Below are 72,089 nucleotides of genomic sequence, written 5' to 3'. Positions count from 1 at the left end.
AGAAGTAGCCTAGTAAATCCTTGAAATGCCCTGCAGGGCCAGCAGTTAACCTTTAGAGGCAAGGAAATCAATTGCTCAGAGGCTTCTTGGCTGTTTGAAAAGGTCAGGATTGGGAAATGGAACTATTCACCTGCTTTTCCTAGTGCAGCTTGTAGAAGGGCCCTGAAGTGCTCTTTAGAAGACAGAGCTCACCCTGTGGCGCAGGCTGGCTGCAGTAGTCCTGCCTACACTTTCCACGTGCTGGGATTCTAAGTGTGAGCCACCCTCGACAGCTCTCTTCTGAATATATGAGGGCCTAGTGGAAGAATTCAAACACAGGCCACCTACATTTTTACAAATTCTTGAAAACTGTATACCCAACTATTAAATATACTCTATCTGCTCACCAAGCAAAATACTTTATAATTGAGAATAATAAAGATAGAAGTAAAGCTATGGTTGTATAGGAGAAAATGTAGATAAGACTTTTTGTTGTTGTTTCAGTAAAGGTCTGACTATGTGCTCTTGGCTGTCCTTAAATTCATTATGTAGCTCAGGCAGGCCTTGAACTCAGGCAGTCTTCCTGTCTTAGCCTCCAAATGCTAGGATTACAGACATATCTTCTTATGCCTGATAAAGCAGGAATTCTGTTTGAATTTTATTTTTATTTTTCACATCTCAGTTCTTAGTTAATAGAACTACAATGTTTAAATATAAGGATATATGTAATTTATAAATTATTATACATTTGTTTTGTACCAGTTTTGCTTGCTTCATCATGATTTTATAATAGACACTTATATTTTTTGATACTGATGTAAAAGATCAATAAATAAAATGCAGTTTATTCAAGATGTTTAATTTTGAGTATAATATACAGAAATATAACGTGAATGTAAAAATATTGTGATTTTATTAATAAAAATTAAAATATCACGTTTTTTAAAAGTTATTTTCTCAAATACTATATTTGACTAGTAAAATGAAAGTAATGTGCAATTTATAGTTAATACACATTGACTATAAAATCTACTTAGATAAATATAAATTAATACTTCTGATTGTGTTATGAAATCTACCGGTTGATCAAAATGTGAGTCTTTACAGTTCTAGTTGTTTTCTTAAATGGATTTGTGCATTCTGGTGTGTGTGTGTTGTGTGTGTTCTTGTATGTGTGCATCGGTTTACATATGTGACAGTGCATGTGAATGTATGTACATATGTATGTCAGAGGACAATCTCAGGTGTCATCATCAGATATATTGTCCACCTTTGAGGCAATCTTTCTTGTTTTCTGTTTCCACTGTTATTGCTAATGTAAAGCATTGTGGATGTGGTAGATAATATATTTCTACTTACATATGTACAGATTCAGGGGTGGCATGCATCACTTGACAAATGTTCCTAGGCCGCCTTGCACAGCTGTTGCAATGATTTTATTAATACACAGCTAGTTTTGGAATTACGATTTGGAACACAAAGAAAAGAAAGAAAATGTGTTTTCATCACCCTGGGAAATTATAGTTTATATGCAATAACCTACTGCATTCATGCTCAAGAATTTGCAGAATATTTTCCCTAGTCCAAGGTATTCTCCCATTGAAATCCCTCTGTGCCTCTTTCCAGTGTGGCCAGTGGGACAAAAGCATTCAGATACAGGTGTGTTTTGTCTGAGACCTGGGGAATTAGCTATAGAAACACTTCGCTGGGCCAAGCTTGTGTTAATCAAAAGAGACGTCTAACCTCTGGGCCACACTGTGACAACCTTGAGTAAAAAAACCTAATGACATCATAATGTATTTGGTAATAACTTTGTGGTGTATATTTGTAATCCATTTTGCATTTCTAACCATTAGCAAACACCAGAAGTTCAAACCTTGTCATAAGAAGGAAGAAATAAGTCTTCCAACATTGATAGAATTTGATTTTATAGGGGAGAAAAGAGCCCTTGACTAGTCAGCAAAGTTAACCTGTTAAGGTTTGTAGTCATACTTCCCAGTTTCAAGTTCCCTGTCAAGCATGCCCAAGCTTGTAGCTAGCACTTTTAGGTTGTTGGGTTAGAGGCTTTTGCACTCAGCGAAGTGCTCAGATGCTGATGATTACATGTAACTGGCCCTCAGGACAGAATAAGGAAAAGGAGAGAGAGGGAAAGTCCCTTTGAGAAGAACTGAAGTAGAGAAACTTCCTACAGCACAGGAGGAGGAGGATGGATGTAAGGAAGGACCTGTGAGGAGGATTCATATAGGATTTATGCTGTGAGAGTGCTCGGGGGTAACATCAAGATTCCAGAAATGATGCTTTCTTGGTGCAGCCATGGATGGAGCCACAATGAAAGATTCTTAGCCTTAGAACAAAAGTCTTGGATGTGGGCTTTTCCAGTACTGAGGTCAATAAGCTCCAAGTGTAGACCAGGCAATGGTGGCAAGATCTCAGGGGTGACCAACAGACATGTTAGAGGAGTCTTTCCTGAATATAGTATTCTGTTTTGAATAAGATGAAGGGTCGAGAAATTCTGCAGAGTAATCATAATGACAGTGACTTTTCTGGCTGAAAATACAGACTTAGCGTTACTTATTAAAGTGAAGGAATATGAGTATATATACTTGAATTTGTCATAAGTTTTTTATTGCATTATTATATGTGCATTATCATTGCATTACATTATTTTTCCAACTATCCATGTGTAAAATTTAACTCCCCAGCATGGTCACTAAGATTCTTGGAATTCAGAGATACTTGCCTAGTACTTGACATTCTCTAAAGAATATTTCACATTCTCTGTATGAATGGACAGTCCTTTATCTGCATTTAATTGGTTGTATAGTTACACAAATATTAATACTCAAACATATATCCTTGTGACAAGATTTGAACACTGTATATTTGTGTGATGCATGTGTTTGTAGAAGTTTGCGTGCAGGTGCATATTAGCATGCCAGTGCATGTATATACGTGTGGCAGTCAGAAGTTGACCCATGTCTTCCTCTATTGCTCTCCACTGTATTTTTTGAGATAAGATCTCTTAATGAACATGGAGCTCACAGATTTCTCAGTCTAACTAGATGTCCCCAAAATTCCATGGATCCTCTGGCTTGCTTTCCTGGCACTCCACCATACATGGCTTTTTATGTGGGCTCTGAGGATCTGAACTCAAGTCCTTATGTTTTTGTGGCAGCACTGTAGGAACTAAGCCACCTCCCAGTTCCTGAAGTTTTATTTATAAAGGTTCTTGGTTCACTGACCCATTTAGACTGTGTTTAAAAGCATATTTCTAACATTTCAAAGACAAGCCATCAGAAGATGACTGACGGGTAACATGCTTGCTGTGCAGACATGAGCATCTGAGTGCAGATCCCTAGGACCACGTGAAAGGCAGGCGGCATGGTAGCCTGATGTACTTCAGCATGTGTGGCAGAGACAGGGCATCCTCCATACGCTTTCTTGCTAGACTGAGAAACAATGAGCGTGTGAACTCAGGGTTCAGCAGGAGAACTTGTCTCAATATACACAGTGCAGAGCAATCGGAAAAAGATGCCAAACGTCAGCCTCAGTCTTCTAACGAATAAACACACATGTGCATTATACCTACACTCATACACATGTGCGTACATGCCAGATGTACATATACAAAATAAGCTATAAATATGTCATTATTATATAAATAAGAAAGTGTAAATTTGAAGAAGAAACCTAGTATTTCAGTGGGGTTCCAGGAGACAGAAGACATGATGCCAAATACACACATGTGAAAAAAAACCTATAAAATATGTCACTATAAGGAATTGTAGATTTGCTAAAGAAACCTAGCATAATAGTCAACTTCCTGGAGACAGAAGACAGGAGATGTGTCAGGGTAAAAATATCTACAAAGCAAGAAGCTGCTGATTCTGAGCCCAAGCTTGTGTTTATAGACTCCAAACAGCAAGATTTTCAATAAATTATGGAAAAAAACTCAAAGCAGAATAGGGAGTCTTTTGGAAAGCTTCCCATTGGTAAACAGAGTGATTGAGGAATATTCTTTGGGGTAAATTAAAGTTTTCTCTTTTCCTCATACAGCAGGCTCATTATTATTTTTCAGTTTTCTTCTCATTCTTTGCTCAGAGGAAGACATTGATGAAGACCATATCATTTGATGCTGATGTTGTTAGTCTCATGACTTTCTTAACAGCTGTGTCTATCCCATTGAGCATAAGAGTGAATTGCATGAGGAGGCAATTTTGTTTGAAAATGAATATTGTTATATGTTCCATGATAAATTATGCTTTCAAATCAAGAAATCCAAGCATAGTAGCCCCACCCATTGCTTGCACTTAGGAATTATTCATTCTTTCCATACTATTCTTGGACCATTTAAAGTCTCATTATGGAAATCTCAAAAGCCTGGTGTAAAATATTACTGATGAGTATTGGGGACTGGTGGGCATGCTGTCTTTGCCTTTCCTGTCTTTAGAATCATCTCCACAATGAAATGCTGTGATGTAGTAGTTAAAGTCCTAGAGGTATATCTGCTGCTTGCCTAAGCTGGTGACAGACAACACAATAATGCAGATGGAGTCCTATACTTCGCTATGGCATTTCATGCTTTCTAACTGTGCTCACAAGCATTACCCCTTTCTGTCTGGCCTTGGGAAGTTTATTCAGACGGGATGGCTTTCAGCATTATAGGGTAAGAAAATAGTATCAGGAAATAATGGAGTTTTCTCAAAGTGATGTAGCTAATCAAAATAGAGCCAGAAAAAACAATCTAGAAAATTTAAATTTTATGAAGAATGCATTTTTCTAATGAAGTTCTCTTTTAAATTGCAACATTTTTACTTTTGAATCATTAAGTGCTCTTTTCACAGTACTGTCCTTTGTTGAATAAAATTCATTTCAGACATACAGAACTCAGGAGCTACATTATCATTCGCCACCTGAATTTTGATTCAGTGTGTGAGGGAGGACAACACCCACCATCCTCGTGGCCTTAATCGAAATCCCTGAACATTTCCCCACTTAGAATGACATTTCCCCTTGGCTTCTTTAGTCTCTAAATGTCAACAGTCAAGAGGTCTCAAAGAGACAAGAAAACAGATCTTATTCTTCTTCACTTCCCGATGAGTTTGGAACCTTCCCATTTCTTTGTTTGTGGAGTCTTCCTCTTTTAATCCCAGACAGTACTCAGGGGAATAATGGAGAGGCTAAGAATTGAAAGCAGAACACATCCAGGCCTGTATGAAGTGCCACAGGCTAGCATCAGGTCTTGGCTAGCATTTACTGCTAGGACCCAGCATTTACTGTTCTAGCAAAGGACTTGGGTTTGGATCCCAGCACCGTCAGATGGCTCACAACCATATTTCACTCCCGCTTCAGAGTCTCTGGCCTCTGTGGGCACTGCACTCACATATACAACTTCTCCATTATATATACATTTTTAAAATAAATTGCTATAAAAGGACTTCTTCAGTCACTTTGTATGCTGCTTAGTTAAGACACTACAACACCATTCAAATGTTTCAAAACAGGTAAGTTTGTACTATACCAAGGAGAAATTAAGTTATTAGAATTGCTAAAATAAAGAGGAAAATGAAACAGGCTTTTTAATTTTCTTAGCTATATACCTGTGATACTTGTAGTCACTAAAAGCTACAGTTTTCCCATAGTATTCATGAGGTAATTGTTTCCATGGTCCCTCCAGAAGTTACCAGAATTTGTGGATGCCCAAATCCATATAATGTATAATCTATGCATAATCTGTCCCTATATCCTAATTCCTGTCTAGATAAATCACTGGATGTCTATCTATGAGCATGGCAGTTTTATATTGTTTAGTGAAGAATTACCAAAAAATACTATATATTCGGTACAAATGTAACTTAATTTGAATATTTCCTATGCAAAGTTGATTGCCTTCATCTACTCAGAGTCAACAGACTAGGAAGAAAAAAAATTATATACCTTATTTATCCACTCATACAAGTCTCGAAGGAGCCAGGCTGTTATTGCTGTGTCACACAATGGGTTTATTTCAAATAACATAGAACACTATATTTTATATCTTTCTCTTAGTGCAAGGCAGTAAAGAGTAAATGACTATCTTCACTTCTGTGGATTTATGTTGTGTACCTACTTGGTTCAATGCATTTTATTGGATCTATGTGGAAAGTTGTTTCTGTTAGAAGGTATGATAAAATCCTGGATTCATTAGAGGTAAGCACAGAACACAATTAAAAACAGCAGAGGTTTTATTTCAAGTGAGCCACTTGCGACTGTGTGTCTAGGCCTGTGCCTGTCATACTGAGAACAGTGAAAAACAATGCAGAAGCCTAGAGCTTCCCATCACATGGAAATATTACTGCAAAGGCACTCAACACTTCCGTTGTCATAGGATTGGCTCAGGACCTTTGTTGTCGGGGCAGCCTAGGGAAGGAGGCTCACAGTTTCTCCAAAATGAAGGTGGGGGTGGGGCTGGGAGGGCATTTGAAAACAATCAGAAGGCTTGTGAGGAACAGAAATTATTATTATTATTTTAACCAAAGTATAGCTTGTAGACCTAAAGCCAGTTAAGCACATGCTTCAAGTTTATTAATCTTTTTAGAAGAGACTTCTGTCTAAGTCATTCAAGATATTTTTATAGAGAGACATATCTGTATAGCAGGTCTTTTAATTTATATTCCATTCATAAGCACCTACTAATTGTCATAGCAATGCTAAAATGCAACTTTCATGAACTATACATAGAATATCTTCAAAATATTGTCACAATGAGCTCTTTCCTCCTTACACAGTTGAGTGTTGCCCCTTCTGTCTCCTTCTCTCCTTTTTTTCTCCCTTCTCTCCCTCATGTATCCCTCAGTTTGGTCCCCACCACAAACTACATATTGATAGAAAGCACATCTGGTGCATTGCTCTTTGAAGCTTTGGTTGACAAGCTCCCATCCCTGCCTGCTGTGGTGTGATACTATGTTTGTCTCTTGCAGCTATCTGTGGATCTACAGCACTTTCAGTGTCAGGCAGGAGGTATGATGAACAGGCACATTTGACACTCTCCACGAAGATGCAGCCGACTTAATAAGGCATTGTGAACAATTCTAAGAGCCCAAGGTATGCACTCACACACGCATGGGAATTGATTTTCTTTGTGCCTGAAGACACGGCTGCTAATTATGTTGCTCTGTATCTTTGCGAGTGGTTGGAAAATGAATCAATGTAGGACAGTTGGACTTTGACATACACTCTCACTGAATCATTCTTTGCTGAAGACAATGTTTACAAGGTCTGAATACTAATTCAAAACTTGTTTCCCATTTCAGTAATTTATTCTCATGTTCTACTGTAAGTCTTCAGACATTACACTCAGCTAACAACACAAAAATAAGGCTTTTCCCCTACTTTTTAGAAAGCTGAATTGAGTTTTCACACACACACACACACACACACACACACACACACACACACACCTACCTTCCATTTACATTACAGATTACACACATCAAATAGATTTCAAGCTGATTCTTAATTATTAATAATGACTGATTCAAGGTTTTTGAAGTCATCTTCAAACTCACGTTTTGAGATCAATTAGCTGTATCTGTTGCATACACAACAGTAGAGGGTGGCATGTTTTCCACATGCTTTCATTCCTTGCACAAGACCTGATGAGTGCTTGGCATCAAGTCCTGAATGAATACATGAATGTCTAGGGTCTATTAATTGAACTGAAAAATATACATTAAATCTGAATGAAAAAATTAGGGAACAATTATATACTGAGCACCGTGGCAATGACACTTGCTGTGGAGATGAAAAGGAACAGTATAGGGAAAGATGTTAGAAAATGTTCACCCAAAGACTCAGTATTACCAAAGCAAGCTCAGAAGGATGATAAAGCAAAAGGCTGAGACCAAAGGATGGAGGAAACAAAATGATAAAGATTCAAGATTCAGGAATAGATCTAAGTCTGTGTGTCTGGGTAAAGAAGAGATCAGAGATGCAATACATAGTTGATAAATGCTGGGAAGGTGTGTGTGTGTGTGTGTGTGTGTGTGTGTGTGTGGTGTGTACATGCTCATAGGCACAAGTGTGGACATTTTATGGTGGAAAGTGAAATACTGAAGTTGATAGTGTAGAATTATTAATATGACATTCATGCATAAACAGGATGGATAAATGCAGGAAATTCCCAAAAATGAACGTTCAGCTGGGAGACTTGGAAGGACAATCAGGGTGTTAGGCATTGCCCCCTCAGGAAAGGGCATCAGAGACAAAGCACACAATATTTTCAGGGCTTACAGTTATATTTTCCAAAATTTTGGAATAATAAGGGAAAGAAGCACATTAATTCAAGTCCTAAATTAAGTACTATTGAATAATTTTAAGTCCCTGCAGCATACTTTTCAGAAACACTGAGAAACTGCTGCAGTTGGAGACTGTGGTGGGATCACACATCAGATAGACTTGGATGTGGAAGGAGCAAAGACCAGAAACTTTCCTTCTTGCTCTGTGTTATGGGATATTTTTAGATACGGTTATTGACGATTCAGAAAATAGAATTAAGATCAGAAAATACACTATAAAGAAGGTTCCTAAAATCCTTTGATGATATACATGTCTGCATCAGGTAGGGTATGGTTGCTGTTGAGTATGATGTGATTATAAATTTGAGATCATGTGTCAGCGAAAGTACTACAGTCTTGTCTTAAAGAAAATCATCAAAGGGTACAATAATAGCATACTAGTCTCTAACTTTGGGATTTGAACTTTCCAGTGCAGTTACTACTGAAAGGCCATCAAGAGAAATAAGAAGAAAGAAGCCACTAGAAGAAACTCACAGGACTTTTTGTGTAATAATAAGTTTTTGGATTTATTCATTTGTTTTACTCAGTTATTATTCTCCCTATTTCTGTGATGCTGTTAGGGTGACATTTCAGTTGGTGTATCATTCTTCAATTACATAAGACAGTCTTTCAAAAAAATTATGAAGAAAGAAAGAAATCAAATAATAAAAACTATGCATTAAGTCTTTCTTCTTGAAGCAAATTACATAAAATGGCCATGAAAAGAGAGGATAACAAGGCATTTACCATAAAAATTACCAGAAATTAGCTTATTCTGTAGCTAATGCACAGAACCATCTTAGTTTACAAGTGAATAACAATTATTTGACAAGTGGGATGCAAGAATTCTATCATCATCTCACTAAAGTAGGTTATAAGTCAGTGGCAATACATATAAACAGATTACTGATGAGTCTGTAATCTGCTTTAATTTTATGTTCCAATAGGGTATTCCATGAAAGTAAAACCACCTGTTCCATATCAAAATAGATTCAGGGCGCCTGTGTGGGACTGACCTAGGCACTCTGCCTTCTCTATGTGACAGTTGTATAGCTTGGATCTCCTAGCAGTGGGAACAGGGGCTGTCTCTGACTCTTTTACTGGCTTTTGGGAAACTACTCTTCATACTTGGTCACCTTGCCCAGCCTTAATACATGGGTAAGTGCTTAGTCTTACTGAAACCTGAGATGCCATGTTTGGTTGGTATCCATGGAATACTATCCTGCCCTTCCCTGAACAGAAATGAGTAGGAATGGATTGGGGGAGGGAATAGGGGGGAGATCGGGGGGAGGGATTGAGAGGAGAGGAGGGAGGAGAAATGCAGCCTGGTTGCAAAATATTTTTTAAAAGGTTTTAAAAAAATTTTTTTAAGTTTCTAAGCAAAAATGAAATTGCTATTGTGAAATTCATTTCCCTTGCCAGGCATGTGCAAATCTCAAATTTGGTGCTCAGTAAATACATTTAGAATAAGTTAATGCCATGGTGTGTGGGATTTTATTGCCATCTTTGTCATAATGGAGCAGTCACAGTTTATTTAATGTGCAACTCTAGCATGAATGTACAATTTTCAGAGCAGTAAAGGTAACTTTCAAGAATAATGGCTAAAAAAAGTAGAACCAAGTTATCAAGGATGAGAGAAAGTAAGAACAGTTCTTAGAAAGGTGCATGAAACCATGATATATTTGTGAAATTTGAAGTGTTTGATGTAAGGTACTCTGGCAGGTGGAGAGGAGCAATCTCCTCCAGGATGAAGGATGGACTTTGGCAGAGGCTGAGTCATTGCTGTGTTGACTTTCCAGGGGGCATGGAGAAGACATCTACACTGAGTCATTATGGCTTTTTTTTCTGAATCTTGGAACAGCTTCTTGCATCTGTGTGGCATAAGAGACACTTGCAGAAACAAGACAGTGATGCATTTGTAGACAGAGAGACCCCCACATGCCAGTATTTTTTCCCTAGGAAAGACAAGAAGGTACAACTCCTTATGGCTATCAACTGATATTAAGATATGAAGGAATTGGAGTTAACTGTTTTCAGAAATGAAAGTGCTAGACATGATGATGTCTGTGGTATCGTCCTAGCTCCTTAACCTACTCCACAGAAAAGCAACTAGCATTTATGGCTCCATTGTATTCTGGAGAAGGGAATTTCTTCCTCTAAGTTTAGACTACTGAGTCTTGAGTCTCCATAATTTTCCAAAATAGCAACATCTAGCCTGAGACCATCGTGCACAAACTTGAGCCCACTGAGCCAGCCCTCGGCAGCTATCCAAGCCATTGCCTACTATCCTTCTCTGTCATGCTCCATCTGTCAGGTTGTCAGCTTGGATTGTCATACCCTCTGGTCCTTCTCCAAGCTGCATCCAGGCATAGCCGAGGGCCAAAGAGCAAGTTGCCTTAATGACACTAGGTTTCTCTTGTTTCTCTAAATGCACTGTCAGTCTGTCCTCTAGAACTTTCTTTTCTTATTAAAATGTTTATCATGCTAGAGTAGTTTTTGAGTTTTAACAAAATAAATTACCACGAAGTATATACTGGTACAAATAATTCTATTAGGCATGTTCCTGGTCATTTAAATGTAGCTCTTTCTAACAGCATTCTTTACAGGGAATAATTCTGAATATTTTCTCAAATTAAAAGAAAGTTCTGTCATACCAGATGTACCTCCTTTTTACAAACCTGTTTTATAATGCATAAACAATTACACAAAAACAATATAGGAAGTGGAGTACTGGTAATGAAATTACACAAAATAATCAGAGACTGGTTGGAAATAATTTTACTGTATTTATTAATTGCTACTCCTTGGATTTATTTGGCAAAATCAATCTTCGTAAACATACATGAGTGCTCTAACATCATTGAGCATTTCCTCTTTTTCTTGGGATGAACATGTTTTTCTGGCAAGCTAACAAAACCTTCTGTCTGTGTCCCAAATATATAAACCAACACACTTCTGGAAAGTTATTTCATTATATCGTGATGATTTATGATGAATATAATGACCATGTGATTTGTCATTTTCAACCACCCCTATCTCCTTGATGTTATTGAAGCCATTTAGGAATGAAGTAATGATAATTAGAGCATAAATACCCCAGTGAACCCATGATTAGGTTTTAATGTATGACTCTTCAATCACACATTCAAAGCAGCCAGCACCTTCAGCCCCAGTGCCATTCTTGATGGCTCCATTTTCATTGATCATGATGTCAACTCAATTCCTTTTTTCTATAACAGAAATTTAGCTACAGCTTCATCAAAACCCTTGTTATCCTGTAAGAGCAATACAGCAACACTTTTTCATGTTTAGTTTTATACTCAGGGGAAGAAACAGGATGACTAGAAATTGGGACAAAATGTTAAATACTTCATGCTGGTGTTAGACTAGAAAAGGCATCTGACTCAGGTGTTGGGGAAGGCATTAGGAGAGCGAGTAAGTGGGAGGTGGCTATCCAGTCTACTTCAGGGATTCCATCAGTTCTGTTAGAGGTCTTGATGTAACTACTGATTACAATAGTTAGTCTTGTGAGCTCTGCTGTCTGTGGACTGTGTGATCCTGTTAAGTAGATTTCACTTTACCAGAGAAGTCCATAGATTAGCTTCACTGCTGATGGAGGAAGATGCCAATAAATGACATTCAGTGGTTTATTGAAAAGCCATTAAAGGTATAAATGGAATTGAGGTCCATTTAGAGCTTGTTGCACATTTATTTATTTTCATAGCATGCACTGAAATTGAAATTTGCTTAAATTCCACTCCATTTTTATGTATCTGAGATGAATAATATGTAGCTTAATACTTGGATTTATTGACATGGTGTTATCAGTCCCCCAACATTTAAATAAAAAAAAACAATTTCATATTGACCTACATATAAGTTCAAAACAGTATAATTGGTTTTCTTTGTGCCAAGAAATGTCTAAATTAGTGAATTAACTCATTACGTTCTTATAAATCACGAATTCCTATGAGCTCCATTTTATAGACAAGAAGACTGAGGAACTGGCTGGTGCAACCTTTTGAATGTCTGTGTATGCCTAACAGTCTCCCCATCTCACCACAAGTCCCCTTGACACGCTTCTAGTATCTGTGCTCTTCAAAAACAGATCAGTGGCCAGCAGTAATGTCTAATGTGGCCACAAGAAGGTCAATGCAAGCTGTTCATTAAGCTGAACAAACAAGACTGACTTATTCCTCCAAGTCATTCTGGCTTGCATTCTGACTCTGTTATGCTCCTCTGAGAAAAGTTATGAATGATTCTTAACATATTTTGTCAAAACATTATAGGGTTTATCATCTCAGGAGTATGTATAGCTAGGTAGAGATAGAAATATACAGATACAGGTAAACATACCCACCAATATCTAGCTGTAGACATAATCATAAATTGCAAGGACAATTTGTGTCTGGACCTTCATGAACATTTATATATATATATTTATTCTTTATCACAATTTGAACCAAGGAGGTAAAATGATTTTTTTCCATTATTATCTTAAAGGTGTGGAAATTGAGATTCAGAGTAGTTTTCTAATGTGCCCCAGGTCCCACACTAGTGAAGCTGGGCTTTAAGCACAGGAGTCCAGCTCCAGAGATCAATCATTCTAACAGTTTTACACAATGGGTTCTGTTTCCCATGCTATTTCTAACTAGTAATTGATGAAGCAGAGTAAGCAAAACCTGTAATGTGATTGCTCAAATTTGACTTTCCAACCTGAATAACACATATATTTCTAATTGTGAGCTTTAATAAGCATGACATTTTACTAACACAATGAAAAAAGGTTCTTGCTGAACAGTTATTACTCTCCATAGAAATTCCTGTGTTGTAAAGAACCGAAGACACATTTAAAGTGGGATTGGACTGCCTTTAGGGTCTGTTCTAGTGAATCAATATGAAGATCAATACAAAAGAACATATCTTAGCTAATAACTAGAGTGGTTGCTATGCACTTATTTTATTTTTTTAATAAAATAAAGGTAAACTCTGCTATTGGCCCTGACATTTTAATTCTGAGTCTTTTGGTAACAGTATTTGAAAGTGAGTGGTATTTTTTCATTAGCTTCATTTTATTGCAGTTTTGGTACCCTGTGTTTAATCATTTCTCTGACTACTACTGCAAGCTCAAGTGATTTTAGCTCTTCTGTCACTGCTTGTAGGGATCTCACACTGAAAGGTCGATACAAGAGGATTTCATTGCATCCTATAATGCTGTGGGCACTTCTGACAGCCAAGATTTATTACTTGGTGAGTGTAATTCTTTTGCCAATGAGTAAGTACAATGGCCATGTTTTCTGGAAAAAAAACTGATGATGCGACCTCCAGCATATGTTCTGACAATAAGATGGAATGTAAAATATTAGTCCTGTCAATGAAATTTATGGTACATTATCAGCCTCCATATGAGTGTGGTATGGACAGATGGAAAATGCAAAATACAAATTTCAACTTTTTTGGTTGTTTTCAATGATGAGGAAGGAAAACAGAAAGAGAGCAAACTCCTTTTCTAAACACCTCATGGTGTGGCCATTCTTTTGTCCCCTCACTCACCTTCTTCCATTCTTTCCCTGACACCAGTCAGGATGTTTCATGAGGCCTAAAATTATTAAACACTATGGGATATAGATGAATATTGTAATAAAATATAACATTAACCCAATAAGAGTCCACAGTGTATTTGGAGAGTTAGAGAAGTATGCCATTTAATAGAGTACTCACGAGACCCTTAAGAAAGAGAATACAAAGTAGAGTGACATTTGAGAAACCAATTCAAACTGGCTTACCTATTAATGGATGAACATAGATTTTCATAAGTTTCAGGGTAAGATCAGAACACTCAGGGAAGCAGGAAGCCAAGAATCCTGAAAGGCTATATCCAATCTTGACACCTCCTTCCATCCTGTAATTATGACTGTCTCTATAATGCTTTTATTCCCAGATAGTCTTCCCCTTTAGAGAGACGTCTTTAGTTATATACTTTACCAATTTAATAAACCTAGCTCTGTTGCATAATTCCAGAATAGTCACAGTATATATATTTATTTACAAGTCAACGTGTGTGTGTGTGTGTGTGTGTGTGTGTGTGTGTGTGTGTGTGTGTAACTTTGATTAGCCAGATTTGAATTGGTAGCAGTTTTGGAAATGCAAAGAAGGCTCTTCCCGAGCAAAGGAATTCTTACTCACAATAGATGAGTAAGAATGGTTCCCCGAGGAAAACTGGATGCTATTGCTAGTCAAATGTGGAATGGATATCCATGAGAAAAAAAATAACATTTCATATCTTAAGTCTGTGCAAAAGAGACTGTTTCAGACTGAGGACATTTTTCTAAAAGACAGTGGCAGAAGGATAGAAATACACACACACACACACACACACACGTATACTCACACAATGAAGAAACACTGATGGGTTACATAAAAGAGTTTTATGGAGCCTACATGTGGAACAATAAATACCTTGTTCTCTAAGGCCACCCAGATTCTAGTTCAGAGGTGACACAAATGGCTCATTATACACAAGGGTCAGAATGGGTAAGTCCAAACAAGAAAAGTTTAAGAACTTGAACAGGAACCTCAGAGGGAAATGTCACCAACAGAATACAAGAGATGGAAGAGAATCTCGGGCATTGAAGATATGATAGAAAAAATGGATACCTCAATCAAAGAAAATGTTAAATCCAAAAATCACCTGTCACAAAACTTCCAGGCAGTCCTGAACACTATGAAAAGACCAAACATAAAAATAATAGAAATAGAGGAAGGAGAATAAACACAGGTAAAAGACATAGAAAATATTTTACAATTTCATAGGAGAAATGCTCCTGACCATGTCAGACGAGCAATAGACGGAAATTGAAGTTCAAGGTGTCAGCCCACCAGGAGATGATTCCTTGATGGATGAATCTTGGCTAGAGAAGGCCTCGAGATCACAGACCCCGGAATGTCTTTTGCTTCTGCTGTGTCTTTACATGTTGGCTGCTGCCATCTTTCTCTGGTATCTGGCATGGTGTGAATGGGTATGGGGAGATTCCCACTGCATGTAACATAGTGTGTGTATCTCATGGAAACATCCCATTCTGCTGGGCATTTTTACCTGTGGACTATTGCGAAAATGATTTCTTCCTAAGCTGTGCTGTCTAACTGATAATAATAATGTTAGTTTATACAGAGTTTTGATGAATTAAAAATAAATACAAGGAAATGTTACACAGCTGGGACCTATGAGTTTCACGTAAGGAGCTGCAGAGATTGCAGCTTAAGTTGATGATTATTCAAAAAACAATTGAGTCCCAGGAGCCAGGTTGGCTCAAATTCCTTTAATCTTAGTGCTGAAAGATATGTTCCCAGGTTTCAGAGTGCATCATAGCTGAATCAAAACTTTGACAATAACAAGGTTAGATCACATGTTTTTGTCAAATAGTTTTGAGGTGAAAAACCCAAGAAGGCATTCTAAAGTTTTAGAACGGCACATAGTTGAATGAGGAACTCCTTAAGGTCAGGAAGCAGGAACAAAACATACCAATTATCATTAACTGACATTCTTTTTTTGCTAGGATTGATTGGTTGATGACAAAAGGTGAGGATTAATTCCTTATACCCATTTCTGCTCTCATTCTCCTGATAGGAAAAAAAAAAACTGTTGATGAGTAGGTGTAGCATAAATTTTAATTGGTCTTAATAATAAAAACCATAATCAAATATCAGGGTGAAAGCTGATAGATCAGAGAAGCAGAGCAGCCAACCACTAGAAAAAGTTATTACCTCTTGGAATCCTCAGACTGAAAGGGCGAAACTCCTGTCTCCACTGTGCCTTATCACTTCCTCTCTCTGCCCAGCCATATAACTTCCTGTTTCCTCCTCCCATGTGCTGGGATTAAAGGTGTGTGCCACCACTGCCTGGCCTCTAGGGGCTAGCTCCACACTCTGATCTCCAGGCAAGCTTTGTTTGTTAGAGCACAAACAAAATATCACCACAAATAGGTATGCACACTAAAGATTTAAAGTAAAGCTGACTGAATCTTTTTCATATATAAAAGTTTAGATTTGTGATTCCTTTAAGATTCCTTATAAGATTACCTTTCAAGATAAGTAAAAAATGCAGGCTTCCAGTAAAAGAATATCTTGCTTGTTTACACTCTGTTAATCTATACCAAGTTGCTTGAGTATGAATGTATGTGGGTTCTTGGGATAATTTCTTTTTCACCTGTAATATGTATAATGTTTAATCATATAAGGAATATAGAAAACATGCTGTTTTTTACTTGTATTCATTGTAATCATTCACTTGAAAAACAGAATGTAACCACATTGTAATTTTTTTTGCCTGAAAGATTTTCCTGGGACATATAAGCTGTAAGGCTGTAGCTAGAGTTTTCCTGCTTTGCCCACAGTCAGGACAAATCTTTGTCACCCGCCAGTCCCACAGCCGCTCAGACCCAACCAAGTAAACACAGAGACTTATATTGCTTACAAACTGTATGGCCGTGGCAGGCTTCTTGCTAACTGTTCTTTTATCTTAAATTAACCATTTCCATAAATCTATACCTTGCCACGTGGCTGGTGGCTTACCGGCGTCTTCACATGCTGCTGGTCATGGCGGCAGCTGGCAGTGTCTCTCCGACTCAGCCTTCCACTTCCCAGAATTCTCCTCTCTCCTTGTCCCACCTACTTCCTGCCTGGCCACTGGCCAATCAGTGTTTTATTTATTCACCAATCAGAGCAATTTGACATACAGACCGTCCCACAGCACTTCCCCTTTCTTTTTTTTAAAAGGAAGGTTTTAACTTTTACACATCTCCAAAGTCAGCTTGGTATATTTGGGAATTTGGGCGTAGCTTCTCTTACTACTTCCTGCTGGAGGGGGGCGCTGTATCTTATGGGGACACAAAGAAAATTTTAGGATCATGGAGTAGTCCGTGAGACCGTATCGTCTGAGCCAGTTGCCTTGAAACAATTCTGGATGTTGGATCATCTGGGCCATGGTGTCATTGGAGACCTTTCAGGTGGGCTTGGCTGGTCAAACCTCATGTATCTTAATCTGGAACAAATCCATAGCCTCTGGCTTTCTGTGGAAACAAAAGCAGAGCCTCCTTTCCAAAGCAACATATCCTTACATCCAAATTTTGAAGTTAAGGTACCTTTAAAACACACATTTTGGCATAACTTAACAGCTTTTGCAATCAAATGTTTCTCTTCAGTTACGAATATCAAAGAGAACATAATCCAGATTCTCTGTGTGGTAGCCATCTTTATGTGGCTTATGTTTTATATTACCTTGAGCCTATTGCTTTAAACTGCAGCCTTCTAAGCCTGAAACGGCGCTATGGCTGCTGGCTCCGCCCACTTCAGCTTCCCAACATGGCAGTGGTACGTTTTCCGCCAGCTCTGGGAGCCATCGTGGGTCTATGCTTTTATCCAAGCAGCGTGTAGCCCAGAAACCTCTTTTTTTGTACTAGCAAAGGCTAAATCCACCATGCAGCTTAATGTGCCACTTGCAGAGGCCTCATTTCCGCCATACTGCAGATCAAGCTTGCACGCTAGGAACCCGCCAGTAGCTCAAACCGGCAGGCTGCCACTCATTTGAGAGAGACAATTAGGAAGCTGTTTTTAGTTCCGTTTTAGAATCTTTTCTCAGGTTTTAGGTGGAAACTCTTGCCAACACATTGGGCCCCACGTTGGGCGCCAGATGTAGATGTAACCAACCGTCTTATTCAATAAGAAACACAGAAACAATGTAAAAGAGAAAGCCGAGAAGTCAGAGCTCAGAGCTAAAATCTCACCCTTCTTCCTGCTGTCCCAGCTTCGCGAAAAGAGACCTACTTCCTGTCGGTTCGTTTTTTTAAAGTATGTTGTTCTGCCTTCTCATTGGTTGTAAACCCAAACACATGACTGCCTCATCACTGTCTGAATGTACAGCCCCCTAGGTCTTAAAGGCATATGTCTCCAATGCTGACTATATCCCTGAACACACAGAGATCTTATGGGATTAAAGGCGTGTGCCACCACCGCCACACTCTTGCTATGGCTCTAATAGCTCTGACCCTGAACACACAGATATCTATGGGATTAAAGGCGTGTGCTACCACTGCCACACTCTTGCTATGGCTCTAATAGCTCTGACCCCCGGACAACTTTATTTATTAACATACAATCAAAATAATATTTCAGTACAATTAGATTACCACCACATAAGGCAAAGAATAAAGATAGAGCAAAAATGTGTTAGAAGGAAAATATCAAGAATGACAGAGTTAGAAGGAAAATATCAAAAATGATAGAGTTAGGAGGAGAACATCAAAAGAGTTAAGAGGAGAAGGAAAACATTAAGAGAGACAGAAGGGGCATTTCTGGATAGAGATAAGAAAAGAGAATATAGAACACAAAAAAAGGAAACCATCGAGAAAGTGTCTTTTTCCTTTAACTCCCTCAGATAAAAAAGTCTAGTATGCAGATTTCTTGGATTTCTGTTGAGCCTTGTGCTGCTGGAGGCTGGTCCCCCCAGCAGTGATAAAGTCTCCCTAAAGAAGGAGATACCTAGCAAGGTATAAGAAGCGAACAGAATATCAAAGAAACTGGACCAGAAAAGAAACACTCCAGAACATAATAACCTATAAATTAAAAGTACAGGACAAAAAAAAAATATTCAAAGCTGTAAGTGAAAAAGACCAAGTAACATACAAACACAGCCCTATTAGGATTACACCTGACTTCTCAACGGATATTATAAAAGCCAGAAGAGCCTGGACAGATGTTCTCCAGTCTCCAAGAGACTACAGATGTCAGCACAGACTACTATACCCAACAAAACTTTCAGTCACAATAGATGGAGAAAACAAGACATTCCATAATAAATTCAAATTAAAGCAACATCTGTCTACAAATCCAAACTTACAGAAGGCACTAGAAGGAAAACTCCATCCTAAAGAGGTTTACCACACCCATGAAGACACAAGGAAGAAATAATACCAGACCAGAAAATCAAATGAGGAGAAACACACACACCACCACCACCACTGCCGCCAACAACAACAACGTTAATAAATCTCGAATAACAGGACAAGAACTATAAGAATGGAAAAAGGGATGCATCTTTCTGCTGTATTCAAGAAACACACTGTAACATCAAGGATAGATATTACCTCTGAGCAAAACAATGGAAAAGGATATCCCAAGCAAATGGACCTAAGAAGCAAGATGGTGCAATCATTTTAATAGCTGACAAAATAGACTTCAAACCAAGACTAATCAGAAGCAGTAGGGAAGAGCACTACATACTCATCAAAGGAAAACCCACTGAAAGGACATTGTAATTCTTAACACCTGTGACTCCCAAATAAGGGAACCCTGGTTCATAAAAGAATCACCATTAAAGTTTAAATCACATATTGACCCAACACAGATGGTGGGAGACTTCAATATCATGCTCCAGGCAATAGCCAGATTATCCAGTCAAAAAATAAACAGAAAATTCTGGAGCTAACTGATTATATAAGTCAATAAATATTTATAGAACATTTCACTGAAACACAAAAGACTATACTTTTTTCTCGGCACCTCATGGAACTTTCTCCAAAATTGGCCACATACTTGGACACAAAAATTTCTCAGTATACATAAGAAAATTTAAATAACACCCTGCATCCTAACTGACAACTATAGATTAAAGCTGGGTATCAACAGCAACAGAAAGTTTATAAACACACATAAACTCATGGAAAATGAGCAACTCTTTACTGATTGAAAAATAGGTCAAGACAGAATTTAACAAAGAAATCGAAGACTTTTTAGAACTGAATGAAAACGAACACATATCATATCTAAACTTATAGGACACAATAAAAAGCAGTGCTAAGAGGCACATTCATAACATTAAGTGCTGAAATTTAAAAAAAAGGAGAGATCTCATACTAGCAACTTAACAGCATACCTGAAAGCCCTAGAACAAAAAGAAAAAAATCACACCTCAAAAAAGTAAAGGACAAAATATAATTAAACTCAGGGATGAAATCAATCAATAGAAACAAAGAGAACAAAACAAAGATTCAATGAAACAGAGTTGGTTCTTTGAGAAAATCAATAAGATAGACAAACTCTTATCTAAACTGACTAAAATGGGGAGAAGAGAATATCCAAATTAACAAAATGAATAAGTAGGTCAGAACAACAGACACCAAGGAAACTCAGAGAATCATAAATACATACTTCAAAAACCTTTACTCCATCAAAATTGGAGACTCTAAATGAAATGGATGATGTTCTTGATACATACCACTTACAAAAGTTAAATTAAGCCAACCTACAGCCCCCAGTGAAATGGAAGCCATCATTAAAATTCTCACAACCTGAAAAGCTCAGAGACAGATAATTTTAGCACAGAATTTTACCAGACTTTCAAAGAAGCGTTAATGCCAATACTCCTCAAGTTATTCCATAGAGTGGAAACAGAAAAAGATTGCTCAATTCATTTTATGGGGGTGCGATTATTGTCATGCCCAAACCATTTAAAGACCCAACAGAGAAGAAGAATTACAAATTTTTCATATGAGCATGGGTTCAAAAATTCTCAATAAAATAATGCAAACTGAATCCAAGAACACCCCCAAAAGATCATCCACCATGATCAAGCAGGCTTCAGCTCACAGACTCAGGGATCATTCAACATATATAAATGCATAAGCATAATCCACCATATAAAGAAATTGAAAGGCAAAAATCATATAACCATCTCATCAGATGCAGAAAACAATTTTGACAAAATCCAAAATCCCTTTGAGATAAAAGTCCTCCAGAATTAGGGATCCTGGGGACATACCTCAACACAGTAAATTCAGTTTACTGCAAGCTTATAGCCAACATCAACTTAAATGAAGTAAAACTCAAAGCAATTTCACTAAAACCAGGAACAAGACAAGGTTGTCCACTTTCTCAATACCTACTCAATATAGTACTTGAAATCTTAGCTAGAATAATAAGACAACTGAAGGAGATCAAGGGGCTACAAATTGGACAAGAAGATGTCAAAGTATCTTTATTAGCAGAGGATATGATAGTTGATATAAGTGACTAAATATTTCACTGGGAAGTTGCTATAGTTAATAAAGATTTTCAGCGAAGCATCTGGATACAAAAATCAGTAACTCTCCTGTGTACAAATAACAAATGGACTCATGAAGAAATCAGGGAAACAACATTGTGTAGCATGGATCTTAAAAAGTTCTTATTAATAAAATCAAACCTGGAGCAGGTATTGGGGTGAATTCTGGAAGATCAGAGAGACAAAACAAGCCACAGCTAACCTCACCTGGCCAATTTCTCAGCTGGTCTTGTTTCCTCAGACTGGATGCTTCTGTGTCCTCATCCCAATGGCTCTCAGCTGAACTACTGCTCGAAAGTCTGAAGCTTAACCATCTAAAAACTTAACCAGCCAAATGCTTCTTGTTTCTGGCCTTCACGTCTTATATATCTTTCCTTTCTACCATCACTCCCTGGGATTAAAGGCTCACTTTCTGGAATTAAAGGCGTGTGTCACTGTGCCAGGCTGTTTCCAATGTGGCCTTGAACTCAGAGATCCAAAGGGATTTCTACCTCTGAAATGCTAGGATTAAAGGTATGAGTGCCACCATTTTCTAGCCTTTCTATCTAATGGCTGTTCTGTCTCTGACCCCAGATAAGGTTATTAGGGTGTACAATATTTTGGGGAACACAATACCACCACAACACTGTTAACTGTAGCCTAAAGTGGGGAATAGCTGTAAACTCATCAGCATAGGAAAAGACTTTCTGAAAAGAATACCAGGAACTAAGATCAACAACCTAGATGTCCCTCAACAGAAGAATGGATAAGGAAAATGTGGTATATTTATACAATGGAGAAATATTCAGCAGTTAAAAGAAACAAAATCATGAAATTTGTAAGTAAATGGATGGAAATAGAAAAAAATCATCCTTAATGAGGTAACCTTGAGCCAGAAATACAAATATGGTATGTATTTGCTTATAAGTGGATACTAGCTGTTAAGTCAATGATAACTAAGCTATAATCCATAGAAACATAGAAGTTAGGGATAGGGTAAGGGATGATGGTGGAGAGAGAGATCTTAGGAAAAAAGGGAAATAGAATAGATAGTTATGAATGGATGAGGGAGCATGAAAAGAACAGGTGGATCAAAGGGTAGGGGCAAGGGAGAGGGGGTTAAAGGGGAAGTATGGAGAAAAACAACTAAAATTACTTGTCATTTGAGGGGCAAAATGGAAGCAATACACTAGAAGCTTCCAAAGATATATGCATATATAAAGACAATCTAACTTATTTCTTCAAATAATGGGGGAAGACACAGCCCCAACAAGCTATAAAAAAAGAAAGAAAGAAAAAATGTTAACAATATAAAATGTCTTGGGGCAACTCTAATCAAGCAAGTAAAAGACTTGTATGATAAAAACTTTAAGACGCTGAAGAAAGAAATGGAAGAAAATATCAGAAAATAGAAAGAGCTCCTGGGCTCATAGATCAGGAGAATTAACATAGTAAAAATAGCCATCCTACTAAAAACAATCTACACATTCAATGCACTCCCCTTCAAAGTTTCAGCACAATTCTTTATGATCTTGAAAGAACAATTTTCAGCTTCATATGGAAACACAACACACAAACAAAAGTAGAATAGCTTAAAAAAAATACCCTACTGGAGGTACCACCATCCCTAATTACAAGTTTTACTACAGAACTATAGTAACAAAACAGCATGATATCAGCATCAAAACAGATGCATTGATCAATGGAATTGAATTGAAGACCAAGACATAAATCCATACATCAATGGATATGAAAGTTTTGGTAAGAAAGCCAAAAATACACACTAGAAAAAAGACAGCATCTTCCACAAATGGTGCTGGTCCAACTGGATAGATGCATGTAGAGGAATCCAAATAGATCCATACTTATCACACTGCACAAAAATTAACTCTAAATGTATGAAAGGCCTCAACATAAAATCAGGTAAACGAAACCTGATAGACTAGAATGTAGGGAATAGCCTTGAACTCATTGGCACAGGAAAGGACTTTCTGAACAGAACACTATTAGCACAGAGACACTAAGATCAACAGTTAAATAAATGGGTCCTCATGAAACTGAAAAGCTCTGTACAGCAAAGGAAATGGTCACTCAGACAAAGTAGCAGCCTACAGAATGAGAAAAGATTTTCATCAACTACACATCAAATAGCTAATATCCAAAATATATAAAGAACTCAAGTAACCACATATCAAAAACAAAAACAAAAATCCCAATTTAAAAAATGGTGTACAGATCTAAACTAGAATTCTCAATAGAATAAATTCAAGTGGCTGAGAAATACTTAGAAATGTAAAACATTCTTAGCCATCAGAGAAATGTAAATCAAAGCTACTTTGAGATTTCATCTTACACCCGTCGAATGGCTAAGATCAATAACACAAATGACAGCTCATGCTGGCAAGGACATGGAGCAAGGGGAACACTCTCTATTGCTGTTGGGAGTGAAAACTTTTACCGCCACTGTGGAAATAAAAATGACACTTCTGCAGAAAGTTGGGAATCAATTTACCTCAACACCCAGGTATACCACTCTTGGGCATATAACCAAAGAACACTCCATTCTACCACAAGGGCAATTACTCAATTGTGTTCCTTGATGCTTTATTCATAATAACCAGAAACTGGAAACTACCTTGATGTCTCTCTACTGAAGAATGTATAAAAAAAATGTATGTTATGTTTGTGAAATGAAGCATTACTCAACCACTCAGTGTTTTTGTTTTTTAATGGTATCATGAAATTTGCAGACAAATGAATGTAACTAGAAAAAAATCATCCTGAGTGAGATAACCCAGACACCGAAAGACAAATATGGTATGTATTCACTTCTTTGTAAGTGGAGATCAGCCGTTAAGTAAATGATAATCAAGCTACAATCCACAGATCCAGAGAAGTTACAGAGGAGGGTTGTGTGTGTGTAGGGGGGGGGGGCGACAGACAAGTGGATCTTCCTGGGAAGTGGAAATAGAATAGATTTTGCAGGTGGACCTGGAGCAGGTGAAGATGGGAGTGAGAGGGATCAGGTATAGGGGTAAATTAAGGAGAGTAGATTTCAGGAAGAGACAGCTGGAATTGGGGGGCATTTGGTAGGTGGTAGTGTAGAATCAGTGCAGTGGAAACTTCCTGGAATCTATGAGGGTGACCCTAGTGAGGATTCCTAGCAATGGAGGATATGAACCATGAACTGGCCATCATTTGTAGCTAGGCAAGGCTTCCAGTGTTAGGCTGAGATTGCATTTATTTGCATGGTTGGCTGAGGATAGCCCATGGAGAAACTCCAAAAGCCCAGGCTGATGCTAGGACAGAGGGCTGCTCTCCAAATCTGACAGCATGGATCCATTGCAGAGTACAACATCCACACAGCTCATTGAACATGGAAGTTGAGTTGGTGCCTGCATGGAGCCTTCACCCCTATGTTCTAGTCTCTTTGGCATGGGTAGGTACTATGCAGGTTATGGATAAAGAAACCTGGACACAATCCAGCCACAAAACCCTCGACCTACAGTCTGTCCTGCCTTAAAAGATGTGCTGGGCTCTGCATATATGTAATAGCTGTCCTCTTAGTCCTTTTATGAGAGACTCTTAAGAGAGGGAACAGGGGCTATCTCTGTTTTACTGGATTTGGAAATCCTACTTCTCATACTGGGTCATTTTGCCCAGCCTTAATACATGGGGATGTTCTTAGTCTTACTGCAACTTGATGTGCCATGTTTTATTGATACTCATAGGAGACCTGCCCTTTCCTGGATGGAGACAGAAGAGGAGGGGGCTGGGGTGGGAAGTGGGGAATGGGGAAGAGGGAATGGAGGGGAGGATTGGAGAGAAGGTGGCACTGGGACATAAAATAAATATGTGAAAAATAAATAAATAGTGAATACAATGTTTTTTCTAACAACAAAAAAAGATGTGCTGGGGCAGTGATGGCACAGAATTGGTGGGAGTGGCCAACCAATGTTTGTGTAGCTTGAGGCACACACCATGAGAGGGAGCCCCTGCTTTATATTGCTTTTATGCCCAGGAATCAGAGACTGGATAGCCCAGAGACCTAGGGTAGAACCAAACACAACTGATGAAATAAGTAAAGAAATACATTGATAGATAGGTGATAGAGACAGGCAGACAGACAGATAGACAGATAGACAGATAGATAAATGAAATGATCCTAATGATATTCTACTATACTCATAGATCAGTAGCTTGTCCATTCAGCATCAGAGAGGCTTCCTCCAGCAACGGATGTGAGCAGATGCAGAGACCCACAGCCAGACATTATAGACACTGAGTCTGAACTGGAGATTTCCATCTGTTCCCTCCCTTTAGAGCTCAGGGGAACTCCATGGAAGAAAGGGAGGAAAGATTGTAAAATCAGAGGGGATGGAGGACACCAGGAGAACATGATCCACCAAATCAACTAAGCAGGGCTCCTATGGGCTTATAGAGACTGAAAGCATGTGGCCTGTATGGGTCTACACCAGGTTCTCTGAGTACATTTTATAGCTGTTTGTTTGGTGTTTGTGTGAGACTCCTCACAGTAGGAGTGGGTGTGTCTCGGACTCTTTTGCCTGCTCTTGGAGCTTTTTCCCTCTTATTGGCTTGCCTTGTCCAGCCTCACTCCATATGAGGGCTTTTGTCGCGTCTTCTTTAACTTGTTTTGTCCTGTTTGGTTGTTGTCACTTGGAGGCCTCTTCCTTTCTGAAGGGAAATGGAAAGGGAGTTGATCTTAGGGAGGAGAAACTGTGGTCAAGATTCTATGAGAGAAGAAATCTATTTTCAAGGAAAATTTAAAAAAAATTAAACAGCACTGAAAAAAAGACTCCAAGGTGTAAAACCAAAAAATTACTTGAAAAAGATTCATTTGAATGAAGAAAGCTGAAAAGACAACGCCTCCTGGGTGTACTGCTGGAAAATGACCACCTAAGAAAAGTTTTTCCAGGCTGACTTGGAATGGCGTGCAGAGGCCAGCATAGCTGTAGTCTTCAGGGACATAATACATCTTGAGTCTGATAACAGAACTCGGCATTACTGACACAAGTGTGGATTTTGCAAACAGGAAGACTCTGAGTGAGAGGGTCATAGAGGCTCCCATCAAGGTTCTAGAAAGCTGCCAAAGCCAAGTATTATATGGCAACATTGTGTTCTCTACTTGAAGCTCCTGAGTAGACTACAAATGAAGTTACTCAGATGAAACTTACGTTTTAATGAAGACCTGGGTATGTTGCAGAGTCCAGCAATGTAGGAACATTTGCTAAAGAAATCTTCTGATACTGGGTGGAGCAGGCTCAAGAGAGAGGCCATGTATGTTACAGGCCACAGAGCTGGAGGAGCAAGATTTCCCAAGCTAGTTGGAATACAGGTACATCATGATTTCCAGATGCCTGACACATAGTTTCAAGGCATAGTTTTTTGTTGTTGTTGTTGTTTTTTGGGTTTATTTTATTTTATTTTTTGCTGATCTTTAGTCTCATTCCTATATGACAATTCTTTGTTATGCCCCTATACCCACATTAAGGACCAAGATCTTTTCCCTGTGCCATAGCATATTGGAAGGACATAACTTGAGTTTTGATTAATACGGAAGAGCATAGTTCAGAGATTACCTTCAATCTCAGAAAAGACTTTGAATCAGCTTAGATTTCTGTCCAATGTTATAGCTGTTGAGACTTAGAGGACTCTTGGAGATGAACTAAATGCATTTTATACTGTAAGATGATCGTGTGCCTCAGAGAACAAGAGGTGAAATATGTTTTAAAAGTGACGTGTTTGGGTGTCAGGTTGAAAAGGAGTGGACTGAGGTTGGTGAATTTAATTGTCAATTTGATTGAATTGAGATTTATAGGGCATTAGTGAGTCACACCTTTGGTGTGCCCGTGAAGGTGTTTTCAGATTCACCCTGAACATGGGCAGTACCTTGCCATGGGTCAGGGTCCCAGAGTGAGTAGTAAAAATGGAACAAAGGAACATAAACAGAGTGCCGCACATTACTTTATCTGTTTTTTGATCTACCCAGATAAGCAAACAGATTCCTGCCACTAAGAACAAGGCTGGCACTGCTACCATGCCTCCCCTAACGTAATGGACTGTATACGCTGAACTGTAGGGCAAAATAAATCCTTTGTCCCTTAAATCACTTCTTTTCAGATATTTGTAGACAACAATATGAAAAGTCACTAACATGCCCCAGTGTGACCAAATAGATCACAGAAAATAAGGGCAAGTAATTTGAATTTGAATACAATGATAAGGGGGTATCATATAACAATTGATTTGAAGAGACAGAATTGTGTCTTTTTTTTTTCCCTTGAGATAGGATCTTGTTATGTAAGCCAGGCTGACCTCAAACTCATGACACTTCTGAGATCCAACTGCTAGTACCAGAGATGTGTCCACCCTGCCTAGGAAGAGCGTGGTGTATTAGAGACAGTCTGGTGATCTGGATGATTAAAATAGACTCGGTGGGAACTGGTGATGACTGTGTGTACCTATTGCTGGTGGGATGACTGAGAAAAATGGGAGAATGGAAGCAGCCATGCCAGGCAGTCATTTCCATAAATTCCTTGGTGTCTCTAAATACGCAGGATGGGGATAGGAGTATAAACCCATTCAAAAAATTCTCACTGGAGGAAAATTTTCTCTTGAGAAAATTCAGAGTTTAAGTTCAAAACAGAGAAAAGGGAAGGTCTCTGGGGTTAGATCACCGGTTGGGTGTGCCTCTGCGTGGGTACAGCTGTGCCAAAAAAGTAGGAGGACCAAGCAAAATGCAACTATTGCCTACTTCCTCTGGAGGTAAGCATGCTCCGCCTCTAATGCCTGTCTCTGCTCGTGCAGCTTTCATTCGTTACTCTCAGTTTGTAACTCTTTATCCTTAACCCAAATGTTTTATTTTATTTTTTAAATAATAGCTACTGAAAACTTGCCTTACTTGGACACATATTTCAGGTTTTCTCTCTCTGCCCTGCCATGTGTTTTGGACCCGAGTGCCTGGAAGCTTCCCAAAGCATTTCTCCCCTTGGCTACAAATGATGTGATATGGGGCAATCTACGTCAAAAGCAGGCACTGAAAGCTATTTTTTGGCAGGTGAACAATCATATCTTTAAAAAAAAAATGACCTTGCCAAAGATACTCATCAAGTAAGTATATAAAAGGGTGCTGCATGTAAAGCCAACTAATAAAAATGCAGACAACTGGTAGCTGCCACTACCTGTCTCTTAGAATGCCAGAGTCCCAAATGGTGCAAATACCGTAGAAGGCTAAAATCTGAAATAATAAGTTTCATTCCTTCCTTCGGAGTGGTGAAGCAGTGTAGGATGGAGGCTCGGAGTTTTCATAGAAAACTAAACTTACTCTTACAGAATGATCCAATAATCAGACCCTGTCACATGTTCCCCAAGGACTTGGAAGCTTATGTCTGTACAAAGACCTACAGATGTTTATAGAGGCTTCTTCATTCATAGTAGCCAGAGCCTGTGAGTAACAAGGTACCCTTCAGTAGGTATGTTGCTAAGAAAACTATGGTACATCTAGACAGGGCTACAGAACTGAGGTTCAAGACATAAAAGGAATGTAGGAACTTAAGTGTTCATTGTGAAGGGAAAGAAGCTAAATGCCATAATATAATTCATATTCTAGGAAAGCTACAAGGTAACTACAACTATCCATAGTTTCAAGAGGTTGAGAGGGAGTGCTGAAAGGGTAGAGCAGAGGGGACTTTCAGGGCACCGTGACAATTCTGTATATTCCCAAATGTTGACTACATGTCATTATGTATTTGTTCAAGACTGTGCATATGCAACATTGAGTGTACCTTACTATACACTGAGTGTGAAGTCATCACAGTGTGTCATTGTGTGCTCATCATTTGAAATAGATGTCCTGTTGGTTAAAGTGTGGATAAGAGGGAGGCTATCCATGAGTAGTGCTAGGAGGGTTGTGAAAAATTGAAACTTCTTCTTCCCATTCTGTGTGAACCTAAGACTGCTTTTAAAATGTAGACAGACTGACTAGGAAATATTTATAAAATTAAAACAAAAACAAAGCAACAGCACTAGTGAGCTGCCTCAGTATTCGAAAGGCATTTGCCTGACAACCTGAGTTTGATCCCTAGGAGTTAAATGATAGAAGCAGTGAATCAACTTAACACACACACACATACACACACACACACACACACACACACACACACACACACACACACACACACGTGCATACATATGCACACAACTCCAGATAGGAAAGAAAAACACAATATATAATATTCCCACTAACTGGAGATGATCACTATTGACAATTTATCTACCTTTCTAAATTCTACCTATTCAAATTCATTTAATTTTTAAAAATTCTTCCCTAACTCTTTTATTTCTGAAAGCATTTTTAAAAGTAAACCATATGCAATGTGTATTATGACATTTAAAGTTTTTTTTGTTTTTTTTTTTTTGTTTTTTGTTTTTTTGGTTTTTCGAGACAGGGTTTCTCTGTGTAGCTTTGCGCCTCTCCTGGAACTCACTTGGTAGCCCAGGCTGGCCTCGAACTCACAGAGATCTGCCTGGCTCTGCCTCCCGAGTGCTGGGATTAAAGGCGTGCGCCGCCGCCACCGCCACCACCACCCGGCGACATTTAAAGTTTTATAATGTAATTCAATATTTTTCTTTCTGCACCCCAGCCACCCTCCAAAAATGGTTTGTTGAATAGATCTATCCAGTAGAAGACTTTAAAAATTTATTCTTTTTTCTTTTTAAGGACCATCTAAGTAAATTTTGACTGTTTTTTTTTTTTTTTTTTTTTTTGCCAGGGAAGATTCTATATCTAAGTTAAACAGTATTGACTAGACCCCTGGTTGTTGAGTTTGTGAAATGTACCTAATGTCAGTGAGCAATTCAACAGTGGTCAGCACATGTGGCTAGTGGCTACTGCATTGAGCAGCACAGGTTTTCCGGTTTCCTCCTGATCATCTTAACTTCCTGTTTCAGCCTTATATTCCTTGTGGGTTGGAAATGTAGAGGTGGTGTAAATGCTTGATGGATTCAAACTGAACTTTGCTGAGAACCTGCCCTAGGGCTGTCGTTTGTGGCATATCCTGTGCTATCAGGGAATACTTACCCTATGCTTGCTTCACTACCAAGGATGATAAGATAGAGGTCAGGACAGGGATGAGGAACCTCTGATGCCTCCATTACACAGTCAGAATTCTCATTAGTCTGGAATATAACTGCAAGGGAGGTAGCTGGAGTAGAACTACAGGAATGTCTGGTTCTTCTTTTAGTCCCCCTGAGTTTTCCTTTAAAGTGTTAGTAGATAGTTCTGTTTTTTCTTTAGTAGTGTGATGTGTGTTATGTTTTTAATTTTTTTTACATCTGGATCAAAGTTTTTCCTCCCTCCTCTCCTCTCAACCCCTCCCCCACCTCCCCTCTGTTCCTCCCACCCCCAAACCATCCACCCTCTTTCTCTTCAGAAAAAGGCAAACCTCTCATGAATATTAGTCAAACACGGCATATCAAGTTGCAGTCAGACTAGGCACCTCCCCTCATATAAAGGCTGGACCAGGCAACCCTGTATGAGCAAAGGCTCTTAACAGACAGTTCTTACATGAATTTATCTCTTTAGGGAGTACAGACTAATGATCATTCGGCTTTATCATTGTATCCCCATGATTAAATTAAATGACTTGAAATCTTAACTCAGATTTCTTTGAAGAATCAAGGAAAACGCTTACTCTGTTTCTTTTGGTTAAAAGTTTTAACTGTTCTAAGTAAGGAATGTCATGGTAACATCCCCAAAAGACTTCCTTTTACTTCCATATCCTTTGTGCTTCTTTCTTGATTCCACACATGAGAGAAAACATGTGTCCTAGTATTTTCTGATTGCTGTGACTAATTTTTGACAAGAAACAACTTATGGGATGGAAGGCTTAGTTTTGGCTTATAATCAAAGGGGATACAGTACCTCATGGTGGTGAGAGCAGGCTGCAAGAATAGGAGGTGACTGGTCCCATTGCATCTACAGTCAGCAATAAGGGACTGAACAGAAAGGGGGGTTGGGCTATAAAACCATGAGGCCTGGCCCCAGTAACCCACTGCCTCCAAGAAGTTCTCCTTCTTGTGAAGGTTCTACAGTTTTTCCAAACACTATTACCAGTAGGAGACCACGTGTTCAAACATATGAGTCCATAAGGGACATTTCACGTTCCAACCTCATGATTCATGAAACTGGTTTATTTCACCAAAAATGACATAATTCAATTTTATAGATTTTTCCCATAAATTATATAGTTCTATTCAATTTTATGACTAAAAGAAACCTATGTGTGTATGTATGTGTGTGCTTGTATGATAGTTTCTTTATTTAGTTATGTTTTGAAAGAAACCTGTTGATTTCATAATTAAGTGAATAAAGCACTAATAAACAAATAAACATAGGTTTTACAGGCATCTCCATGGTAGCCTGATTTGATTCTTTTAGATACTTAACCCCAAAACTGGTATGTCTGGATCATATGGAAGTTCTATTTTAAATTTTTTAAGGAACTTCTGTATTGAATTCCTTTGTGGTTACATTCCCACCATCAGTATACAGAATTTCTTTGCTCCTGCATCCTTACGTAGTTATTGTTTATTATTTTCTTCCCCAGTAGCCTATTTGACTTGAGTGAGATGAAATCTCAATGTCCCTTTAGGAATATAGAAACTTTTAAGTTTGATACAATCTCATTTGTATAACTCTTGATGCTATTCACAGGACTATTTAGTATTATTTATAGTCATTGCCCATACCTGCATCTTGAAGAATTTCCTCTATGTTCATAGAATAGTTTCAGATTTTCAGATCTTTGGTCCATTTTGAATTGATTTTTGTACAGGTTGAGAGGTCAAGATCTACTTTCAGTCTTGTATGTGGATATCCAGTTTCCCCAGGATTACTTAATAAAGAGATTTTATTTGTCTGGTAAATGCTTTTGACAGCTTTGTCAAGAATCAGATGTATACACATGAGTTTCTGGAACTTCTCTCTATTTCTTTAGTTTATAATACTGTTTTGTGACAATACTTACTATTGCTGTGTCTATGGCTCTCTTTAGTGTAGCTTGAAGTCAGATATTGTAATACCTCCAAGATTGCTTTTTTGGTGCACATGTATCTGTAAAGTAGAACATGTGAAGAAAAAAAAAGTCACATAATCATCAACTGGGGCAGAATAATAAAATTCACCAAACATTTATGAAAAGAAATGGAGGATTACATCCCAACATAATGGTATACACATGTGAAATACACACATGTAATATATGAAAATACACACACACACACACACACACACACACACACACACACACACATGACCTACAGCCAACATAATACTGAATGAGGAAGAAGTGAAAGCAGTTCATTCCAAATCTGCAAAATCATTAGGGAATCCACTATCACCAATCCTATTTAATACAGGGCTTGAAATCTTACCTACAGCAATAAAACAAAAGAAAGCAATAGAGTGACACAGGTAGGAAAAGAAGGAATAAACTTATCATTGTATGCAGATGATGTGATCCTCTTCTTAGGGGACTCAGAGAACCCACAAGGAGACTTTTAGATCTGATGATAAATTTCAGCAAATTAGGAATATACAAAAGTCATTGTAAAAAGGTCAACAGCTTTTTTCTTTTTGAACAATGACTTGCTTGTTGAAAATGAAATCAGAGAATAAACCCCATTTTTAAAAGCCTCAAGAAAAAAAACAAACCTAAGTATGAGCTTAACTTAAGATGCTAAATATTTCTACAATAAAAACTGTACAGTATTGTAGCTGGAGAGCTTCTCTCCAGGTCCCATCAAGCCCCGCAGTCCCACAACCCACGTATAAAATAATCACTCAGACACTTATATTACTTATAAACTGTATGGCTGTGGCAGGCTTCTTGTTATCTATTTCTTTTATCTTAAATTAACCCATTTCTATTAATCTATAAATTGCCACGTGGCTTGTGGCTTACTGGTACCTTACACCTTGTTTGTCCTGGCGGCGGCTGGCAGGTCTCTCCCCTTCAGCCTTCTACATCCCAGAATTCTCCTATTTCCTTGTCCTGCCTATACTTCCTGCCTGGCCACTGGCCAATCAGTGTTTTATTTATATAGAGTGATATCCAGAGCACACAAAGGAAGAAAGAAATTTCAGAAGGCACTCAAAAATACAAATGATTCTTATGTTTATGTATTAGCAAAGCTAATATTGTTAAAATGGTCATACTACCAAAGATAGCAGGTTAATAAAAAATTCCAGTAACCTTCTCAAAAATGGGGAAAAAGTCTCTAAGTTTATATGGAAACAGACTATCATAGCTCCTCTTTTTGCATAATTCCAAATCTAAGTATGTCTCCCCTCCATCCCTTCCTCCCTCCTTCGCTCCCTTCCTCTCTCCCTCCCTCCCTCCCTCCCTCTCCACAATCCACTACTCTGTGTGTCTATGCATACTATCATTTCTATTTTCTGAAAACCTGGGCTAATACAGTAGCAATACTTGTTTCAGAGGTTTTTGAACAGTTTATTGTTAACAAAGTATATTCTATATAATTAATTCTTCACATTTCCTTAGTCAGTGAACTGTGTTTTGCTGTATCATAATTTCCAGGGAAGAAATTATAGAATGCTGTAGCATGAATGTTAAAAGTTCTTATTAATAAAATCAAACCAGTTATTGGGGTCAATGCTGGTAGATCAGAGAGACAGAACAAGCCACAGCTACCTCACCTCGCCAGATCCTCAGCTGATCTTGCTTCCTCAGACTGGAGGCCTCTGAGTCCTCATCCAGAATGGGTCTCAACTGAATTGCTGCTCAAAAGCCTGAATGCTTAACCAGGCTAAATGCTTAACCAGCCAAATGCTTCTAGTTTCTGGTCCTCATGCCTTATATACCTTTCTGCTTTCTACCACCACTCCCTGGGATTAAAGGCTGGTTTTCTGGGATTAAAGGCGTGAGTCATCATGCTTGGCTATATCCTTGAACACATGGATTTCTGCCTCTGGAATGCTAGGATGAAGGGCATGTGCTACCACTGCCTGTCCTTTATGTTTAATATTGTGGCTGCTCTGTCTCTGACCCCAGATAAGTTTATTAGCATGCACAATATTTGGGGAAATACAATACCACAGAATACTTTGCTTAGATTTTTCAGCTAAGTTCCTGAGTGGTGTTCAAAACCAGGTTTATGTAACAGGTTAGTTTCTAACTCATCTGATATCAATTTTCTTTGGCATTGAGTCATGCTGCTGCACAAAGTAGATACAATTTTCTTTTTATTCAGAGAAATTGTAATCTGGCTCAAGGTCCATCCTTCCAAGCACTGTGCCTCACAGGTACTTTAAAGAACACATCATAGTCATCCATCATGTTTCCATAATGCTTTCCCACCAACATGGTAAATATACTGCTCTTTATGTGTTGGCCACTATAGTAAATGTGCACCTGCTGGTTCCTGATGTAACCTGGAAGACAATCATCACCATTTAAAATCACCTATTGGACCATGTGGAATCCAACTCCTGATGACGATACTTTCAGTTTCTCATATTTTCTTACACACCCATCTTTATTTCTGTTCTCTCTTTGATAGATAAAAGGCTTATTTCCTGATTAAATTAATTTAATATTGTTTTCTTTATTTTATTTTACATACCAACCACAGTTTCCCCTCCCTCCTCTCCTCTTGTTCCCTCCCCTGCCTCCCTTCTACCCCCACCATCCACTCCTTCTCCCTCTCCATCTAGATGGGGTAAGGTCTCCCTCGGGAATCCATAAAGCAAGGCATATCAAGTTGCAGCAGAACCAAGCTCCTCCCCACTGTATCAAAGCTGAACAAGGCATCCCACCACAGGGAACAGGTTCCTAAGAGCCAGCACATGAATCAGGGACAGGTCCTGGTCCCACTGCTAGGGGCCCCACAGAAGATGAAGCGACACAACTGTTACCCAGATGCAGAGGGCCTAGGCTGGTCCCATGCTGGCTCCCTAGCTGTCTATCCAGAGTCCATGAGCTCCCACAAGCTCAGGTCAGCTGTCTCTGTGGGTTTCCCCATCATGATCTTAACACCCTTTGCCCATATAATCCCTCTACCCTCTACAGTAACTGCTTCCATCAGTTACTGTATGAAGGTTCTATGATGACAATTAGGGTGGTCACCAATCTGATCACAGGGGAAGGACAGTTCAGGGGCCCTCTCCACTATTGCTAGGAGTATAAGCTGGGGTCATCCTTGTGGTTTTCTGCGAGTTAGGCTGGCACCATATTTCTCCCTAACCCTTTAATATCCCCCTCTATCAAGAGATCTCTTTTATTACTATCCCCCTCTGTCCTGCTCTTCCACCCCACCCCATCCCCCCAAAAAAGAGAATCTTGGTATGACAAGAGTGGAAGTCATGGATTCTGGTGATTAGTGTAGTAAATAGTGTCCTGGATAGTGTGCTGGTTCACACTCACAATTCCAGCTCTGAGGAGGCTGAGGCAAGAGGGTAAGCTTGAGTATGAGGCCAGGCTGGTCTATCCATTGAGTTCCAGGCCAGCCTGGTCTATCCATTCAGTTCTAGGCTAATGAGCTACAGAGACTTTGACTAAAGGAAGAAAGAAAGGAAAAAAGAAAGAGAGAGAGAGAGGGAGGGAGGGAGGGAGGGAGGAAGGAAGAAAGGAGGGAAGGGAGGGAGGGAGGGAGGGAGGGAGGGAGGGAGGGAGGGAGGGAGGGAGGGAGGGAATGTCATCAGCACTAGACCACCCCTGGAGTTGCATTTTGTATGTGACTTTGTGACTACAGCAAAGTATCTGCTCTTTTTTCTGAGTTTTGTTTTCCACCTCATCTGCTAAGCCTGTGAATCCCTACAAGTTTTTTTGTTTGTTTGTTTGTTTTTTCGAGACAGGGTTTCTCTGTGTAGTTTTAGTGCCTGTCCTGGATCTCACTCTGTAGACCAGGCTGGCCTCAAACTCACAGAGATCCACCTGGCTCTGCCTCCTGAGTGCTGGAATTAAAGGCATGTGCCACCAATGCCTTAATAAAATGTATTTCTAGTTAGACCACCTAAAAATTATTGTGGTCTCAGAATGGGTGTCTCTGTCTTAAATCCATACTTGTTTGGTGGGAGCTCCACCTCAACCCCTGGCACCCTGGCATCCCTATACCCAAAGAGCCTGGAACGTTCTGGTGGAAAATCCACCTCAACTCCCCTCCCTATCTCTTTCCCCAAATCTGCCCCTTCAAAACCCACCAAACACAGATTTTCCCCCAGAGAGGCTCAAGACCACTCCCACAGGGTATATAAGCTGCTTCCCAGAAAATAGACATGTGGTTCTTCTGGTCTCTTTTCCCCGTTTCCTCTTTGTAGGGCCAGGGAATAACCTGGCAATGCTTTACCCATTAAACTGGACCTTTTCCTAATTTGGTCTGATTTGGATTCCTGCGTTGGCAGAGAGGCCTATCAGGGTGCAAAAAACAAAAAACAAAAACAAAAACAAAAACAAACAAACAAACAACAACAAAAAAAACCTTTCAATACTTGCCACAGTGCTTTTTCTAAAATGTATTTTGGGTCTCTGAAGCTTTGCTTTCAAAGGCTTTCATCACATGCAAGATTTTTTGTGTGGGTCCAAACTTCCCTGCAAAGGACTTTATGATCTCACTACCAAATAAATATATGATTTCTTGTCAGAAGAGCCTGCGACCCACACTGCATCCTAACACTCTACTGTATTAACACATTTGTAACCTCACAATGGGGTGGTCCAAGACAGTCTTTCTTCCTTAAGTCTCTTTCCCACCCTATCATCCTCACTCTAGTGTTTTAGATAGTTTAATCATCTGGTTTATTGTCCTGTTCTGTGTTAATATTGAGAATGAAAGAAGAATTACTAACAAGTACACTGAAAATGACACATATTAGCTAATTTTATAGCATGTAACTCATATAATTGTTTAATCAAAAGAGTCTTCATTTGTGTTCCCATAATTCCCTGGGTTTATTTCAATGACATTAACCATATCTTATACAAAGAGCTTGCTTCCCCTTCTAGTGTCTTCATTCTAAGACAGATTTGCTTTGCTCATCCTTGTATTCAGAAAGCTGGGCACAGGTTTTAATGCCTTCAAGGTGTTCAGTATTTTTAAAATAGATATTGTTAAATGAATACTCTCAACTAGGAATTTTCCTGACCACCTGGACATACATTAAACTTTTTGGTTACCTGATATACAAATAATTCTCAGTGTAGCATACATAGAGCTACTGGAAGATGTTCTATGGATCTCAAATTTGTTATAATGTGTTGTTCACATAAATATTAATATCTGTGAAGATTTTTATGGGTTGGGAAATGCAAGAATATCTCTTAAAAATATGTTGTCTTTAGGCTACAGCATGTTATATTTATAAATGTCTGAAATTTTCAGGGTGGTCTACTGTAGTTTCTAAAAGATTAGTACATGCATTGATTAGAGCGAGCAAACCTCAGCGAGGGTATTACCTTCCCTGAGTAGGTGGCCATTATACAATCTATCATATGTCTTAACAGAAATGAGGAGAGAAAGTCAGCTCTCCCTCTGCCTGCCTGACTGAGCCCTACTTATGGTTCTCTACCCTCTGACTGGTGGTCTTTACCATTTCTAGAAGTACTGCTGTCTCTCCCAGACCTCTAGCTTTTGGACAGAACATAGTGTGAAGTTTAACTTACCTGTGTCAGCCAATCTCTCCACATCTAGATCTAGAGCTGCTATGTACACTGTAAGTTGTCTTCTATGGAGGATCCTGAATAACACAGATGATTTTTCTCTTAAGGTTAAATGTAACATTTTTTCTAAGGTTTGAAATATTCTAGGAATAAGTCTCAATTACTCTTCCACCATATTCTTTGAGTCAGGGTTTTTCAGTCAAGCCCATAGCTCACTAATAAGGCTAGTCTTAACAGCCAGCTTTCTCTGGAGATCCTTTGTCTCTGCCTTCTAAAGCTGCAGTTACAGGTGAGCCACCATGTCCACCCAATCTACTCAGGGTTCTAGACATCTGAAGGCTGGTCCTCAAAATCAACTATTAACTTTCTCTGGTGAAAACGAGAAGTGTTTTTTTTTTTTTAGTTGTTTCAATAAAGAACATTAATGTGTGTGTGTGTGTGTGTGTGTGTGTGTGTGTGTGTGTGTGTGTGTGTGTTTTAACTCAACAGCCAATTATAAAGTCATGGAGAAGAAATCAACTTTGCACATCTTCATAACCACAGCTTCTAGCAGAGATACAATTATATTATTCTCTAGAGACAAACATCTACTTACCCTTAATTTGAACATTCTCTAAAGAAGAGTCTGTATATGTATGCTATAAAATAATTTTTGTGAGAATGTTTTCACTACCAGGTATTTTATTGTAAGACTACAATAGTTTTTATGGATTTTATTTTAAGCAGAAGTAGAAGCTTCATTTATATTAGACCTGGTCTATTGATTGATAGGGAAAACTCAACCCAACATGCATTTGTGTGAAATAAAATCTTTGGCAAAGTTAACCTAAGGTAATGTATGGGGTCATTGTGTTTGCATTTGTGTGTGTGAAATGATTATTAATTAAATTCTAACATTAGATTGTAAAGTATGGTGGATAACATCATTTAAAAAACTATTGACTATTCTATATGCCTGGTGTTTTTCTAATCATGAAGAAAAACATCATACTCTGAACTTGCTTTCCAGTGAAGGTATGCATGTGGGAAGACCATTAAATGAACAAATAAGTTTGTAGTATACCAAAAGATTATGAAGTATATGGGCAGGAATGTATATCAAGGACGATGAGCATGAGATTCTTGGAGTGCTAGAGAGGCAGTATTCATTTTGTACACTGTATAACATATGACCGTAAAGTTTAATACTTATCAAATATCACAGTGTTGTTGCTCATGTTAATTGAGCTCTCCACTTCAAGTCACCCAGGTTGCAATTTTGGTGTTCACCAAGGCTGCATTCTCATCTGAAACTGGAAGTGTCTTCATCCTGGGTCCTCAGGCTGTCAGCAGAGCTATGCTCTTTTTATGTTGTATCATTTATGACAGCAAGCTTCTTCAAGGCCAACAATGGGAATGTTTCAGAAGTGAATCTGATGACAGGATAGAGCCCTGATATACTATGATAGAAGAGTGGTGACCTATCCTATTTTCTGTGTTAAGCTGGTTCATGGTACACTCTCACACTTGAGAGAAGAGATTACATAAGACTATAAACATCAGGGGCTGAGATCTCTGGGAACACATGGGAAGTCTCTGTTAGGTGCCCTGATATAAGGAGAAAATTTTTGCTAGGAACTACCAGGTACAGGGGAAGGATGGGAGAGATGATAGCCATAATTGTGGAAAATCCTTTAGGAAAATTTTTGTAGGTAGCTTTAGAAATTGGACATTTATATACAATGAAATCAAGCAACAAACAAGAGGTTAAAGTAGAGAAGCAATTTAGTATAAATTATTAGTATAAATTTAGTATAAATTTAGCAATTTAGTATAAGCAATTAGTATAAATCATACACAGTTATTGCTGCATGGGAAAGGCATAGAGTGGGACTCACAAAAGAATGGGAACATCTTGGAAGACTCCTGGAGCCATCATAGTTGAAGTGGTAGTGGAAATGAAAAGACCTGGTTGGATGTAGATGCAATACAAAAGTAGATTGAGCCTTGAGTTTAATTTTTTCCCTTCATTCTGTAAACAAAGTAGCTGTAGCAGGAATCTTAAAAGTTCTTAATAATAAAATCAAACCCGAGGCCAGTTATCGGGGTCAATTCTGGTAGATCAGAGAGACAGAACAAGCCACAGCTATCTCACCTCGCCGGATCCTCAGCTGGTCTTGTCTCCTCAGACTGGAGGCCTCTGAGTCCTCATCCAGAATGGGTCTCAGCTGAATTACTGCTCAAAAGCCGAAATGCTTAACCAGCCAAATGCTTAACCAGCCAAAATCTTCTAGTTTCTGGTCCTCACGCCTTATATATCTTTCTGCTTTCTACCACCACTCCCTGGGATTAAAGGCTGGCTTTCTGGGATTAAAGGTGTGTGTCACCATGCTTGGCTATTTCCAATGTGGCCTTGAACTCACAGAGATCCAGAGGGATTTCTATCTCTGGAATGCTAGGATTAAAGGTGTGAGTGCCACCATTTTCTAGCCTTTGTATTTAGTGGCTCTCTGTTCTCTGACCCCAGATAAATTTATTAGAATACACAATATTTTGGGGAACACAATACCACCACAAGTAGCAATTTCCAAATTTGGCACCAAACCTTTATTGTCAACGATATTCCTTCCTCAAGGGGATGTGGTGGGGCACACCTTTGACCCCAGCACTCAGGAGGCAGAGGCTAGTTGATATAAACAGAGTTCAAGGACAACCTGTTCTACATAGAGAGTTCCAGGCCAGGCAGAGCTACACAGTAAGACCCTGTCTCAAAAACGAATAAACAAATGTAACAAAGATATACGCTAGGAGAGATGATGAAGTGGTGGTATGTACAGCTATCCCAGAGTTCAATTCTTGGGTTCCCAGCCATCTACAACTCCAACGTCAGGGGGAATCCAACACCTTTGACCACCAGGGGCACCTGAACATATGTGCACCTATTTACACACAAGCACATACAATTTAAAATTATAGAAATAAATATATTGAAAGCAAGCTCAATGTGGTAGTCCTAAGGAACTAAACTATAACTTGTAAATCTCTAGAGGGGGTAACCGTCATTGTCTACCAGACTGCTTAAAATAAAGAAGGAAGCAGCATCCAAAAGAGGATGAAGCTGGTGTGTAGAAAAAGCTGTGGGATGTCTAAGTATTTTATTAATTTGCAGCCATACAAATTAATACCAGCTCACCCAAATGAAATAGAAAAATCAACCTATGCAAAGTCAAATTTCAGGAGAAAAAAAAATTTAAAAAGTCACTTCAACTTTTACTGTATCTTATTTCTGACATATTGATAAATTTTAGAAAAAGTGGCAAGACTTTCATAGGCCAGTAAATGAGTCTGGAAAAAAGAAGATTTACAACAGCATACTAGTGGTGCTCTGAATCTCTTGTGAGCTGACCCTGAGTCCACAGAATTATAGAACCTTAAAGAGACGCTCACCCTCCTTCCACTCTGTATGTTCCAGGACCAAGCTTAGATCATGAATCTTGGTGCCTCACCATCTTGTTGGCCCAGAAAAAAAAATCTACGTTTTCATAAGGTATCTCTGTAGGTACAGGCCATTTTCTTCTTCAAATTCTTTAGTGGCCTGCAATGAGAATAAGCTTTTGTTTTTCATCCCTGAGAAGCTGAGGCAATTAGGGGAAGATAAAGAGCCCTGGGATGTTTCATTTCAATTGTTACCTGGGCTCTAAACCTGGAGTCTATTATTTCCAAAGGCTGCTTTACTTACACACAAATGTGACAGTGGTAATTCATTGGGGTGGTTTTACTTTAGTTACTTGTTCTCACCGTTCAGCCCTTTTCATAATTGCTAATTAGATGTCATGAAAAGTACTACTGGAGGATAGATTTCGTTTCTGTGAGGCTGTCGGCACATCAGCTGCTCCCTCTGTGTGCAGCCCTGTGTGAGTATATATACATAACTGACTTAAAGAGCTCGGTGACTCTTGCCTCATTATCCTGTGACCATATGTGGCCAATTACATTTGCTCTGTTTTTAATAATGTGCTGTTGATTTACTAGTCCACATTCTTCTCTGATCATTAATTTTTATGGGCTTTCATCTTTTGAATCATCCACACGTGGTTTGTTACAGCAGCACTTTCTTGCCACCACGTATTTCAAGCTTATAAACAGAATACAGGGTTGTGTTGTTCCCATAGAAACCTTCAAACAATGCAGGGCCAAAGCTTTGAATCTGCAACGGTTACTATATCATGGTTCATGCCCTGTAGCCGATACTCTAATTTCCTATGCCCCAACAGGAAGATGCAGTTAACACTGATGCCATTACATCTAATTGTTTATTTTATTTTCATTTTAAATAGCTTGGATCTGTTCTAACCATTGGGGAAGTCTACCATAGTTCACCATGTCAGACTACCTGAGAACAAGAAAATATGTTCTGAAGAAGAGGATGGGAACCAATGGGAGCATTTCAACTATTTTTACTCATTCATTTACTCACTCACTCACTCACTCACTCACTCACTCACTCACTCACTCACTCAGCTATGATTATCAACGCAATGGAATGAAGCAGGCTTGCTTCAGTCCTGGGAAATCCAGTGATGAACAAGACAAAGTCTCAGACTTTGATGCTTACATTGTAATGGATATGGGAATCAAATTCCCCCAAGTAAAATTATATGTGTGCAGTCATGTTGCCCATTGGTATGGAAAAGAGGTGAGATATGTGTTAATGGTTATAATTTATTTTTATCCAGGCCATCAATAGTAAAGTCACTGTAGTATATGCATTTGACAACGTACTTAATTGTCATGTAAGCGAAAGCCTTAGTGACTTTCTTGCTGTGAAAAGGAAGACGAAAGTACCCATGTCTGGAGTGGAGACTTACATACTTATTTCTTGACCTGTGGAGGAGTTCCGATATCCTAGCACCCAAAAATAAGAAAAGTAGTTTGTCAAGTGAGATGGAAATTAGATAAGATGAATAGGAGTTAATGTAAGTGATCATGTTGTATTTCACGAGCCCTGGTAAGGTTACTTCACTGTGTCTTGAGCATGGCAAGCATTGAACATCGAATAGATTCACAGTGTGATTACAGATTTCTCTATTTGTAGTAAAAATAATTAAACATCAGGGCCAGAATAGCAATGTTACTGTTGCAGCCAGTTTTGGTTTAGGAGAGAGAACATACAAAAAGATTGGTATAGGGATATCTGAAGCTAGAACCAATAAGTCATACTGGTGCTTTGAACCTAAGTTGTGAACAAAAGGAGTCAAAACAACTTTTAAAGATCGTCGTTCTGCCGGGCGTTGGTGGCGCACACCTTTAATCCCAGCACTCGGGAGGCAGAGGCAGGCGGATCTCTGTGAGTTCGAGGCCAGCCTGGGCTACCAAGTGAGCTCCAGGAAAGGCGCAAAGCTACACAGAGAAACCCTGTCTCGAAAAACCAAAAAAAAAAAAAAAAAAAAAAAAAAAAGATCGTCGTTCTAAGTAACTAGGTTAATGGTGACAGCAGTCACTAAGACAGAATACTGAGGACAGAGATGTAGGAAGGAGTCCTGATTTAAACATGTGAATGAAGTTGGTTCTCTCTAATTAGACACCCTAAACAAGGTTTTGCCCATGTGGTTTGGTATAAGAGTTTGGAACTTAGAAAGATTAAAGCAATGGTTTATAAGCCACAATTCTATGATATAGTTCTATATAGACATCACACTTATGAGCAGCCAAAGCCAAGGTTATAGTTCTCCATACATATAATATTGCTGTTGTAGATGGTGCTCACTTATAACCACCAGTCTGGAGTTGGGTTGCAGTGTGATGGAGCAGCTGGTGTGACTCAGCTCTGATACCTGCTCCAGAGAAGGTCAAGCAGCTTAGGTCACAGATTAGCAGTATTCATGCCAATTTTTAGGCTGAAGGTACCCTGTTGTGTTATTTCTCAACGTTCACCAACAAATGAATCACACAATTACTGATAATTTTTTTAAAGTGTTGAAATCAGAGTGCAGTGTAGGCAACTGAACTGTTTTGAAAGCAAATACGGTTATTTAAGTCTGAATTTTCTATCCAGATTTTTAAAGTGCTTATCAGTTAGCTTTGGTAATGCACATCTATCATGAAGAGTTCACAAATATTTGTCCCTTGTTTTCATTTTGACTTGTGGCTCTAGGAAAGTAGCAGGTTAGCATTTTGCTGACCTCTCTTATTGAATGTCTTTGCTTCTTAGAGGCTCAGGTATTGGGAAGGGCTGATTTGATATGTGCTCAAGTATTTCTTCAATAATGTTTACACAAAGGATTTTTTTTGCCATACACTGTGCTTCATATTTTCATTTTCCCTAGGGTAAGTCTGTAGTCAAATATGGTAGAAATGAATAATAGAATTCAAGAATGCGAAATTCTTAAGTAAATGTTACTCCTTAATGTTTTTAGTGTAAACCATATGCATTGCAACCTACCTGTGAGTTATGCATTTTCTTGTACAAATTTAATGTTACACTTGTCAAAGCTTCCCATTGATTTAGGATAAGGATTCAGACCCACTCAAAGGTAGCTAAAAAGGTTGTAGGTGACATGACTCCTCCAAACCTCCACCTCCTCATCTTCCATCTTTTTTCCACACCTCTCTATACCACAGCCATAATGCTTTCTCTGTGAGTGAATGATGATTCCTTCTGACCTTTTCCTATGCTTGGATTACTGCTGAGAAATAGCCATTTGTCTTGGAATGCTTACTGGGCTCTCTGAGGTCTTCTGTTCCGAGACTGACAGTATTCACACAACACTGCCTAACAGAGAAAATTTAAGTACACATTTTGTGTAGCTATTTTATTTGTATCTACTATCTTCCCTATTTTTAGATGCATTGAAAGAGGAACTGTGTCTTGGGTAATCCACTTTTGCAATTCTAAGGCTTAGTTAGCATGGTGCCTGATGCAAAACAGATTAAATAGATTGGTTTTGTTTGAGGCTAGATTGCCATCAAGGTGATTCCTTACCCTAAACAAAACTAAGCAGGTCATTTGCAAGTACTCTGATGAGTTCTGTAGAGAGCTATGTATCAGAACACACTCTTTTGATTATTTAAAATATACTCTTACTACTTTTAGGACTTCCTGTGTTAAATAGCCAAGCTCATTTCTACTTTCTAAAGTAGTCATTTTATCATATAAAATAGCAATTTAGCTTAAGAATTATTAAGATATAAAATGTTGCATTTCCTTCTCTTATCTAATTTCTATATGAAGAAAGACTAGGTTAGAGATTAATTTCTGGAGGTATTAAGAGTAAGAGACTGACGATGAAATTTGACTACCTGACATTCCATTTTTTTCCTAATAACAAAAATTTTGGAGTTCTAGAACAAGCTGAAGAGGTTTCCCTATCACTTTAATAATTTTAGTTTTATGTGTTAAAATAAATGATTGTAGGAGACCTGGATTTAAATACATATTGTATCTGCTTGCACTGTATCTGATTGCTCCTCCAAATTTTACTTTCTTAGTTATCTATGTGAACATCTGTTCACTTTTTCTTTCAATGAACTGATAGCTCTGTGAAGATTTTTGAATCTTAAGACATAGTATTATCAAAGAAGACTATTAGTAATGCAACCACAGGGGGTTCAAATATTTAATCCTGTAATTCTAGCTATAGCTTTTCCCCATACAGTGCCCTTGAAGGGGACTGACCCAATCCTCACAGTAATAAACACACAGTTTCCCTTCACTGATGGTATACTTTTCCAGAAATTTTTGAGAAGCTAGTTAGAAAAACTCCCATGCTGTAGACTTATAAGGATAGTACATTCAACTCAAGGCAGAGGAGGATGTATTAAGTGCCCAAACACAAGCCCACACATCAGTGAATAGAGAGCTTTCAGAACAAAATAACATCTGGCAATTTACCCCTGATGGAGCCTCTTTTAGATTCCTTTAAAATTACCATGAGTAATAAAGGAAGACAAGGCAATACACTAAAAATTAAGTCTGAGATTGCCAGCTTTGAGAAAATTCCCTAAGTATAATACAAATTTCATGTGCCTGATTTAAGATGAAAAACCCAAATGTCTGCCTTTTTCATATCATGAGAAAGCTCTGTGCCAGAGACGATAGGAACAAATTCCCTTATGATTTATCACCCCATCTTTAAACAATAGCAGCAACAACAAAGAGCCTTGAACTTCATATTCCAGATGGCATGAGTCTTGGGAACACTAGAATAAAGGAAGTAGGGTGTTTAAACTCACTGAGCTTCTATTCTCTCAGACAATCTGCAGCTTGCTACAGAAACATGACATGAAAGTATCTAATGTACTGGTGTGTAAATTGTAAAAAGAAGTATCATGTGACTTGGGACATTGACAGTGTACAGCTGCATGGATAAGATGACAGGGATGATTGAGTCATTGGAATGAATGACAAACTTCATTTTGAGAGTTTCTCTTAGAATGGGGTGGAATGAAAGCTCAATAATTCTTTTCTAAATGTTATTTGAATGGCATACATGCATGTACCAACTAAACCAATAGGCTTGAAGGTCTGAAGAGAGGAAGGCAAAGAACATTCAGGTATATTTAAAACTCTTAATGTCCAGATTCCAAAGAGCTAGATAAAAAAGTATTAGGACTTGACCTGAAAGAAGTAAGCAGAGGTGACACTGGGAAAGATACTTTTTCAATTCACTTAACTGACATCTATGTACAACCAGGATGTTCAGTGTGATGTTTGAGATTATCATACATATTTCAGAAAGAGTCAATTAGCTGAACAGCATGCCCATCACCTCATCCACTCACTTTGTTAAGACAAGATTGATGAAAGGTCTATTCTTTAACAATTTTGAAAGTTTCAACGCATTATTATTAACTTTGCTTATCACATTGTACAATAGATCACTAATATGTATTCCTCTGGTTTAACTGACATTTGTTCCCTTTGATCAACATCTTCTGTTTCTTCATGCCCTTCTCTCTTGCTGCATGGCTTCTACTTTACATTCATATAAAATCATTCTTTTGGCTTCTGAATATAAGAATATCATAGAATATTTGTCTCTCAGTGTCTGACCTATTTCCTTTATCATAATGTCCTCCAGTTAACATAACATTACCCAAATTCATCCATGTTGTCATAAATGGCATATTTTCTTCCATTTCAAAGACCACACTATACATACGTACATGCATATCACATCTTTATATTAATCTGTTGATAGACACTTAGATTGTTTCCATGTCATGGCTATTATGGATAGTGCTTCAATAAACACAGTCATGTAGATTCTTCTTTAATACACTAACTCCATTCTTTCTGGCTTTCTATTAAAAAATGGAACTCTTAGATTAGTGATTATGCATTTTATGAAAAGGTATATTGCTTTCTGAATAGAAGTACAAATTTACATTCTTCTGATGGTGTACATAAGCTCTCCATTTTTATCACATCTTTGCTAACATTTTCTATCATTCATCTTTTCAGTATTTAACTGTCTAGCAGGTATGAGGTCATAGCTTATTGTGCTTCTTGCTGAGGAATTGGGGCAACAGGAAGTCAGTTGTTATCGAAAGCAAGAACATGACATTGTTCAAGCCATCTTTTATAATTATCAGCACATCTTCAATGAGAAGGAAGATGTAGGAAGATAAATATGAGAATGATCAAAGTAGAAAACAGATAGCCATAGGCAATAGTCTGTGGATGAGCATGAGAAGAAACTGGAAGTCATAGTCAATAGCCGAAGAGTGAGCATGGTAATAAACAAGCAGTTATAACCAGTGACCTAAGTATAAAATGATGAAATAATTGTGCTATAGTTTGAATGTTAGATGCTTCCCAAAGAGCCATATGTGAAATGCTTTGTTCTCAGTGAAGTGTTATTCTGAGGTGGTAGATCTTTAAGAGCTGGTGTCTACTGGGAAGCTTTTGGGTCATTGAGGACCTGTTATTAAAACAGATAATCTCTCTCTCTCTCTCTCTCTCTCTCTCTCTCTCTCTCTCTCTCTCTCTCTCTCTCTGTTTTTTGGTAATTCAATGATCACTTCTGTTCTGGTCTGTGTCATGCTGTATCACTTCATGATAGACCTAAAGCAATGGGGCCAATCAGTTATGGATTGGAACTTTCAAAATTGTGAGCTCAAATCAACCATTTCTTTTATAACTTTATTATACCTTGTAGTTTGTTATAGTGATGGAAAGCTAAGTAATACACATCAATTCTTGATTAATAATAATGGAAGAATAGTAAGAAATCAGTATTTATTCATCAGATAGGTTTGATGAGTTTTAAGAGATGGTTATAAAAGGGATAATAGTGAGGCTTGCGTATCTGGATATCTGTTATTTCTTAACATTGAAACAAATGAGAAAGATGAGATTTTCAGGGAAAGGTGAACTTAGTTTTTAGATTATGAAGTATCCAGTTCTGTATCCATGGTAAGAGGGTCTAGAGAACTGGTGGGATTCACCGCTAAAGGGAACAGTTAGGCCCTGGAAACTTCTAAGGCTGCTGTGCAAAACTGTAAAGGATATAAGAAGAGTGACTGGAAGATAAGACACACTGACATTTATGAGACACAAATGAAACGAGTTTTGCAAAGATGAGTAAGGAAGAGGGACCAGTCTAGAGAGACGACAATCAGAGATCCATAGTTTAGGAAGTTCTTGAGGAAGAAAGAGTTCTATGGTGCCCATGAAGTATAGCTGCCAGCTTAGAAATATATTGTTACCCAACTCAGTTGTAGGAACTTTCTGAAATGGAAAAAAATATTATTCCCAAAGAAGTTCATAAAAAAAGTGTGAATGTTCATGATCTATCATATTCTACCAATGTGCTGGAAGCCATATTGGTGACTGTGGTCTGGGCAGCCACTGGAGACCATGTTGATGTCTGTGATGTGCACTGTTACTGAAAACCAGATTGGTATCCATGATCCAAGCTGCCTCCTGCTGTTATAGGTAAGGAAGCTTCTTTTGCAGTGCTATCATTGAATGCAGACTCATGTGAGAATGAGAGACATTGAAGGCTTCTGTGACAACCCCCCCAACCCCCACAAAATAAACAGTTCAGACAGGAAGCTATTGAAGAGAGTCCTTAAACATTGTGATAAAGATGCTGAAGTGTAGCTCTCCACAGTTGATGCCTTCTGGCTGCAGGGTAGGGAAGGACTCAGTTTTCTTTAAGGGGCTGGCCATTAGAGTTTGACCATGCTTTAATGTGTATATAGGCAACACAATTTGGATTTGCTGGAGTTTTGGGGTGTGTGTGTGCAAGGATGGGAAGGTAGACCTGGGAAGAAAGGAAAGTGAGTGTTATTGGGGTGCATTGTATGAAATTCCCAAATAATTAATAAAAGTATTATGTTGGGGGAAAAGTGTAAATTTTAGCTAATATACCTAGAGATTATAGGCAGGATTGTATAGAATCCTGAAGTGAAACCTGCAAAGTTTTTTAGAAATATTTAAATTAACATTAGAAAGTAACTACCCAAGCTATTCAGATGCTCGTAGAAAGCATTTGCAACATTCAAGTGGGTGAATGGGTTGAGTAGGGAACTATGCAAATTTTCTTCCATAGTGGACATTTTTTATGGAATGTTTTTTTTAATGCACAAACATTTTTAAATATTTAAAATCACAATGTTCTTGTTTTCACTGTACAGATATTTGCTGTTTCTTATACATCTAGGAATATCTGTGAAGGGTGACAGCTCTTTTTGTTAATATCTTACCACCCATAAAGTTGAACAGCCTTTAATGAGTTGATTGATTAAAAAATACAAACCCTTACAAGAAACTATTTTACATCAATCACTGTTCTGTGAAAGAAAACAGGTAACTCCTGTGTCTGAGAAACTGACATCCTTGATCAGAAATAATAACAAAGAAAGTATACATGTTGCCAATTATGTATTATAGTCATAGGTGGCAAATGTTACTTGGAAAATAGGAAAAGAGAAGGGAAAATTGAGATTGCAAGGGGCAGGATGTTTGGAGAATGTAGTTAGATGAATCTTGGGTCTTGCCACCTCCCCACCCCCCACCTCATTCCCCCCACTGCCATCCCCACCCCCACTTTCAAGATCCAGGCAAATCTCTTTCACCCACGGTCCGGCAGCCACTGGGACCCAAGTAAACACCCAGAGGCTCATATTATTTACAAACTGAATGGTCTACAGCAGGCCTCTTGCTAGCCAGCTCTTATATCTTAAATTAACCCATTTCTATTAATCTGTATTTTGCCACGTGTTCTGTGGCTTTACCTATGTCCCATAACATATTTCTCCTTGGGTGGCTGGCTCATATCTCTTCAGACTCCACTTTTCTCTTTCCTGTTTCTCTCCTTGGATTTCCTGTGTGCCTCTAAGCTGCTTTGCCATAGGCCAAAGCACCTTATTTATTAACCAATGGGAACAACATACATTTGCAGCATATAGGAAGACATCCACCAGTAGGAGAATGCTAGCTGTGTGCCACTTGTTGGGCATAACTGACTAGGACATTCTTCATCTTCAGTACTCCAAATGTGGGAACACATAGGTGAACAGTTCTCTGTGACTTGCTTTGACAACCACATTGCATCACAGAAGACACAAGAAGGTCTCAGCCAGCCCAGGAATAAGTTCAATGACAGAAGATACCCTATGGAAAAAAAAATGACATCTTATCTCAGGTGTAAAGAGGAAAAAAGCAGCCAGGCAGCGGCAAGTACAAATGAATCCAAAAGCAGTGTTGGCGCAGATGTCCAGAACTTGTCTGTTCCTTAGAGCAGGTAGCAGTGACCTTTCAAGTCAGGGTCCTGAATCTAAACAGCAGAAAATTGTGCTCAGACTATGCAAAGCAATCAGTCTTCATTTAATCGACAAATGAGATGATCTTTCCTCCAGGGAAAGCAAATGCCAGAGTCTCTGTTAGTGTGAGTGTCTGGGTCTAATGAATATGTCCTGAGCCCATTCTACTATGTGAGGTCTTCAGAAAGCAAAGATCCTGTGCCAGTCAGTCCCATAGATTCCCCCAAAGAAGCCATCATTTTGATGGTACACAAATAGAACAAAATGTATTTGAGCATGCATACCATCTCCTGTAAAATAGTTTCAGATACTCTGTTTCATTGCCTGATGTTTTCAAAGCAGAATACCAACCCAATAAATTGCCATGTTAATTTTTGTCAGCACAAGGAATATACAATTAACTTTTATAATTTTTTGATGTTTTAATATTTTATTCAAATTATATTTTAAGTGATATTAATTACAGCATTTGGAGGAGAGGAGATAATTCCACACAAATGGAAGACTCTATAAGGTACCCATTAAACTGCTAAAAAAAATATAGAGTTGTGGAGCCATAGCAGAAGTTAGTTTAGATCCCTAGTATTGTCTTGGTATGACAATACTAGGTATTGGTCATACTTGGTATGACTTCCTAGCTCAGGGATGGCAATCCAGAATCTGCTTCATATTCTGGTACAATGAGAAAAAGAGGGAAAGAAAAGGAAATCACACCATAACACACACAAAGAATTAAATCCTGAATGGCTGGCTCCATCATGTCCATCTTCTCCGCCCTCTACCCTAAAATGGTATACAAGAAATAACCATCCACACCCTGAAGACTACTTCTGCTGCAAAACAGGTAACTAATGGGCTAGGGTGGGCATGGGGAATGAAGTTCCACCCCTTCACACAGGTGTGTACATGCTTCTCAGCAGTTAGTATCAGGACACCGGAGTTCAATGCTCTGGAAGTCATAGTTTTATCTGTGAGCTTGATACAGACTTACAAAGGGCCTGGACTTGTAGCCTGTTATCTGTAGGAGGCTCCTCCCCACCCCACTTCCACATCTCAAACTACATTTTCTGGGCTTCTTCTCTATCTCTAAATCAGTAACACCTTAAAGCTAAGTCATCATTAGCCTGTAGATCTAACGATCGTATAATATTCATTTATGCTTGAAATTCTAGTCCTAAACCAAGCTTGTGGTCACCTGCATTGATGTTCTCACTCTGCAGCAGAGCTGACAGCTTTGAGGTCTGAATGGACTCTATCAGGCTGGAGTTGTTTGCTTTCACCGAAAAGCAGGCATTGAGGTCGACCTGAAACTTGGCTGTTACTCTGAAGACTCTGGGTGTTACTGTTTGTTGCTCCCTAGGTGAGACTGACAGTAGTCTCTAACTTCTTGTTCCCTTTCTGGTTAATGGAATCACCAAAATCTATCCAGTTGTTTACACTAGTATGAAACTGGAATTCATCCATCTTATAGAAACCGCAAAGTTGCTCTGGGTCACTTGGGACTTAAGAGATCTCAAAATTCATCTGGTAGCCAGCCAGCCAGCCCTCATAGCCAAGCACCAGAGAGCCAAGAGTCCAGCAATGTCAAAGTCCATGTCATAGCCCAGATTAATTTGTTCCCTCTTGTACCCAACTTTGATTTTAGCATTTTCCCCTTAGTATTAGGCAGATGGATGAATCAAAGGTCAGCATCAGTCCATGTGCTAGTGGGTCCTCCACAGTGATCTCAATGCCTGGGTGTTGTCTGTGCTCCATTTCTCTGTAAATGTAAGGCCGTATTTGGTTCATCTGCACTTGGTTTCCAAGTTGCCATTCACTTTGAGTCTCCGTGTTGGCTGAGCCTGAGGTGGGAAATTCCAATCCATTCTCAGACTTTGTGTTCAAATCAGGTTTTCTTAAGCCAAACCTGTGGCTTTTGGTGAAGACATCCCTGTCAGACTTGCCAAGATCAGCATATGTGGGAGGTATAGCCACCTTCTCAGAGGTGGTGAGAGATGGGAGCAGCAGCAGCTAGGGAGGAGGCTGTGACATAGAGGGAGGGAGCATAGGAAGCAGGCTTATGATTTCTTCTTATATAAGTATTTCACATGTACTCAATCATCAAGTCCAGCCAATTTTGCCTTTGCCTCTTCTCCATTCCCATCTTTATGGCTCAAGACATGGTCCTAAACACTTTGTCCTAGTCTATTGCAATACTGCCTGTAAACAAGAAATATGGTTCCTGAACAAATTCTAGTAGACAATGTCTTCAACTTGACTAAAAGGAGTAGCTTCTTTGTACCCACATACCTGCATGGTGAGGTTCTTGTTCTCCAACTGGCAGAGAAGATATTTCATTTTCTGTCCTCAAATTTACCTGTAGCTCTTAATCCCCCAAATTACCTCCATCTAACTCTTCCTGGAGGTAGGCAACTATATGCCCTGTGGAATTTAAGCATACACACACACACACACACACACACACACACACACACACACACACACACACACCATGCTCCCCACAGAATCAAAATTGGTGTGATTGGTCTCACATGTAAGTATTTCTTTAAGTTATACTGACTTTTCTGTGTTGGTCTCTTAACCATGTGTAGATTCCTGGCATGGCCATCGAAGATCCTCATCCTTGTGTTTCTCACTCACACACTTCTGAATGTTTTACCTTGCTTTCCCTTCATCTCAGTATGTATTTCTTATACTACTTCCTGTTTTAAATGGCTCTCCTCACTGTTCAAACCTAAGATCATATTTTGATTCCTTGATAAACACCTCTTCTCTTCTCTCCATGACATCTCATGCTCCTGCCCAGATACCCTCAATGACTTCTGCTTAATGTTATTAATTCTGTAATTACAGAAAAAGTGTCAGTCTTCTACTGGGAATATAACTCAATGGTAGAGCGCTCTCCTAGCCTATGTGAGGTCTTAAGTTCAGCACCAAGCATGAAGGAAGGAGAAAGTTAAAAAGAGAGGGAGGGAGAGAGGAATGGAGGGAGGGAGGGAGGGAGGGAGGGAGGGAGGGAGGGAGGGAGGGAGGAAGGAAGGAAGGAAGGAAGGAAGGAAGGAAGGAAGGAAGGAAGGAAGGAAGGAAGGAAGGAAGGAAACTTCAATCTCTTATTTATTAGACTAAAACTTCTGCTGCAGGGACTGTGGGTTTAATTTGTTTTCCTATCTTTTAACAAAGAAGAGTGAACACAGGTAGTTCTGTAAAGGTGAAAACTGGGCAAGACATTTCAAACTATTTTTGGAAAAATTACAGAGTCAAAATTTTCATTTTAACCAAGTTTCATCTTGTTGATATTTATTTTTATATCATTATTATATACTGTGATACAAATACACATACATAGATCTACTTCATGTGCACTTTACTATACTGATCTATACACATGCTCAGACACACACACACACCTACAGCTGCTAATATGTTTGTTAAGTGCCTTACTATGCCAGATCATGCTGGATGCACTGTCGGCCTCATCCCACACTTGTAACTCTCTTGCCCTGGTTGTTGCTGCTACACCAGCAGTTTGCAGATGGGATCACTGAAGATTCAGGAGGTTGAGATAACTTCTAGTATGAAGCTTTGCCCCATTCTTCTGGACTCTAAGTCACTATGGAAAACAAGCAGTACCTCTACACAGACTCGTTATAAGCTGGAATATACTAGCACTGATTTTTTTAGACAGGTGTTAATGAAGCTCATAATCACTCAGGTGAAACACCAACACATATTTTTAGCTCTTAGTTCACATTCCAATGTTAAATAACTCTAAAAAAAAAACACTGTCCTTCAAGTAGTGAAATATTCTAGTTTTCTCATCTGTATTCAGAGTTTAGCTTTCATTTTGAATGAAATTTAACTGAAAATATTGTTTATTTATTAAAATATAACAATTGGATGAAGATACAAATACACTAGAAGCTAAACTGTTGTAAAATTAATTCATTTTAATCTATTTAAGATTTTTTTATTTTCAGTAATTATAGTTGCATAATAATGAGTAACAAAAATGTAAGTATTACTGCTAAAAAATAATTAGAATTAGTACTGTTCTGGTCCTTTACCTGCTCTGTCTGTCACATAACAAGTGTCCAGTACATTATATTGGGTTAAACCAGATGGAGAAAGTTCTTGCACCACAATGAACTTAATCATGTGATTTTTATCTCTACTCCAGAAAAACTGGAGACTTATGTCATAATGTATTTATCTTCATATCACTAAAATGAGGACCAGCAAGAGTCATCTAGTAGGTAATCTCCCACATATGATCTACAAGACCCAAAGTACATGCAACCAACTCACTTATGTGTTATCATAAGTTGATACCATATTACTTTGCAAAAACTTGCCAAGGGAAAATAATTTGATGAGATAAAAGTTGTTTTAAGAATCTGTTTAATATGTATCTTAACATACAAAACAGATATAAGATTTTCAAATTTAGTAACAGCTTTTGCCTTCAATCTTTTAAAATAGGTTATATAAATTGGATATATGGAGAAAATCAAGCATTAGAAAGATATGAGGTTGGAAAAGTTGTATTTATTCTTCTATATCACATCAAACCACAACGTTTTAATTTCTTAATAGCTTTTTGAAGTGTGAATTCAAATACACATCATTAAACTTTTGGAATGTGTTATCTTAAAATTAATTTCTCTGTGTTGAATAGTGAGTGATTTTTCATTTGTGCCTGATTTTGCAATATCATTTCTTAATTATTTTGAAAACAAAATTTCTATCCACTTAGCAATAAAGGTCTTCCAAATGATGTACTTCATCATATAATATAAAGTCACATTTGTTGGGGATGTAGAGCTGGCTCAGTGGTTAAGAGCACTTGTAGCTCTTGCAGAGGACCCAACTTTGAGCTGCAGCATCCATATCGTGGCTCACAATAGTCTGTAACTCCAGTTCTAGGAGATCTGATGCCTTCTTCTGACCTCCACAGGCACTGGGCGTGAATGTGGTTCTCTTACATACCTCCAGGCAAAATACACATACATATAAAATAATAAACTAAATAAATCCTGATAAAAATTAAAATTGCATTTGCTAATTTTACCAATGAGCTAAAAAAGGCTTCAGGTATTGAGATCTTGTCAAGCTAAATAATTGTGGAAATAATTTTTATAAATATTAAATTATTTGAAGACTGAATTATATATATGTATATATATATAGTGTGTGTGTGTGCATCCCACACAATATTCACTGGTTTTTATTTTCCTAGAACTGATTTCCATATCTAGAAGGATGCTTAGTACATATTAGTACATATAAGAGTCCTGGTAACTACTGAGTGAAATATTATATTTTAGTATTGATAATACATAGCCTTTAAATAACACTTTCTTATGACTTCAGAAGCTTGTATAAAGTCTGGAGCTATATATAACATCATTTAGGCTTAGTTAAAAAGATATTCAAGGTATATTCTTATGACATGATTTATATGTAGTAGCACTACCATTAAACTATTGTTTAGGTTGTGCAGATACCTAAGACTTGAATTGTCTCTATACACTAATGAACAGCTAATAAAATCTATTAATCCTCCCCTCAAGAAGAAAATGAAGCACCTATGCATGATATTCAAAGTGTAATGTCCAGAAATTTACAGATAACTTACTGCCTATTCATGGGTTGCCAAAAAACCTCTAGATTAAAAAAAAAATTAAAGCTACATGTTAATTGAAGGCAAATTTAATAATACTTGAGCTTCAATATCATCTGATTAGCAATAACAATGCATCCAAGAATATATATCTTCTTCATACCCAAACTTCTGGGATATCAATGGATACATGGATATGTATGTATAATGGTAGAAAAATATGTAGGTTCTTCTAAAAATATTATCATCATTATTTATTATTACTAATATATGTTATATCTGTGTGAGTAAATGCCATGTATGTACTGGTGCTCATGAAAGACAAAAGAGGAAGGCATCCTTGGAAATAGAGTTACCTGAGGTTGTGAGATACCCAATGTGGGTGCTGAGAATGACTCTCTGGTCCTCAGAAAAGCAGCCAGTGCACTGAATGGCTGAGTACTTTCAACTGCACCTTTCACAAGATTCTGAATCCCTTTCTCTCCAGCTTTATTTTACCACCACATAAGACTCCACTTATGTTTGAGAGTCTTGAAGGAAACTGAAGAAAAACTGCAACCTAGAATTGCTGGTACAATTATAATTTCATCTATAGAGGATGTGGCTTCACATGGACCTTACTTGATAATTTTTTAGACCACTCTCCCATTATTCTGGTGAAATATTTAGATGTATAAAAACCATTTTTGTGTGTGTGTGTGTGTGTGTGCATGCTACCACATACATCCTAGAGAATATAAGCCTAAAGATTTTCTCTGTTAGAATTACAACATATATATATATATATATATATATATATATATATATATTAAATTCGTGTCATGGAAATATTATGCATATATATATTACATGTATATTCTTTCAAGATTGCAAAGGTAGTCTAATATTTTAATACACCACTGATATTTAAAAGTTACATAACTGCATCTGATTTGAATGCATATAAATGAGGAAAGAGTAAAAGAAAGATTATTCTATCCACATCACATTATAGGAGGAAGAATGTCAGGCATTCTGCCATTGGTTGTATATGTACAGAAGCCAAGGACATTTATTATGGGTAAAACATTTATTATGTGCATGCATCATTAGAGATACTTTGCTTTGAAGCATAATGTTCAAAATACATTTTTCTTTGTCCTTTAAGATAAATGAAGTTTAAGAACATTTCAATTAAAGTTATTTTTTAAGAACCAATAAAATAATCATTAGACAAACAATGTCTAATGAACATATATAGATAAAGATACTGATTAATTATATCTTCCTAAAAGTGGAGTTCAAAAAGTTCTTTTCTGTACGTTTTTTCCCATGATGATCACTACCATTCTGTAAGAGTGGGAAAGTTATGGTTTGAATGTAAAATCTATTAGCTCATATGCTTAAATTCTATACCTCCAGCTGGTGGTGTTGTTTGGAGGGTTTTGGAACCTTTAGGAGCTAGAGTCTTACAGGAGGAATTGTGTCAACTGGGAGCAGACTTTGAGATTTTGTAGCACAGCCCTGCTCCCGGTCTAATCTCTGCTTCTTGTTGAACTGAAATGAGAGCGTGCCTATACCCCAAAGCCTTCTCTCTCCAAGTTACTTCTTGACTCTTATTTGGTCATAACCTCAGAAAAAGTAACATGGGGAGCTTTTGTAGCAAGAACTGGGGCTGTGCTATGACTGTCTGACACGCAGTTCTTAGACTTTTGGAACTCGTTATCGGGAGGGAAGTGGAAGAGTTTGGAGCTTCAGGTTTGCAATGCCGTGGAATGCTGTAAATAGAACTTAATGGGACATCGTGGTGGGAATTCAGAAGACCAGGATGCTGAAAGAAATACAAGCAGGGAAAATCGTGTTCAGGAGGATTCAGATTAGAACAAGGGTTCTAGAGGGGATCAAGTCAAAGACCACCCAAGTTATGTTCTGTCAAAAATCTGAGCATATCCTGTCTATGTCCTGAAAATCACTATGAGGCTGAATTCAAACGCATTGGACTAAGCTGTTCAGAGTAAAACACTTTGAGACAAAATAAGATTCAGGTTATAGCATGGTCAGTACTTGCTGTACTTATTGAGTTTATACCGAGAGTTCCACACAGAAAGATGAAAAAAAACCCAGCAATTTAACAAGGGAAGGATAGTAAACAAAGTTTAAATGGCTTTCAAGGTGGGCAAGATGGATTTGGACATAGGGACAGTAATTGTGAAAGAGATTTATGAAATTAAAAACAATTGATTGAATTGATATTTCCCAAAAGTAATTATTTGGAAATTTTCCCCACTGCTTTGTGTGTGCATGCTAAAAAGGGCAGAAGTTGAGGATCCAATAATGTATTGCTTTTCTTCATCTCTGTCAAAGTAAGAGTTCTGGTAAAGGTGGGGAATGTTTGCCTTCAAAGATTATTTGGTGACCTCATGACGCCTTTCCATACACTTTCCCGTTGTATCTACATAAATCTGAATAAATGTGGGGAAAAGAGGCAAAATCAATCAGAATATAAAGTGGCCAGGTCATTTAAGACTCATGGTGATGCTGTACATTTAGGTTTTCATGCATTTAGCCATATATTTTCTTGACTAGCTTCACATATTGACTATAATAGTTAATACAGATTAGCATTGTGTTCTCCTTATTGATATAACACCCCATGAAAACAACAACTGTTCCTCTTTAAAACAAAAACAGTCCCTTGAATTGGTTCTTAAGAAATATTTTGAGGAAATATCAATTCAGTTAGTTGTCTTTAGTGGAAATCATGAAGTGGAATTTCAGCCATGACTTGAAGTTCCATATACAATGTTGAGACCATTTCACAAAACAACAGTAACGAAGAATGCATTATAATGGAGTCTAAGATGTTAGTTTCCATTCCAGGAATTCAGTCTCCTGCAAGAAGAATTTCTCTGATTAAAGATAAACACCTTGTTGAATAACAGAATTTTAAAAATGGGATGTATGTTAATTGTACAAAATAATGGGGTTTATCACAACATTTTCATAATGCATATTATGAAATTTGACTGTATTCATTTAATGATTACTGATATATGGTAGATTGGGTGACATAAAACAAAATTTATATTTCAATATCAATATATTAGATGCAAAATTTATTTCAAATGTACCAAAGTAACATTTTTATAATTATGTTTCTAATATTTTACATCAAACAGTAAATTTATACAGTTGATATTCTAGCTCCTAAGAGAAGTTAATACCATATTCATGCAAATGATATCTTTAGATAGATTATTTCTAACTTAAAATTTCAGACAAAACCATGAATTAATTTGAGTTTTATTTTGAAGATAATATGAAGTTACTTAAGTCTTATACACAGAAAAATTATAATTCGGTTTATACTTTGGAAGTGTGTTCGAATTTATGCTGCTGTGTAGAGGATTAACTACAGGGTAGAAGCATGTCAGCCAACAGAATACAGATGAGTGGAACAACTTGGCATTGACACTCCATCTAAATAATCAGGAAAGCAGAGTCAGTGTCTGAGGCTGTGGCAACTTGTTTAGATTACAGATGTGGCATTTAATCAGCTCCAGCCAGCTGTCTTCCTGGACTATAAATCCAATCTCCAGTGTTGCCAGAGTTTTGAATTTAGAAGAAAGATATAAATCTTTAAATTTTCAAATCTTGACAACTTCAGAAAATCATTTTTAAAGCCATTCTGAAGGCCAAAAATAAATCTCAGGGCTAGATTTACGCCAAGAGCCACCAGTTCACACTCAGAATTGAATTTATAGCTCAGGAATTGGTCCCTTTTCTTTACCAGAGGCAAACTGAAAACAATTTATAAATTTTTTCTGTTATCTATTTTGCTACTTGATATATTTTATTAAATCTTGTGCATTCTTTCTTGGCATCCTAGTTATCAAATTTTTATTTATTGGTTTTGTGTTCATGTGTGTAGAGGGGGGTCCCATGTACCACAGTGTGTATGTTCAGGTCAGAGAACAGTGTTGAGAAATTGGTTCTCCCCTGCCAACTCCATCATAATTCCAGGGGTTAAACTCAGATCAATAGACATGCCCACAAGTGCCTTCACACACTGAGCATTAACCAGCCCCAGAACTTTGTTTTCTTTGTGCATGTACATCACTTCAAGTAACAGTTGATCTGTATTCTGTTTCACTTGCTTATGCAATCATTATTGATTATCATGTAAAAAGTTATCCCTTCCCACCAAATGCTGACTCAACAATAAGCCTATACAGAGATTAAAGGTAATATAGATAAGTTTCCCATCCCTTCCCAATCAGGGGAGGGTGAGGCACTGCGGTGTAGAAATCATGATATATTGACCACTGCAAGCTCATAAATATGTCTCAGTAAAATATTTCTATTTTAACTCTGTTTTCTTTCTACAAGAAATTCAGAAAATACTGATCAAGATATTGTAGTGAAGTTGTGTTAAACTATGGAAGCTCTATTGATTTCATTCTATCTTTTATATAAAATGCAGCCAGGGGTCTCAGTTTTAAAAAAGACACAACTCTCTATCTTATGAATTAGTTATGAGTTGGAGCAAGCTAGGCTTTTTATCTGTCTGTCAAGTGTTTCACATGGTATATGATCTCACAGTAGAGGTGTCCACAGAACATGCTGCATCCACTTGTCCAAACAATGTGACTACAGGCTTAAGTAGACGAGATTTCATTCAATGGTACATTTCTAACTTTGAGATAAATAATTCACTTTTGTAGAAGTCCGACCTTCTGTTCAGCTGCTCTATCAGGCCAAGCACCCAAAGTCACACTGATTCTTTCATTCTATCTTATCCTTCATTTATATTTAACAAGGTAATTTCTCTGGCTCTAATTCACAAATCTACCATTGGTTTACTTCCATCTCCCATCCTAATCTTAGGCTTTATATTTTGTGTAAGAAACTGCTATATACTCTCCGGGATTTTTGCTTTTCTCTTTATGGTGTACTCTTCATAGACAAGGTAGTGATATATTTAAGACATAAACTAATTCCCACAATTGACATTATCAAAATGCAACCAACAATGAAGTGGTTTACTACTAAAAACTGAACAAAATCCCTAATCTTTTATGTTGTCCTCACAGCACTATGTGACTAGGTCCTTACCTAACTCTCTGACCTCATTTTCTACCATTATATCTTTTTTTTTAAGTTTATTTATGTACTTTATGTAAATGAATGTTTTGTCTGCATGTATATTTGCATATCAGAAGAAGGCATCAGATCCCATGGGATTACAGTTATAAATGTTTGTGAGCCACCATGTAGGTGCTGGAAATTGAACTCAGGACCTCTGGAAGATCAGCCAGTGAGTGCTCTTAAACTGCTGAGCCATTCTTCCAGGCTGTCATGTTATCTTCCTATGTCTCTTGGTTACAATGCTCTAGTCCAGTGGTTTTCAACCTTTCTAATGTGACATTTTAATACAGTTTCTCATGTTGTGGTGACCCAATGGCAAAATTATTTTCATTGCTGCTTCATAACTGGAATTTTGTTACTTTTATGAATCATTAATCATAATGCAAACATATTTGGACACAGAGGTGTAGCTAGAGTTTTCCTGCCTTGCCCACAGTCAGGACAAATCTTTGTCACCTGCCAGTCCCACAGCCGCTCAGACCCAACCAAGTAAACACAGAGACTTATATTGCTTACAAACTGTATGGCCATGACAGGCTTCTTGCTAACTGTTCTTATAGCTTAAATTAATCCATTTCTACAAATCTATACCTTGCCACGTGGCTCGTTGCTTACTGGCATCTTTACATGCTGCTTGTCCTGGCGGTGGCTGGCAGTGTCTCCTTCTGCCTTCCTGTTCTTTCTTTTCTCCTCTCTGTTAGTCCCGCCTATACTTCCTGCCTAGTCACTGGCCAGTCAGTGTTTTATTTACTGACCAATCAGAGCAATTTGACATACATTCCATCCCACAGCACAGCCAAGTGTAGACCATCTCAGACACCTGTACTCAGGCCCGTGGTCCTAATCATCCTCTATGCGGACCTGCTGGGTAAAGCCACAAGGAACCCAAGAACGGGCTCCCACAGGATATACAGAACATCCCACAGCACAGAGGTTTGCCAAAGGAGTCACAACCCACAGGTTGAGAACCAGTGCTCTAGTCAACTAACAACATATTCTGTTTCTCAGCTACCCAGCTCACCCCAGCTTTAACTTAGCAGTTGTAGCTCTTTTGCCTACATCTCTTTTCCAGCAGGGTTTCATGACTCATCCCCCTTCATTTAAATGGAGGCTCAATTATCACCTCTGTACACAGGTTTCTCAACCTGCTCATCTCTTGAAATATACTAATCAGGACAAATTATTCTTGCTTTTATAGTTATTATCTTTCTTACTAACCAAATTGCAGGGGACTTAAAGACTTTATTATGTGCCTTGATTTCAAGCATGCCTCCTAGAGAAGTTTCTGTTCAGTATGTGTAGACTTTTAAATACTATTGTCTTGGGTATGATCTGTCATCAATACAACTCAAACTGTTTTAAGAATGCCACCATGTTTATCTACTACCCAGAGAAAGTGAGACTGATGATTTATAGGATTATAGGGAAAGGCAAGCTCAATATCAACCTTCATTTCTTTGGAGTTCTATAAAGTGATCTTATAAAGAAGAGAACAACAGAGCTGACAGGGGAAACCTGGGATGATAGCTCAGGAGACAGAAGAAAGAAAAATTAGTCTGTTGAGACGTCCTTAGTTGTAGGTGAAGAAGATTTCTTTACTTCATAGAGCATGCCGTGATTAAGTCTCTGATTACAAATTTTGCTGATTTTATACAATCTAAATTTAGTTAAGTAGCCCATTCCAGTCATCTGACTTAATAATAAGCAATACAAAATAATATATTTTTTATTTTATTCTCCCTTTTCCAAAATCAGTCCTGGTATTTTTCTTATAATTAACTGTGCTATCCATATTTCTACTACAAATCTATGAAACAATTCTGATTTCCAATTTAGAAATGCAATGTGGGTGATGACTTTCAAATTCTCTACTTCATATTCTGATACAAAGTTTTATGTACATTGAAGTCTGCCATTTTTTTTGCCCTAAATCCTAACATAGTTGTACATTATTAGTTTAAAACAATTTTTTTTTGAGACAGGGTCTTATACAGGCCAGGCTCACTTGAACTAGCTTCCCAAGTGCTAGTTTTCTCTCCCTCCCTCCCTCCTTCCTTCCTTCTCTTTCTTCCCTTCTTCCTCCTTCTCTCCATTGTAACACCATGTTGAAAAGACCCCAAATATTTTTAAATCCACCAGTTTACTTACTGCCTGCCTGTGCAACACTGGCCAACCATTGCTGAAGAAATTTTCACATATGTGCTGAAAATTATAATTTGAATTCCTGTTCTCAAAACTAAATTGAAAAACAACTTATACTTGGAAAATTCTAATTTTCCAAAATAAACTTTTTATATGCCTTCTCTCTAAAGATGCTTTCACCTCTCTTCTTGTAAATGTTCTCATTTGTTTAACTATGACAAATGGCACGAACATTACTCCATTTGGAAAGTTATCACTCTGAAAGTTTCTTTTTTCCCATCAACAAATCTAAAACTTTATCTGCACGTGAGTCTGTGTGCTTCACCTTCCTTTTGATTAAAATATGTGCTAGTGTTAGTTCCCACCAGAGCCACACCTACTGATTTTGTTGTGTTCAGTGTTCAATGCAAATTTAGCCATTCTGGTAATTCCTAAATTGTTATTCAGTCTCAGATGCCAACTTTCCTTTTCTTCCTTTTCTGGATTATTTATATGCACATAAAAGCATGATTGAATAGTATTGATTTTAAATAAAATCCTACCCTGAAATACAGATGTACTTTATGATTCTGAATCCTTCTGTCCTGAGTCTGAAGATTCCTCAGAAGCCTATGTGTTAAAAGCTTGGTGGTCAGCCTGGGACGCCACATAGTAGTGCTAGAAACCTTAAGAAGTAGGATGCACTTGAAAAGACTACGTCACTAGGGGATGCTCTTCCAAGGGATGCAGATGCCTTAGCCCCACTCTTCCTCATTCTGTCCCTCTCCCTCTCTCTCTTAGTCTTGCTCTCTCCTCCCCCATTTTTACCTTCCTCCCTCCCCACTTCTCCCTTTCCTGATTCCCTCCTCCTTCTGTCTCTCATGAGGTGAGCAGTTTTCCTTGTCATGGGTACTTCTGCCATGGTTCTTTGCAATAGATCCAACCAACCATAGAATTAAACTTCTGACACCAGGAACAAAATTAACCCTTTTTTAAATTAGGTGTTTAAGGTATTTATCATAGTATCAGACAAAATGACCATCATTCCTTCACTGGTCAATCAGTGTGAAGTGTTGTCTGTGGCCAGCTCCAATTCTTCAAATCAGTTCTCATTCTCAGCAACATTTAGCACAGGTGACACTCTGGCTTTGTGAAACAGTCTTTGGTATTTAAAGATACAATTAATTTATTGACATGTTATTCATACATTATAAAATTTACCAGTTAGTATTTCTGTAGTTTTCAGTGTTTTCACTGAGTTTTTCAAACGTTGTCCACAAACTTTGAAGCAGTTTCATAACTTCACAAAGAAGTCCACACCAGCCATCCTTCACTCCGTACGCTCTGCCATTTTGTGCCCCGCCCTTCAGCCAACTGCCAACTTCAGTGCTGTTTGTTTCTAATTAGTCTGTCCTTGCTATTTTGCAGACTATTCTAATAATTCAAGGCCCTTTATGACTACTTTTTTCCATAGAACATAATATTTTAAATTATTATCCAAGTAGTATATATCAGTATATTTTGTGTAGTTCAAAAGTTATATAGAAATTGTATTCAAAAATTATATAGAAATATTGTATTTAATAATCTGTTTATTAGCCAATGAACATTGAAGTTGATCCAGGTTTGGGTTGTTATGAACACTATTTTACACATTATTTCAAGGATATAGAATTTTCATTTCTTAGATATACCTAGGAATGGAACTGATAGGTTATACGCTAATTTAATGTTTATGTATGAGAAACTAGTTAGTGTTTTCAAATGGTAGTTGTTTCAATTGCCATGATCACAAAACAATTTATGAGGGTTCCAAATTTCTACATCCCAATCCTTGTGGTATCTCCTTTTTTTATATCAGCCATCCTAGTGAAATCAAGTAGCTGTTCTTTGTGGTCTTTATATGCATGATTCTGATGGATAATCTACTGTTTTGTGATTTGAAAGACCCATGGAGACAGTCTGAAAGAACAATGTGTACCACTCTATGATTTCCTTGCAGTTTCATGAGCCACTACACCTCTGTTGCACTCCATTAGTCCAAGATCGCACTGAGTATACACTGGATTCAGAGTACCAATTCTCAGCCCTGAAGTAACTGGAAATCATGGCAGGACATTTTGAAATTGTAGTAAATAAGAACACTGATGTTGATAAGCATAGGTTTTTATAATGAAAGAGTAGCTCATACTATTAGTGCAGAGAGATTACTCCAATGCTTTAGTGTTGAATATTTATCATGCACCTCTATGTAAACTCATATAACACAGAACACCAAGAGTATAACCTAGTGGAAACACTAGATTTGAGGGATAAAGATGTATTGATAAAAGTTTACCTACTACAGTAAGTGTACTAGTCAGTGTAGATGTCATACAGGGGAGGACATGCATATTTGGGTGCAGGCAGAATACAAGCATTGTGCACTGAACTCCTTAACTTTTCTATGTACCTAAAATTTCACTAAAATAAGTCACATAAAAATGGGGAAATACTCCAAAGTTTCTGCTATTTTGCAAACCACCTCACCTTGGTGTCAGACTTTAGGCCCATTTCACCCAAACTTGAAATTTTTTTCTCTCTTTCTAGGTGATTTTGTCTTTGTCTTTAAATGTCGTATATGTTCTTATTATTCCTAAGTTTTTATTTTCATAACTGACCTTTTTACCTACTTGGACTTTTAGGAAATTCAGACTGTAAATTTATGATTTCCAAATCAAGTTGTTGGTTTTTTTATAGTTAGTATCATCAGAATCTAGTTACCCCCACCATTAATTTAACTAAATCACACCATCACATATCCATTCAGGACACAAACTCAGAAGCATCTTTCGATATTTTTTCCTTTCCATCACTACATCTGACAAACCAGTCAGGTTCAGCTTGAAAATTTCATCTAAATAGAAACCCATTCCTTGGTTTCCTCTTCGTCGCCAGTCTTCTTGATGTCACAACACACCAAAGAGGACAGCAGTTCCATTCTTATTTATACTTTAGCCACATATATGACTTGCTGTCTACACAAAAGTCACGACAAGCCTTTTTAATTTAAATTACATTCTACCATGTTCATGCAAAAAACTGTCTCTCGATTAGTGTTTCTTGAACTCCAATAAAGATATGGGGCATGTTAAATGTGTGTGGAATCTGACCACTTAGGTGCCTAGAGATAAAATATCTTGAGTATATTTAAGAAATAGTAATTTATATCTGCAGCCAGGTGGTAGTGGCGCATGCCTTTAATCCCAGCACTCGGGAGGAAGAGCCAGGCAGATCTCTGTGAGTTTCACGCCAGCGTTGTCTACAGAGCAAGATCCAGGACAGGCACTAAAACAACACAGAGAAACCCTGTCTCAAAGAAACAAAACAAACAAACAAACAAGAAATAGTAATTTATAATATTGGATTAATGGACAGATTCAGACATATTTTAACTACTAATTCATGTGTGTCATTGTATAAACTTATCCCTTAGGGTAGTCAAAGTACAATTACCATATAATGTATAAATTGCTATGCCCCTTTGGCATATGATGTAGTTCGTTAATTTAATAAATAGTTGATGAAGTGCTGAAGTAATGACACACAGATCTGAATAGAGGAAAGATTAATATCAGCTACAGAGGTTGCTGACCTGATCATGTTGCTAGCTACCTGGGCTGCAGTTAACTTACCCAGATTAGGGTACATTGACACAAGGTGACTCCTTAGCCACATCATCTTTGACATCGTGTGAGGAATCTCCAGTGATGTGCAATCACTCTAAACACTGACTTTTATAAGATGTTTACTGGAAATTTCTGACTGTGGCTGCCAGGAAGCCTTTGGCACTATACCACTTTTTGGTCCTTAGGAAAGCTGCCAGATGGTGAATAAACAGTAAGTACAGAAACATTCTGTTTATACCAAAGCAAGTACAATAAAAGAAGAAGTGACTTTTTGCTTTCAGATCAAATAATTAGACAAATGATTTTTTAAAAATCTTGTCTCCTTGAAAGTGATACTCTTGTAGACAAATGATCCATTTAGATTCTGTACAATTGTGATTAGTGGTTCAAGATAAATGTTTCCACCATCCCAGTGTCAGAGAGACATGTCAGACACAATGATACTTGGTAACTTTGTGGTGGGGGGTCCTCCTTCCCTCTTGGCCTGTCGGCCATCAATCTGAGAGGGGAAAGGCAGAAGCAGTGGCAGAAAGCTTTGTATGATCACGAACGGAGACAGCCCTCTGGGAGACAGACTTTGGTGAATCAGCTCAACTTTATTCCAGATTATAAGGAATGTATAGGATTGGGGAGTCTGAAGACAAACCCTAAACTGCATTCAGAGACACGCTCCTATCATAAGGCTACTAGTATGCACAGCAAAGAAGGCTTCTAGCAGGGATCTGTGCCAGGGTTCAAGCTAAAGATAAGACAGGCATCTGTTTAGAGACAGGCATCTGGCTCAGAGACAGCTTTCAGATAAGGTCAGACTTCCAGGCCCAGGCACGTTATCCAGATAAGGGCAAGTAGAGGCAGGAAGTTCTGCTAGAGGGAAGGAGCCTCATGTTCTCCAGCTATTGAGAAAGCTGCCAGGCCATGGGAGACTTCGACCCCTGACCAGCCAGCAATGTCTTCCAGCGTTTATATTACCTTTGACTTGCAGCACAGGTTTTCCAGGGTCAGTCAGCAAAGAGAAAACAGTAGAAGAATCTCTTTGTAAATAGTGTTACAGGCACAAAAAATGCTAATTGAGTGACAACTAGTAATACAGAGATAAAAGAAAAATGAATTAAGAAAAATTAATTCATATTGGTCATTTAAGTACAATATATATATATAATAAATTGGAAATATAAGCTACAAATCCAAATAATTTGGTGGCAGATGTTACTATGTCGCTGGCAATAAATTGTATTCACATATGCACAGCACATTCAAGTTTATAGGTACCAAGGAAGATCATAATAGATTTCCAGGTGTGGACTTGTGTTTTGCACTGACAGACAAAGTGAAGGATTGAGCTGCTTAGGCACTTTTGAAATCTCCCACTTAGCAAAATAAGGTGTTGCCCACATCTGTAGCTGTGTAAGGGGGCCAGTTTTGTTTTGACACACTGAGAGCTTAACAGATTTCCAGAAGGTGATTGGATAAATGGGGCTTTGGGACAAGTTCACCCTGGAAAGCAATTTTACTTTTGTTCTTGTTTGCTATATATAACCGTGTTGGGTTACAATTGAATCCTGACACTGAATTTATAGTTTAGGTGCACAATTTGATCAGTTTTGATATAAGTCTATAACTATAAAACCATCTCTATATTTAAGGTAATCAATATTTATACAACCTCATCCACATTATCTGTGTCTGTTGTAATTCATCAGTTCCTCTGCCCATTCTTGAGAAATAATCAATCTACTTCCTGTTACTATAGATCACTTCTATTTTCAAGAATTTTTAGTGAATGGCATCAAGACCCTATGGGTCTCCTTTGGGGGGCTTTGTTTGCTTAAGCTGTTACTTGGAAAGGTCAAGGTTATTCAGTTTAGTCAATCAGAACAGAAGGTGGTCTACAGTCAGACTCTGCTCACTAATGCTTTTTATACAACATCCTGCTTTAGCTTTTATACTCACAAAAGACCACAGAAGCTACACATTCTGAAGGATTGCCTGAGCTAATGAGGAAGAGGTAAGCAGCCACAGCCTGTAAACAATACTTTCTGTCCCACCAGCAAGCCAGAAACTCCTAAATACCCAGCAGCTGCTTCCCAAATAATTGACTTAGAGTCTTAATATTACTTATAAATTCTTGGCTAGTAGTTCAAGCTTATTACTAACTACCTTTTACACTCTAATTAACCCATAATCCTTATCTATGTTTAGCCATGTGACTTGGTATCTTTTCTCACTACGGCATTCTTATCTTTCTTCCTCTGCATCTGGCTGGGGACTCCTGACTCCATCCTTCCTCTTACCAAAATTCTCCAGGTCTGGTCACCCTACCTATACATACTTCCTGCTTGGCTACTGGCCAATCAGCATTTTATTAAACCAATTTGAGTGACAAATCTTTACAGTGTACAAGAGCATTATCCCACAGCATTTCCACCTATTTGCCTAATTAAAAAGGAAGGTTTTAATCTCAATATAGTAAAACAAAAACAGTTAAGTAAGAATTACTATAATAATATCCAATCCATTTGCCTTTATAAAATTAGAGAAAATACTTATTATTTATTTTACCTTGGTGAGTCTAAAGCTTTATACCTAATTTATCTTCTATTATAACTAAGTAAAACTATAATTAAACTATTTAGTTTTCAGTTCCATCAAAGACTCCAGAAGGGTAAAATGTTATCTAATGACAGAGACATCAAGCTGCTTGGACAGTCACCTAAAGTTCCTCTGCAAAGTTGGGGGCACCCATCTTCTGCCTAAAGGCTTAGATTATTTGACAGACTTTTTATGAAGCAGAATTTTTGAAGGACTGTCCTGCCCTGTCTTGGCGAAGTTCTGCAGTCACTTTCTTTTGTGTCCTGCTTGTCCAATTTGGACAGTATACTGTCAGCAGTCAAGGCAATGGCACTTTCTTTGCCCACATGACTAACTTTTGCCATAAAGAAAACAAATTCCATATGGAGTTTCTTCAATACCCATCATCCTCATTGCAGTAATTGGTGCTGCCAGGAGCAGACATGTCTCACTGTTGAGAAAAGTCTAGGTTCTTAAAATATCTTAAATGCCATACTCTTTAGGTCTTTGAAGTGTTTGAAGATTGCCTATCTATCTGAACTATATCTCTGTATGACCTTGAAAACATACCTAACATGACTATAAGTTTGTTATTATAGATGACTATTAAGCCATATTTCTTATATATTACATTTTTTAATGAACTGCATAAACATAATACCCAAACAAGAGTAGAAATATATAAACAGTATAACAAAATTAACTTTGAATTTGTATCAGTAAACTAAAATCCATACTGATATAAAATATGTAAGATTAACAGTTGCTTTTTGGATTGAAGTACATTTAATAATGTACCTTTTCCCCATCATTTCTATATCATATCCCCCTTTCTTCTTTTAGAAAGAGATTAACTATGACCAATAACAATTTGTAACCAAATCCCTTAAACAAAGACAAACATTCATAATCCATTTTGGGGGAATGTGGGTGTAGTTTTCTAGACTACTTCCTGCTGATTATGGACACTGTTAATCTTATACAGACCCTGAGAAAATTTAGGATTATGGTCAATTCCTGACCAGAGTAGTCTGTGAGGCTGGATCATCTCAACAGCAGCCTTGAAGCCTTTCTGGATGCAGAACTCAGAGGAAACTGCAACAGAGGGGCTCTGAAATGTTAGATCATCTGGGCCATCTGTTCCCACTGGAGATTTTTCAGGGGATCTTCCTTGATCAAATCTGATTTTTATTAACACAGAATGAATCCACATCCTCTTATTTCCTGTGGAAATAAAAGCATAAACTCTTCTCCAAAGTAACATATCTTTTGACTTAAATTTTGAAGCCAAGGTATTTTCAAAATATATAGGTTGGATTAGTCCAGCAACATTTATAACCCAATGTCTCTTAGCAGCTGTTGCTCTTTCCTCATCTGTCACACAATTCAAAAACAACACAATAACATACAGCATTTAGACTCTCTTTGTATTTTCCATCTTTATGTGGCTTTTTTATATTATTTTACTCCATTTTTAAGGACTTTCTTGTTTTAAAACTATATATTTCTTTTTTATGACTGTCAATATCTTCTCTTTACTCTCCCAAGCCTACGTATATTTTTAAACACACTGTGAACCCTTTAGAGGTTGTTGGGTTTTTGTTGTTGTTGTTGTTGTTGTTGTTTTCCGTCTGGATCTGTCTTTACCGCATATCTCTATCTTTTTCTGACCACATAAGCATTTATGATGCTAAGGAGGAATAGTGAGGACTAAAGCTGCAGGTTTGGCAGCTGGCTCTGCCCCATTCCTTGGTTCCTTGAGAAGCTAGTCTCATGGCAGAGGCATGTTTACTGCCAGCTCTGAAAGCCATGTTTACTGTGCCAACTCTGGGAAGTTTTTGGGTCCATGCTGTCACCGAGTAGTGTGCCACCAGCTGCTCATAAACTCCATTTAAGTGTTTGGCTGCAGACCTCTGAAAAGAACCGGGTGCTTTTGCCACTAATGCTGAGTCAGGAAACCGTCCTTTAAAGGAGCTGTGCCTCTCCTCTCCACCAGCAAACAGAGCCCACCAGTGAAAAAGCCGAGTCTGACTCTGTCACTGTGAAGCTGAGTTTGACTCTGTGTTTGTGTGCTTAGAAGTCTTTTTTCTTTATGTTTGGACCTGCCTTAGCTGAGTGTGCCAGGCTCTGCTGACTCCCCATGGGGTACCTTGACTTGGGAAATGTGGG

General features: G+C 38.0%; 1 long non-coding RNA gene and 1 pseudogene across 3 annotated transcripts; both read right to left on the bottom strand.

Moving 5' to 3' along the window:
* Window positions 1–24,079: 24,079 nt before the first annotated feature.
* Window positions 24,080–35,625, bottom strand: LOC121827528 (uncharacterized). Of its 3 annotated transcripts, none has more exons than XR_013048956.1 (4): window positions 35,327–35,625; window positions 32,418–32,955; window positions 32,140–32,285; window positions 24,080–26,064 (listed from the first exon to the last, which is right to left on the bottom strand). It is a non-coding gene; the product is annotated as an uncharacterized LOC121827528 (long non-coding RNA). The 3 variants fall into 3 exon arrangements; XR_013048955.1 differs by having other exon boundaries at window positions 32,418–32,503; window positions 35,327–35,556; XR_013048957.1 differs by lacking the exon at window positions 32,140–32,285.
* A 16,345-nt stretch (window positions 35,626–51,970) lies between these two features.
* LOC121827106 (non-selective voltage-gated ion channel VDAC1-like) lies at window positions 51,971–52,771 on the bottom strand (annotated as a pseudogene).
* Window positions 52,772–72,089: the final 19,318 nt, after the last annotated feature.

The sequence above is a fragment of the Peromyscus maniculatus genome, chromosome 2 (assembly GCF_049852395.1).
Source record: "Peromyscus maniculatus bairdii isolate BWxNUB_F1_BW_parent chromosome 2, HU_Pman_BW_mat_3.1, whole genome shotgun sequence".
NCBI lineage: Eukaryota > Metazoa > Chordata > Mammalia > Rodentia > Cricetidae > Peromyscus > Peromyscus maniculatus.
The sequence above is the reverse complement of the archived record's forward strand: the minus strand, read 5'-3'. Positions and strand labels throughout refer to the sequence as shown.